Source organism: Microchirus variegatus (genome assembly GCF_963457635.1).
Source record: "Microchirus variegatus genome assembly, chromosome: 7".
In the NCBI taxonomy this organism is placed as follows: domain Eukaryota; kingdom Metazoa; phylum Chordata; class Actinopteri; order Pleuronectiformes; family Soleidae; genus Microchirus; species Microchirus variegatus.
Window position 1 is genome coordinate 16,908,926 of NC_139808.1, and position 72,089 is coordinate 16,981,014.

Sequence of the window (72,089 nt, forward strand, 5' to 3'; positions counted from 1 at the left end):
CTCACCTGATTTTCTGCTGTGTGATCCATGGTGTCCAAACGTTTGTTTCCAGCGACTGGGCGACATGGATGAACTCCTGCAGCTATAATGCTTTAAAAACAAACCAAAAACATCAAAAGTTAAGTCACTGCCTAAGTGCATGGATCGCTTTCCTGATTTTCAAAAATTCATTAATATTCCTTAAGAGATATGCAAATATTTTCAACGGATTCTTGTTCAGGGTGTCGTTGACTATGACTGTGTACAATTTCAAGACATTCCAAGATACTTTTGTTTTTTTTCTGTTAAATCAATCAATCAATCAATCATTTTTTGTATAGCCCACAGTTTACAAAACATAGTTTGTCTCAGGGACTTCACAGGGTTGGTAACATCCTCTGTCCTTAGACCTTCGACCAGGGTAAGGAAAAACTACAAGCGAAAAAACTCTTGTAACAGGGAAAAGGGTAGAAACCTTAGGGAGAACCACAGGTGAGGGATCCACTCCCTGGACGGACAGACGTGCAGTAGATGTTACCAAAAACATACAATACACAATGACAAAGAATAAAAAGTGAAAAGTCTTTAAATGCCAGGATCATCTGTCACAGCCTGTCGTGAAGGCTGTTGTGGTCAGAGACTTGAAGATGACGGAGTCCTCTTTCCTGTCCTGACCTCATGTCGTTCACTGGTGTCAGCAGAACTGTAAGAGATTAAACATCAGTTAGAGAAGGTCTACATGTGAATTTATGGTCTACATGTGGATTTATGTGCTACATGTGAATTTATGGTCTACATGTGGATTTATGTGCTACATGTGAATTTATGGTCTACATGTGGATTTATGTGCTACATGTGGATTTATGGTCTACATGTGGATTTATGTGCTACATGTGGATTTATGGTCTAAATGTGGATTTATGGTCTACATGTCATGGGGGGACATCGGGTAAGTGGTGAGGGTTGAGAAATCGAGGACGGGGTAGAGAAAGTGCGGCTCGTGCAAAGTCTGTGTGCTCATTCTAAGTGCATGATGGGAAATTCCCCCAGCAGTCTAAGCCTATGGCAGCATAAGATAGACTATTCTAATCAGGACTACCTGATCTAGCTTCGACTATAGTCTATGTTAAAAAGGTAGGTTTTCAGTCTCACCTTAAAGGCAGAGACAGAGTCAGACTGTCTGACTGAAAGCAGAAGTTGGTTCCACAGGAGAGGAGCCTGGTAGCTAAATGTTCTACCACCGATTCTACTTCTAGTTATTTTAGGAATAACCAGTAGACCTGAGTTCAGGGTCTATTGGGTTGATATAAAGTGATTAAGTCACAAATATAAGAAGGTGCCTGATTATTCAGGGCCTTGTATGTGAGTAGAAGTATTTTAAAATCTATTCTACTTTTCACTGGGAGCCAGTGAAGAGAAGCCAAGACAGGAGTTGTATAATCACGTCGTCTGGTTCCAGTCAGTATCCGTGCTGCTGCGTTCTGGATGTTGAAGGCTTCTCAAGGACTTACTAGGACATCCAGACAGTAAGGAGTTACAGTAATCCAGCCTAGAGGTTATAAAGGCGTGGATAAGTTTCTCAGAGTCTTGTCGTGATATAATATTTCTAACTGTCTTAATGTTGCGAAGGTGGAAGAAGGCTGTTCTACATATATGCTTAATGTGTTCATCCAGTGATAAATCCTGGTCAAACAGGACTCCTAGGTTCCTTACTCTAGTGCAAGGGACTGAAGTGTTACTGCCTCGGTTTAGAGCTCCACTTGAAAGTGGTGCTCTTATATCTTTTGGCCTGAGGACCATGACCTCAGTTTTTTCTGTGTTAAGCATCAGAAAGTTCCGAGTCATCCACGTCTGTATGTCTATGAGACAATCCTGGAGTTTAATAGATGGGTTTGGGTCGTCCGGTCGTACAGATACATATAGCTGGGTGTCGTCTGCATAACAATGGAAATCTATGTTGTTTCCTGATAATGTTGCCTAATGGCAGCATGTACAGGGTAAAAAGAATAGGTCAGAGCACGGAACCCTGAGGAACTCGGTAGTTGACCTTAGTGAATATGGAGTAGTCCTCGTTAACACTAACAAACTGAAATCTGTCCCATAAATAGGACTTGAACCAGACAAGTGCAGATCCTCTAATCACAACATCTTGTTCTAGTCTATGTAGCAGGATCTCATGATCTATCGTATCAAATGCTGCACTGAGATCCAGCAGGACCGATCTGGCGTTGTCTGGTAAACCAGCAGATGGCAGCAACTTTCAAGAGACCAGCTTTTCCATCTCTGAGCCCAGTAATGTTCAGGTCAGGCATTGGATATTTGAGATATTATTCAGTCAGAGTCGTCTTTATCTTTTGCGGAGACTGCACTCTTTTGGTGTGAGCAGGACACTGCTGAGGACTTTCTACGACACTGTGGTTGCGTCAGTGGTCCTGTTTGCTGTGGTGTGCTGGGGAGGGGGCTGTTCCGTGCGGGACAAAAACAGACTAGATCGGATAATTAAAAAAGCCGGCTCGGTCTGTGGCTGTCCCCTGGACTCCATCGAGGTTATCCAAGAGAGGAGGGTACTGGCCAAACTATCGGCCATCATGGACAACACCTCTCACCCACTGCACAAGACTGTTGGGGCCTTAAGAAGCTCCTTCAGTCAGAGACTGATGCACCCTAAGTGCAGGACGGAGCGGCTCCGCAGGTCGTTCATTCCTACTGCTGTCCGTCTGTACAACAGTGTGCAAACCAAATAACTGTTTGTGTCACTGCTGTATTAGTCTGTTATTGTTTACAGTTTTTGTTCCTCGTTTTTAGCTGGTCTGTTAAGTTATTGTTTACAGTTTTTTGTTTTCGTTTTTAACTGGTCTGTTAAGTTATTGTTACAGTTTTTGTTTTTTAACTGGTCTGTTATGTTTATTGTTTACAGTTCAGTTTCTTGTTTTTAACTGGTCTGTTAATTTATTGTTTACAGTTTTTGTTTTTTTACTGGTCTGTTAAGTTATTGTTTACAGTTTTTGTTCCTTGTCTTTAGCTGGTCTGTTTAGTTATTGTTTACAGTTGTTGCCTGTTTGCCTAGATTTGTCTTATTTTTACCTGAACCAAATACGCACCTTATTTACATTCCCTCTTATCTTTTTTCTTTCTATGTACAGTTTTTATAACATTGTGTACTTGTTAATCTGTATACGGAGCTGCTGAAACCCTGTTCTCTCCCCACTGTGGGATAAATAAAGCTATCTTATCTTAATAGAATCTTCCTCTTACTTCTAATCTTACTCTACGTATGTAGAAGATGTTTCTCCTGCTTTGATCTATTCTCTCTCATGCTCTGCTTCATCAATGAAGAACGAATTCATCGACAACATCCTTTCAGCTAATGTTCTACCTTAAAAACATCCCTACAGTTTCTTCCTTTCATCACAGTGACTCAATAATGATGGATTGTCATGAGTGAAAGTGGCTTCAGCTGCTTTTCCTTGTGTTTCAGGTCCGTGGAGATTTGAGGCCGAGGAGAAGCGAGCCTGGTGATGAGTCCAGAATCCCTCAAGGCTCTATCACAAAAGTCACTTTACATGTAGAGGAAAAAAAAGAAAACAAAGTCACACACTCATCCAACAAAGCAGCCTTTCAGCACCACGGACAGCGCCCGAAGCTCCACAGTTACCGTAGCGACCCGCCCTCACCTATTCCCCACACACACACACACACACACACACACACACACACGATTGGAACAGAATGGCTACTTGAACTTTTTAAATGTTTAACTTCAAAAAAACATATATCTATATTATATATTTTATAAAATCTAAAATAAAATGCTTGAGGGGCTTAACTGGGGCTACACAGATGTTTGACGGTGCATCGCGTTCGGTGTGAGTGAATGGGGCGATGGAGGTCTGAAGGTAAGAAGGATTTGTAGGTGGTGAAGAGGATCTTGAAATGTGTTTACATGTTGAAACTGCCCTCTGGTGGACACGTTTGACATTACATGTAAGGTCACATGAGATTTAGAGCTGCTAAACTGGTGAAATAAATAGTAACTTTTGTGAGGGAAACAGTTTTTTATGTTTAAGACCCTGCCAGGCCATAAATAATTCATCATAAAACAGAACTGCAAAAACCTGACCTCCAGTGGACAAAGGTGACATTACGTGTAGATGAAAAATGTATTCAGAGCTGCTGAATTTAAGTCACTGCCAGCCCATAAATAACTTGAGAAAACATTCAGGGTTCAGGCCATACAGAGTTTCACCGAGGGCCAGACTGTGGCATACATTTGTTCAGCCAGTTCAGCAGAGTGAGTGTGAGTGAAAGAGCAAGAGACTTCAAATAAGTGACTTATTTATTTAACACAAAAGATTCAAGATGGAAAAAACATCAACACAAAGCAGAAAAGAAACAAAACGGCATCAAAGAAACATATAAAGGTTAAGTAGAAATTAAAGTCAAACAATCACAGGCTCTTTTCATCAACGCAATAAAACAATACAGAGAAGAAAATACAGTTAGCTTTAAATAACAATAAAAACAAGAACTTATTCTTCATAAACCCTGTTGGCTTTAAACCACACTTACACTGTGAATTAGAAATGGAAAAGAAAACATTCTCAGCTTCACCCACTGAGGCTGAAGTGGCTGTGACGCCCCCTGCAGGTTGGACTAAAACCTCATTTAATCAGAAAAAGGAAGGAAGCAATAAAGTCCATTAGAGAAGGAGAGAACACAGGGATGAAAGTAGGGATGGAGGAAATGGCAAAAAGAAAGGGCTGAAAGACATGAAAAAGAATGTAAGGAAAGAGAAAAGGAAAGCAATAAAAGGACAGCAAGGAAATAAATATGAGTTTGTCGACTCACAGGGAAACCACATCAAGTCCAGTCGGTGAAATCCAGTCCATGTTTTGCTGCCGTTTCTGGACACATGAAAACACATGAAGTGAAAATTAACTTGACTATCGTCACAACAATGACAAACATTCAAACACATTCTACACATAAACATTTACTCAAAAAGATCAACATTTCAAACAAGTCACAAATGTCCGGGTAAACTTATCGTTTGCCGCCGCCGTTAGCGTTACCCAGAGTGCACCACGTGGAGGTGACAGTCGGACTTGCACTCTTTTTTTTTTTTTTTAAATCATTCATAATATTAGAGAGAAGAGAAACCCAACAATTCACACAATGAGCAAGCAATCATGGCAGAGGTGGAGAGAAAAAACTCCCTTTTAACAGGAAGAAATCTCTGGCAGAACCAGACTCAAAGTGTGCGGCCGTCTGCCTCGACCGGTTGGGGGGAATGGGAGGAAGACAGAGAAGACAGACAAGAGGAGGTAACTTTTGTTAGTCAGTGGTTTTGGTTGGACGACCACAAGGAGGCCATTCTGTGCAGTTCATGTTGGGTTTTTTTCAGATTCTTGTGTTCCGTTCCTCCAGGTTTTGAATCCACTGATCGCATTTCCTCAAAGATCATCATGCAGATCCATCCATTTTCCAAGAGTAGATTCACTTTTGCATTTCCAAGCCATGATTCCAATTTGCCGTCCTTATGAGCAGATTTTTGTTTCGCCGTCACGTTTTGAGAGTTCCGTCCAATCAGAGTTCTCCAATCCTCCGAGTTCAGAGAGTTGGTCAAAGTTGTCCTGGACGTCCACCAAGCGTGACCGTTCCATCACAAGGTCCATGTCGGGTCTTGATTCTGGAACAGATATGAAAACAAAAACTAAAGCAGCAGCAAACAGTGTCTCATATCAGAGGAGGAGTCTGGTTTACTCACCATCTTTGGAACTTGGAGATTGAAGCCATGTTGGGTCCTTGATTCCAAAGTAGTTCACCTTTTTATGCACAGCAGGAAAGACCTCACACCAAAATACAAACACTATACAGCGCAGTGGTATTTTTCCCACTTTGTCCCATACCAGCGCCCTCTTGTGTTTAAAACTTTAAATACCACACATTTGACACTCAAACCAAAGCCCCTCAGTACGCCATGAAATCAAACACCAAAAGTAAGCAACCTTAAACCAAAATACCTTTGAGATGATAAATCCCATTGAGCAAAACGGCTTAAAGTTGTTTTTTCTAAACCTTGTTTGTACAAACACCAAAAATAACCAAAGTACACCACACATATCAAACCTGTTTGAATGTTATCAAAACCATTTCATTCAGCTTTCAGCCATTTTAAGTTGGTTTACCCAGAGAAAAACCCAGAAAGTAAAAACACACCATTGACACCTTTTGTCTTGAAGACCAAAACCTGAGAGCTTTTAGATTTGATGAAACCACTTTGTAGTTTGAACCTTTTGATGCACAACAGGAAAAACCTCACACCAAACCAAAAAGACACAAACCTTTATATACAGCACAGTGCTAAGTCAAACACCACAGTTAAAAAAAACCTTTCAACTCTGGCAAAACCTTGTTTTCAACACCGCACATTTGACACTCACAGGACACCATACCACATGTTTTATGAAAGATGTTCAGAGTAAAAACCTTTGTAAACCTCATTTGTACAAACACCAAAAATAAAACCAAAGAACACAAATCAATGGACCCAAACCTGTTTGACTTGAGGGGCCCCTCTACACACACATTTGAAATCCTTTCATTGTTTTTAAACCACACCAAACATTTCATTTCAAAAATGAAACAAACGTGAACCCTGAGTCTGTTTATATATCAAAAAACAACCTGTGTTTGAACCGTATTCAGTGCTTTGTGACTATAGTGATTTTTGTACACTTAAAAAAAACAGAAAAACTAAATAATGAAAAGAAACGAGAGCAGCAGCAAACAAGTAACAATACTCATCTTCTTCTGACAGTCGGTGTTCAGATGTTCAAAGTTGTCCAGGACGTCAGAAGTCCACCAAGCCTTGGGTCTCCATTCTGGAACAGATTAGGAAAAACAAAACTGAAAAGCAGCATCAAACTGTCACTGATGTCCAAAGGAATCTGATATACTCACCACTGTAGGTTCTTCTTGTGCAGTGGGAGTCACCGACCAGATCAGGGAAGAGGAGACGGTAGACCAGAACGTCCACCAAACACCGTCTCGAGGTCGACCATGTTGGGTCTCTGTTCTGGAACAGATTAGATGAGGATGAGTTTAAGAGGCGACAGGGCGACGCCCTGGCAAAGAAAAACACCACTATACGAGAGTACCACACCACAGTAGAAACGCTGTGGTTTACACAAGCAGGGCCAGACAGACTCCCTCATAACAGAGTTTAAGTCAACCTTTGACGAGACTGAGGCACTCGGTAAAGAGAAAATACCGCGGGAATACTGGGAGCAGGAGCAAGTAGAAAACTTGATAAACTCAGAAACGCCGTGAGTACTTGGCAAAATTATCGACCGCACAGAAGAGAGAAATTGACTCTTTTTGTCGTTGGGAGAAGATAAGGAGGATCTGATGGATGAGTGGACACGCTCGCAGGAACAAAAGAACGGTGGCAGTAGGAACGATGAGTGGACACACCGTCACACACCAACCTCCACAAAACCAGAGGCCGAGGTAGAACCAGAACCTGGGGTCAAGACAGAGCCTGAACTAGAGGTTGAGGCAGAGACTGAAGATGACGCCAAGCCAGAGGTGGATGAGGATTCCGGGCCAGAGATGGGGACCAAACCGGCCGAACCCACCCTGGACGTGGATGATGACGATCCCCTGGGACACGTAAGACCTCCAGGTTCAGATGCCGAGAAGGCCGCTGACGAGATGGTGGCCTCTGCTGAGAAAGACCCAGATGCCCTCAACCCCATTAGAGCGGTTCTCCTCAGATTCAGGGAGGGTGACATCACCAAGATGCACAATTCAGTGTGGCTGGAAGAACAAGAAGTCTACATGCATGGATTCTTGTGGAGAGACTCGCCGTCTGATGAGATTGAGGACCACGCTGTCGTGAAAGTGAATATGGGAGACAAGCCCACTGGATACATGGCACAGGTAGAAGTTACCCCAGTTCACTGACATCAAAGAGTAAAAAGGAGCAATGGAGGAAAACGCCTCCCACAACAACCTACAGCACCGAGATGAGATCCTGAAAGCAGTGGAAAATATCCTGAAAGGAGGGGGTTTTTAGGAAACTGAAAAGCAGCATCAAACGGTGATTTATTTCAAAAGGAGTCTGATATACTCACCACTGTAGGTTCTTCTTATGTAATGGGAGTCCACCAAACCAGAACGAGGGGGGGTGTTCAGGGAAGAGGTGACTGTAGACGAATGCAGACAAAAGCAGACGTCAACAACATTGACCCAAACAAAAACAACGACGAGCACCATACTCATCCTCTTCTGACAGTCGGTGTTCAATGTTCCTCGAAGTCGTCCAGGACGTCAGAAGTCCACCAAGCCTTGGGTCTCCATTCTGGAACAGATTAGGAAAAACAAAACTGAAAAGCAGCATCAAACTGTCACTGATGTCCAAAGGAATCTGATATACTCACCACTGTAGGTTCTTCTTGTTCAGTGGGAGTCACCGACCAGATCAGGGAAGAGGCGACTGTAGACGAAAGTAGACGTCAACAACAATGACGCAAACAACAAATATCACCATACTCATCGTCTGACAGTCGGTGTTCAGAGTTCATCAAAGTTGTCCAGAACGTCCACCAAGCACCGCCTCGAGGTCGACCATGTTGGGTCTCCATTCTGGAACAGATTAGGAAAAAGTCCAAGTCCATTATATAAAAAAACAAAATGTAACCTTTTCATGACATCACTTTCTTCTATAAAACCTATTCATTTCCATACATTTTTCAGTAAATTCAAAGGTTTGTAGATCTCTGTCAAATACACTTTCCATGTCAGGTGGAAAACTAATGTAAACCAATGTAAAACTAGAAAAAAAATATTTTATCATAAAACTCTATTTCTTAAAAAAGTGTTCCGTGTGACCTTCATGACAAAGGTAGAAAATAATGCTTCATCCAAACAGAAGCCGTTTCATTTGAGTTTAGTTGCAATCGTCAGGTGGCACAACCGTTAATCAGGAGGAACAACTGCAGGTAATGGGACTATATAATGCTATTCAAAGCTCTAAGGTTATCCATGACACTTCTAGAATGTTTATTAGTTTATTATCTATTTTTTTTTATACACAGATTTTTCTAAACCGGGGATTAAGGCCGCTGCGCCCCCATGTAATTGGCGAGCGTCACCTTGTCCATGTGCTGTTTGAAACTCAAGTCACACCATCAAATATGTCATTATTACAGTTACATTGTTCTTGTCAATAAAGATGTTATATTTAGGGATGAACTGATAATTCGGTGGCTGAAACACAGCGAGTTCACTGTGGAACAGCAACTATTAAACGCTGGAACGTCTAAAGCGAAACTTGGCTGGATACGGAGCAGATTATGAACTCCCTGTGACATTGACTACACACCAGAGAACATTCTCTCTGAGCAGTTAACTAAAGACATCAGCTCATCTGATGCATCCGTTATTCCCTTAATTGCAGCGCTAAAGCGTCTTCTACACAAAGATTGAGAACATGGAGTGAAAACAATGAAAAGTGAGCTCTGCTCTTTAAGAGTCTGTCACCACGTTTTATTAACATCTACCCAGATCCCCTGCACTTCATCGCGACTGTACTCGATCCTCATGATAAAGATGTAATGTTATGTGAATTGTTTTTGATGGGTTAGGGTTAGGTTTAACTGATGTCTAAAACACATGTTACTATTTGAAATGAAAATGCATATTTCATGTCATAACTAATGTGGTCAGGTGGTGCAACCAATATTTGTCAAGTGGTGCAACCAATTTAAACCAATAAATGATACGTCAAAGTGACCAAATGGTTTATAAATGTAATGTGTGTAGTTATTATACTGAATATATGAATTTGTGTGATTATTTTCCTGTCTTTAAATGTAAAATTGGATGTTAAGGAAGCTTAAAACCCGACCTTCAGAGACCAGAAATCTTAAATTATTGTTAAAAAAAAAAAAAAAAAAAAAAAGATACAAATAACGTTTATCTAGTGTAGACACCTTAAGGGGTAGTTGCCAAATATTATTTTTATAAATAGTTGGTTGTGCCACCTGACATTTTTTTGTTGTGAAGTTAAAGATACTGTTAAAAAATGAGTTAAAACAGTTAGAATAGTTATTCAATATATGATAAATGTTCAAACACATTGTTCTGGACTCAAAAATATGCATTACATCCATTTTGAAAATACTTTAAAAAAAATAATTTTTAGAAGCTTTATTTGTCATTGACCCTTTACTCACCACTGTAGGTTCTTCTTGTGCAGTGGGAGTCACCGACCAGATCAGGGAAGAGGCGACTGTAGACGAAAGAAGACGTCGACAACAATGACGCAAACAAAAATAGCAATATCACCATACTCATCGTCTTCCGACAGTCGGTGTTCAGAGTTCGTTGAAGTTGTCCAGAACGTAAGAAGTCCACCAAGCCTTGGGTCTCCATTCTGGAACAGATTAGGGAAACTGAAAAGCAGTATCAAACCTTCATATATGTCCGAAGGAATCCGATATACTCACCACAGTAGGTTCTTCTTGTGCAGTGGGAGTCACCGACCAGATCAGGTAAGAAGCGACTGTAGACCAGAACGTCCACCAAGCACCGCCTCGAGGTCGACCATGTTGGGTCTCTGTTCTAGAACAGATTAGGAAAAACAAACAAATGAACAGAGACAAAAGCAGCAGCAAACACAACAACTAACAATACTCATCCTCTTCTGACAGTCGGTGTTCAGAGAGTTGGTCAAAGTTGTCCTGGACGTCCACCAAGCGTGACCGTTCCATCACAAGGTCCATGTCGGGTCTTGATTCTGGAACAGATATGAAAACAACAAAAACTAAAGCAGCAGCAAACATCAGTGTCTCATATCAGAGGAGGAGTCTGGTTTACTCACCATCTTTGGAACTTGGAGATTGAAGCCATGTTGGGTCCTTGATTCCAAAGTAGTTCACCTTTTTATGCACAGCAGGAAAAACCTCACACCAAAATACAAACACTATACAGCGCAGTGGCATTTCCCCCCACTTTGTCCCATACCAGCGCCCTCTTGTGTTAAAACTTCAAATACCACACATTTGACACTCAAACCAAAGCCCCTCAGTACGCCATGTAATCAAACACCAAAAGTAAGTAACTTTAAACCAAAATACCTTTGAGATGATAAATCCCATTGAGCAAAACGGCTTAAAGTTGTTTTTTCTTAACCTTGTTTGTACAAACACCAAAAATAACCAAAGTACACCACACGTATCAAACATGTTTGAATGTTATCAAAACCATTTCATTCAGCTTTCAGCCATTTTAAGTTGGTTTACCCAGAGAAAAACCCAGAAAGTAAAAACACCATTGACACCTTTTGTCTTGAAGACCAAAACCTGAGAGCTTTTAGATTTGATGAAACCACTTTGTAGTTTGAACCTTTTGATGCACAACAGGAAAAACCTCACACCAAACCAAAAAGACACAAACCTTTATATACAGCACAGTGCCAAGTCAAACACCACAGTTAAAAAAAAAAAACTTTCAACTCTGGCAAAACCTTGTTTTCAACACCGCACATTTGACACTCACAGGACACCATACCACATGTTTTATGAAAGAAGTTCAGAGTCAAAACTTTTGTAAACCTCGTTTGTACAAACACCAAAAATAAAACCAAAGAACACAAATCAATGGACCCAAACCTGTTTGACTTGAGGGGCCCCTCTACACACACCTTTGAAATCCTTTCATTGTTTTTAAACCACACCAAACATTTCATTTCAAAAATGAAACAAACGTGAACCCTGAGTCTGTTTATATATCAAAAAACAACCTGTGTTTGAACCGTATTCAGTGCTTTGTGACTATATTCACGTATACACACACACACACACACACACACACGTATGTAACATATATACATATAGAGACAGAGAGTATTATATCTATATATAGAGATTTTTGTACACTTACAAATAACCTAGAAACTGAGCTTTCTGTTGTACTTACAGCAGAAACCCAAATCCAATCCAGTCCCGTCCGTCCATGGAATCCGTTCCGGGTTTTGCAGCAAAGAGCAATAAGCCTGTTCTGGTAAACGGACGATCAGAATGAGAGCAGGAAATAAGCTGAAAAAAAAGCAAATGTGATATGAAACCACAGCACACTGTAAAAATGTTTTTAAAAACCAAACATCAGTGAGCTAATGCTAACCTGAGCCTGTTTAGAGCAGTGTTTCCTGACCCCGGTCCTCAGGGAACTCTGTCCTCCATGTTTTACATGTTGTCCTGCTCCAACACCTGATTCAGATCAACAGCTCGTTATCAGGCTTCTGCAGAGCTTCATGACGAGCTGAATTTACATGTTTTTACAACATGAAAAAAGTGCAAAACAACAATCTCTGTAGAGTCAAATTCTAAAATGTCACATAACTGGAGATTAGCACTTTAATAAGAGAAGAGAAAGTGCAGAGCAAACACTTCACTCACCATGTGCTGCCTCCTAGCTACTGCTGCAGCAGGTGTGAGGACTGCAAACATCAAAGGTTTTTCATCAAATTCATCTCTAAATTAAGAACATTGTCGCCAAATTGTTAATTATATTTAAACAAGCCAGTATCAACAGGCTAACTGAAAATGCTAACAAACTAAAAGCTAGTGAGCTAACATACAAATGCTAACATGCTAACAAACTAAAAGCTACTGAGCGAACATACAGATGCCAACTGCTAATTGCTAAATGCTAACTAACCATAGGCTGACATAAATGCTAATATACAACACAAAAAGCTAATGGACTGACATACAATGCTAATATGCAAACAAACAACATGCTAATGGCTAACATACAACAAACTACTGGGCTGTTACTAACAAACAAAAAACTAATGGGCTAACACAAATGCTAACATGCTAACAAACTAAAAGCTACTGAGCGAACATACAGATGCCAACTAACCATAGGCTGACATAAATGCTAATATACAACACAAAAAGTTAATGGGCTAATATACAAAAAGCTAATGGACTGACATACAATGCTAATATGCAAACAAACAAAATGCTAATGGCTAACATACAAAAAACTACTGGGCTAAGATGTTAACAAACAAAAAGCTAATGGGCTAACACAAATGCTAACATGTGACAGTCAGGACTCAAAGACAAGAGCAAACAAACCACCAAACTGGTGAACTGCTCCAGGCTGAGTGAACTGAGTGGAGGCAATCACAGTAACATGCAGCAGGTGAGTTAGAGGGAAACCAGGGAAAGGGGTTTCTCTGGCTTCTTCTTCTTCTTTTAGTTTTACAGCGGTTGGCATCCATCTACAGGTGCATTACCGCCCCCTTCTGCTCTGGAGTGTGGCCCAGATACAGGCCACCCTCACACCATTCTCACGCACACATGCTCTTATCCTATATATTCCCCCAGTTTTCTATTTCATACCCTATGAAATAGCCCCGTAATCCGTAAGAAATGTATTACTACCCTAACTTGTGCTTTCTCCCTCATTTCCAATACTCCTTTTAAATTAAATTCTTGATCCCCTAATTTCCTTAGATTATTTTCCATCCCCACTCCATGTGCCTCATATGCCCTACACCTCAAAAGTACGTGTTCCACAGATTCTTCCTCTTCCTGACACCTCTCACACAATCCTGTCTGATGCTTCCCTATTCATTTAAGTGATTTATTCAGTGCACAGTGTCCTAACCTTAACCTCATCACCACGACCTCCTCTCTCCTGTGTCTCATACCTGCTCTATTTCACTTCATGAAAAGTGGGATTTTCGGCAGTAATCGTCCCTGAGAATTGCCCTGAAACTCCCAGTCAACTGGGTGTTTCAGTTAGTTGCCGATAACTGCCAGGAATTGCCGTAAACTTGCAGTCTAGGTGAGAAAGTCACCCCCCCAGCTTCTAGGAGCGGGTAAGGTTTTCCTATGTAAATGACCATGTTGTGATCTGTTCAAATGCAAATCAGGAGTGTGTGTCTCCATGGAATAGATACTGTCTCAGGAGCCATTGAGTTTTGCTCAATAGTTTCCCTGTAGAAGGAATTTAAGTTTACATTTTGAAGAGCCATTATTTCTTTGAACAATTGGAGTATTATTTAATTGTATTATGTGGTTAAAAACTGGATTATACCAGCACACCTTTAAACTTAGTCATGCCGGGGCAGCAGTGGCTCAGTTGGTAGAGCACCTGCCCCATATGCCCCCATTGTTAGCCAACACCAGGGTTCTCAAATTGTGGTAATGGATAATGGCAATAATGGCGTTAATTACTTTGAGAGCCCAATATTTTCTCAGGTACTGTGCCACTGAACCACCATGCTAACAAAGTTTTTGGTTTTAACATTAAATATTTTGTCTTTGTGCTGTATTTCATTGAATGTGGGTAACAAAGGGATTTGCAAAATACCACAATCTGTTTTTATGACATTGGTCAACTTCCTTTAGTTTATGAGCCAATGCATCACACCTAACCTTTGAGAGGTACTGTTCTCTTCACATGTTTTGGGAATGCCTGCCTGTTGCTCGTTTATGTAAAAAGTTTTTCCTCTCAGTATATTCTCTTTGACTATACCTGTATCAGTAAGTACTTTACCCCTGAACAATTTATCTCAGCTGCTGTCTCCAGGGTACCAAAAAACACTTATCCTTGCTGGCCTTACTACAGCCCAAAAAATGGTAGCTACGAGATGGAACCACCCTGATGGGCCTCTCAGCGAGCTTCCTCGGTGACCGCAAAGGTATGCCCTCTCTTTACACATTAATTACAGTGGCACAGCACAAACTGTGTAACATGCAGCTGGAACGCAATCTGCACAAAATAGCCCAGCGTAAGTGAAACATGCTGAAACAGCATACCGTTCAGACTACAGTGGTTACTCTGCACCTCAACAGATATCTGTTGATGGAAATGGAAATCTGCAAGAAGCAACAGAGATGATGTGCATTTTTGTTTCCATTTACATTTTATTTACTGACGTCCATTTCACTGCAAAAATCATGTTTAAAAAAAAAAAAATATTGTTCCTTTACAACCACCTCGTCAACTGGTCCAATCTACAAAATTGGTGAGACATACAATAACACCAGAGGCATCAAGTTTATTGTAGCCTACACTGCAATAAAGCAATATTAACTATAATTAACCCTGTTAGGTAACAGAGTGAAAAGGGTCAGACCCAAAAATGTGAAAAAATATACATTTGAACTTTTTACATTACAAGTGATGACTGCACATTGACTCAGTGACTATTACATATCCCCATGTCTCTATTTTACTTTTTCTTATCAACACAATTTGACATTAAACATCGACATTTAAGCTTAAACCAGTGAATGTTATGAGCCGGTGTTCCTTTAGACACATAGTAATGCTACATTTGTCCCCCCCAGTGTTTTACGGTTGTTAGGACCGACAGGTAAGGTCAGGACAAGCACTAAGGTGCACCACTATTTGAGCAGAAAATGTCTTCCAAGTAATACACCAAACAATCTGTGACTCCATTTTTTTTTAGAGAGCAGAGGAGTTTGCTTTCAACTATTTTATTCAAAGAAATGTCAAATGTAGAGTGGTGTGGAACTTTCAAAGAGGCACACTTCAGAATGGACTTTTCCCTTTAACATTTGCTGGAAAGACAAATTCTTAAAAACCACATCTTAAGTTTCTAAGGGCCACACATCTATGCTGGATTATGTTCTGATTCCCCATGTTAGCTTTGTGGCTGAGGGACACTGATTCAAATCAGGAGTCATTTGCAGTATTTTTAAAGTGTGATGCTTTCTTTTAAAGATTGAAAAAAAAACAAAAAAAACAAAAAAAAAAACTTAACAGGACTTTCATTCCTCCAATCAAAGAAGTGGAAAACCCAGCTGAATAAAAACACTGTCTTATATTGGACACAGTAAAGTGCTTTGGCACTAAGTAAGCAAACTTGTTTTAAAATATTTCATGTTATGAACTCGAGGTGGGAATTAAAGGGTTTTAAAAGGGTTACTGATGCATCAGAATTTTTCTTTAAAAACAGTGTACTTCATGATCCACCACTGAACAATTAAAAAGGAAAGGAATTATACTGTGCCTCTGACAGTAGCATATCATATAGAATTCATACAGTCTAGTGGTAATGGGGGTCGCCTATCGGAGTTCACCCAATCTGTTGTTTATTTTTCTATTTCAGCTTTAACAAAATGATTGGTTGAGAAAGCTAAGCCACACTATCCTACTGCAACAGGATAAAGAGAGATGTGGTGCAGTGATCAGCTGTTTCTATGTGCCTCCCTATTTGATTTTGATGGAAAATTAGGTTTTGATGTTTCATTAACCTCATCATTCAAACAATTACCTCTACTTTTTGCTGCCTCTATATATAACAATTGACAACACCAACTTTTAGGGCTGTGAAGGGCTGCAACAGGCTAACCCGTGACCTACAGTCATAGGTTCTATATGTGCCTCCCTAAAAAGTGGGAGGCATATATAGAAAGTGTTGTAATTCCTACACCGAACACCTCCACTCAAACTAAAGCTGAAAGTGTGCAGTTAAAGACCATCTTGTTCGTTTCATTTCAAATCCATTGTAGTGGCGTATAGAGCCAAAAAGAAGAGAATTGTGTCTATGTCCCAATATTTATGGACAATGACTGGAGGTGTTTCATCTACATGAAAATGTCCTTTTCATGTAGACAACCAATACTCTGCTCTCTGGGAAAACAATGATGTCACAGTCCTACCCGTCTCCCTCTCACTGTATATAATGACACAGTTGCTTCTCAATTAGTCCACTATTTAACGTGTATTTAAGTGTGAGGCTATTTCATGACATCATGGCAAGCAAGCAGAGGCAAATATATACAGAGCAATGAGATGCGAGTTTCAAAGTTACCAATGACTGATTTTTGCCTGCATCTGTTCATATGAAGAGAGTTAGGATGCATCTAATGTCACGTTCAAACCTGGTATTTACATTAGTCTTCAGTACGACTGACCGCACATGGCAGTAAACATTTCCTGTAGTTGTCATGACTACTTGTAAAAAAAAAACAGACAGATCCAGAGAATGTTCTTTGGCCATGACAAAATCACTGATAACTAGGGCTGGGTTGTCAGTGATTTGACAAACATAAATACCTGTTATTTTGGATTGTTAAGTCTTTTTTAATTGATTTACAGTTTGGCAGTGTTCGGCTTGATTGTGTCGGACTTCTCTTCCTGTGACTGCACTCTCGCTGTTTTCTGCGCACGCTGCCAGATGTTGATATTGTCAGAGAACTAGTTGAGGGAGGGGCAGGGGAATGGAGCGGAGGGAGCAGAGTAAAAAGTAAAAATCATTTTTCATTTTTTAAAACATCGTCCAAACAAATAAAACCGATTTTCGATTAATCGACCAGCCCTACTGACAACAAAATGTTAACACCAGGTCTGAACAGGGTCTAAGAATCAGCACGAAAAGAGATATCCGACAACATCATAGATTGTGAGGTCCATAGCCTGTGTTGATAACCGGACCATTACAGTGCAGTTTAGTATAGCAGGAATTAAAAAAAACCAACATGAACTACTGAACTCTGAATGAGATCTACCCTGGAATTACACTGAAGAATTCAGACCTTTAAGAGCCCCCTCCATCTAAAAGAAACAAGGCATCAGTCATTAAAAGTTATAAAAATATATGGATAACATTTCGTTGTCCGATGCAAAATAATATCCTTGATTAGGCTGCAGACAGAGCCTTCACATCAAGGCAGGTATAGAGTCCAGGGTTGTTGTTTTCTTTAAGAGAAACAAATGTGCAATACCATCTAATGTCTTGAGCGTCCTCCCTCAAAGGCATGATGGTCCATGTGAGCTGAAAAGGAAAGTATAATCACAATGAGACCTTTGATCTGTTCAGCATAGATAAGGATCATGTTACACACAGGGCAGTCTTGAATTGGTAAAAGCAAAATACCTGTTCATACCCATAGCCTAGAACTGAATAAAAAAAAGTATATACCAGGAAAAATATAGCTTAGTTCAATGCTAAGTTAAGTCTCCAACCCAAAAGTACAGTTTATAATTATTTTCACTAAACTGGATATTGAACCATTAGTGACTGATGCGACTGTACTATAAGAAACACATGTTATCATTAATCTTATTAACGTATAAATGTCTTATTTACACTGTTGTCTCTTCTGCAAGAGCTGCCCAATAACAGGAGCTGCCATCACTGTATTCCATTTAAAATTAAATATATAAATTATCAAATTAGGGAAGAGAGACTTGGGGGTCAACACTCCGCTTTAGTCAGCAAACCTGAAAACTACAAACCAAGCCAGAAATCTCTAAATATTACCAGCCATATTATGCAGCTACAAAGTAGGTCGGTAAAACTTTAGTTTCACTTTCAGCCTGCAGGAACATATCAAGGATTAAAGGTCTACTGGCAAAGCAGGAGTGGGGGAAACTTGCCGACGCATTTATCCTAAGTCGACTGTAATTATGTGTTCACACAAAAGAGGACACACTTTTATTTGTGTCAGGGTTGTTTCTAATAAGTAGCTGCAAAGCTTAAACTTATTTATTTTCCTCCTACTTCATCTTATTAAATATGTTCTGTTTCTTTGCTAAATTTCTGACATTTTATGGATCCTTTTATGGACTATCATTTAATCCATTGGTTCTCAAAGTGCGGCCCGGGGGCCAATGGCGGCCCGCAGAACCATTTCTGGCGGCCCGCAATGAATTACAGTTGATAGTTTTAATCCAGGAGCGACTAAGCTTATTAAATGTTTATTGGACATTACTGATACAGACCAATAAGTGTAAAGAAAAATACTGGGTATTTACCTGGTTTCTATATGGTGAATTTTAGTGTATTATTGGGTTATAAACTGGTAATAAGTAGGTAGCTAGTACATATATTGTAACAGAAATGTGTTACTTGGTATTAACCTGTAATTAGAAGGTAAGAACAATGGCCAAAATACTGGGTAATTACCCAGTAAATTATAAAGCGTTATTGTATTAACGCTTAGACTCAGGAATAATGTTCATATAACAAACTGAACTCACCAACAACAACAGTACAAGCAAAAAGTTTGCATTAAAAATATACATTTTGCAGACCAATCATTGCAGTCAGTAGAGTCTCAGCTGCCGAGCAACCATGGGTTGCCAGTTACGTCAGAAAACTAAACCTTAAAGACCTCAGTATTTTGAATTTGAATGTAGTAACCGTTTTTGGCCACATTCTTACATATGGCACCTTTACATTACATTATTTTAACGCTTATATTAGTTAACGCTAAACTGTAGAACTACAATCTGGTCATTAAAATTATTACAAATGGGATTTCTTTGTTTTTTTTCTTTTGGCGGCCCTGAGTCCAATGTTGGGTTCCTAAATTGGCCCTCAGGTGTCAAAATTTTGAGAACCCCTGATTTAATCAATAAAATAGTTACACATTAACTGATAATTAGTGCAGTGCCCGTATGAAGTATGTATTCCTATAGTGGGAGCTGAATAAGATTTTTCAGTTATGGCAATGCATGAGGCTGACGGTCACAAAACAGCTAGCTATGCTAATGGTAATCAAAAATGTAAAAAAATGAGGTTTGTATTATGTTAGCCCTAAGCTAATGCTAATCGTAGCCACCGTTGGAAACAGTATCGACACGTTAGCCGCAAAAAAATAGTAGCATGCTAATGCTAAATAAATATGTGCTCGCATATTGGTGAATGGACACCGTATCAGTATCACACCATATTCTGCGTTGAACCATGTGAAATGAGCCACTGCCTAGCCATTGTTGACACTGACAATCCTGACGCACCGTCAGACGCGCTGCCTGTTGTGCATCATTATAAATCAGCGAAAATTAAAATGACTCCAAAAAACGTGAACATCAAGAATGCACACCAATAGGCCATGCTCAACGGTCAGCCAGATATGCCCGTCACAGACAGACACACAAACACAACTTGCTTTCTAGATAGATAACCCCGAGTAACAGGTACAGGCAAAAAATACTTACGTTTATAAAAAACGGCTTTAAAAGATATGTACGGGAGGAGATCATGGACTTTTCCCAAGATATTTGCTTCAGTAGCAAGGGTTGCATCTTTATTCCAGACTTGTACAACATCTTCTCTGTCTCGGACACTAACACTGACACCAACGACCTCATCATCTGTGCAACAAAAGAACAAAAATGGCACAAAATGTTAAAAGCTCTGTCAATTTTACCTGAACACAAAAGAAAAAGAAAGAAAAAAAGAGTGTACCTGAAGAACAGTAATCTGCAAACTGCTCTCCAATAGTAGCAAGTAACAATTCTTTCCATACTGCAGACTGAAACACAAACATAGAGAATGCAAGTCATTCAGTCATTTAAAAATGCTTGTGATATTTAAGTGAAGGTAAATACCTACAGTGCTTTCTTTTGGTATTTTCATCTTCCATACTCCTCCTTTTGCATTGCTTTCTTCTTCCCTGGTGGAGTAACACATTTAAGAAAACTTCAGACACTTCAGCATTATAAAACCTAACTCGTTTAAACTGAACAAAAATAATCTGAATAGCCTGTGAATATTCTTAAAATAAACATTGAAATTATAATATTAAATAATAAACATACAATAACAAAAATCTAACCAGAATATTACATTGAGTAACTAAATGTGTAAATTGAAATATACTATCGAGAAACCTAAACATGACACAAATATTCCACACAATGAGATTATATACAAAGTAAACGAAAAGACGATTTTTATAATCGGTTAACCTATTATCTTAAGTATTAGATTAGTAGTTCATGTTGAACAGTGTTTCCCAAACCGCGACATGATGTTTTCATGGACACTACACAGAAACAAGCGTAGGTGAATGTGCATCATATATGCGTTTCATCTACATGAAAAAATGTTCAGTTTTCACCCTTGCGTTTTCATGTTGACAACCAATACGCTACTTTGGGAAAAAGTTGAGGTCATAGTCCCACCTCTCTCTCTCACACACTGTCCCAATATTTGTTGCTGTTGTCGGCATCGTTCTCTTGTGTTTGGAGATTGTTCAAAAGTGTTGCCAACTACTTTCAAAGAAAAATAACTCAAGTCGGCCTGAAAAGATGCTCGATATCACAAGAACACGTCCTGTCCTCAGAGACTTCAGACTTCAGAAGGGAGGAGAAACCTTTTTTCACAGACACTGTTTTTACTTGAATGAACAATACAGATGAGTGATTGTTTTGCACACAGTCAGCTGCACTGCACATCCACAGCTCATTCTTGTCTGTGTGGTCACAGTGTTTCTCCCTCTCGCTCTCTGTGTGAAATGAAGCTCACTCATGAGGCAGAACTGGTCATTTCCTTCTGAGAAAGTAGTTTGGTTTATGTAAGAAAGTTGCTCATGGCTTTTTAGGGGGAAAAAAGTTGATGGGGGTTGGAAAAGTTGTTAAATATAGCGACAAGGTTCCTAAGTTGGCAACACTGTTGTTTGGTCCGTTTGCGTTATGATAATTTTTCTTTCTTTTATTTCCCTTCCTTTCCCCTTACTCGAATCATCCCGTCTGTTTGCTGTACAACTTCTTCTCAGTTTTTGGTGTAGCAGCGTTACAGGGCTAGAATATGTTCTCCAGCATTTGGAGTAATTTTTCCGGGGTTTCATGTGGATGGGATAAAGTTCCTGAAACAACGCATGTTTGTTTACATGAAACCTTTTTAAAACATGTGGATATTCCTTTTTTTAATGACAAAGAACATTCAAACCCATTCATGGATTATGAAAAAAGGTTGATGATTCATTTAGTAATCCATTATTCGCTGCAGCAAGCACCATCTGTGAAGGACCTGTGGACATCACACGAGTATATATGAGGTTTGAGTTCTTCTATGGACATCATTCTAACATTTACTGCACTAATGTTGGCTTTTAGAGTCTCTTCTCATGACCCATATTTCATTTTGCGGTTAGAATCAGTCCTCCGTTTAGGCCAGTGGAACAGAATATCATATTTGCAATTACAACAGACTCACCACAGTGGCCTTCGCTCTCCTCGCATTAAGTGATAACTACATCTCAAAGGCAGGGCTGTGACTGGGGGAATGTTGTTGTATACGCTCCAGAACATCTGCAAACAGAAGCAACAGATGACCTTCGATTCACACCGATGCCGATTCAGACACGTGAAATATGATGCCGCAGCCATTAGTTGTTTTTTTTTGTAAATAAAATGCATGATATGTCTATGTTATATTAGAGCTCTAAACGACTACATGTTGGAAAAGAGTCACTTCTCTCTCTCCTCAGGCTCCAACAGAAATGTTTAGTTCCATAACACATCAGCCAAATGTTTCCACCTTTATACAGTTTACATTTGGTGCATTTTCAGACCATAATACTACAGTAGAATATAGAATTTCCATAATGGTGTACCTTTCTTCCTTGGTCTTTTGCAGGTTTGTTATTGCTGAATTATACAGTCCACTATTATGGCACTGAAGCTTAAAATGGTGCAGGGTGAAACAACTTGGGCTGAACAATAGTTTTTAAATAGAATTCACAATTTGAAAACAATGCAATAAACAAAGCACCCGGCAATTCAGGATATACTGGATGTTATCCAGTGCATCTGACCCAGGTCCTGTTAATGTTTTCAGTTGTGGTAACTCATTTCAGTTAGTTCTCATCATTGCATTAATCTATTGAGTCTATCTTCTACCACTTTATCCTCCACATGAGGGTCAGTGGTGTCAATCATCTTTTAAATCTCTTATAATGTGAAAATTCTTCTGTGTTGAGAGAGACAAGATCATAAGCAAACACCTAATTTACCCTAAATTGACTGTGTCTACTGTACTGTTCTTCTTCACATTAAAACATCTGATTAATATACAGATTGATTAGCAAATTTCAATTAGTTTGTTTTAAAAACTTAATGAGACAAACACGCTTCATTTACTTGACGAAAAGCATTAGAGAAACCCTTTGCTATAATCCACCAGACCATGGAAACATTGCAATTTATATGCACCGTAACACATGGTTTACTGTACACACACAAATTAAGTTCAATACAACAATTTAATTTTAACTAAACAAAGCTAATATAATATGACCTCTGTAAAATGCACTGCATTAACGTTCCAACATAAAGCGTTTCAAATGTTTCCTCCATTTGTGTCATTAAGTAACAATGACCATCCTCATATTAATGGAACTCTGCTCAGGCAAACCTACACTTTGCCAAGTCATGCACTTGATCGACTTGTACTAAGGATAATGAGACTTTTGAAAACAACACCAAATCTTACCTGAACACTCTGTACTGTGTAGATCTTCTTCAGGTTGGATTCACATTCTGCAGCGGTCGTTCCTGGTAATGACCTAGAACAACAAGTGAAAACCGTTTCAGTCAACAGGAAATGGCGATAAGCAGTGACAAGTTCTCTCTCTCTCACATACACCTACACCCAAACATATATTAGTGTGTATGACTTCAACTATTGATTATGTTCATAATCAATTCATCTGTACATTATTTTCTCGATTCGTTGAGTAATCATTTGGTCTATAAAATGTAAAAAAAAACAAATGTCCGTAAGTGTTTACCAAACAATCAAATGTCTTATTTGGTCCAAAAACCAAAATGATTCCGTTTTAACAACTTCCTTGTTATATGGAGCAAATAAACAATTAAAATATTCAGTTTTAAGAAACTGAAAATAAAGAAAACTTGTTTTAACTAAAGAAATATTCAAACTATTTAATCGATTATAAAACGAGTTTATAAACGATTTATTTAGTAATTGCTCAATTGTTGCAGTCCAAGGGTACGATGATGACTGACCAAATGACCAGAGTACAATTATATTCTAGACTTATGCTTCCGATGATTCATCAAATCTATTTATATTTTATTTTCTTTACAAAAATAAACATTCCTGGACAGTTGTGCTCTGGGGTTTTCAGTTAAACTTTTATTTTCTTTCTAACAGTCAAAAACACTGCTAAATGTACTAGTCCATAGTATTTGATGTATTCTTTATTACTTTACTTTGTATTTATAAATGTAACAAGAATAGTGTCCATCACAAACTGTGATTTAAAGCCTAAGTGTCTTTAATCAGACCAAATAGGGCTGGATTAACATTTTCAGGCAATGTTTGTGAGAAATGACAGATAATTGAACATTGATTTAGATTCCGAGTGACAGTTGTTGTGGTTTTTAACTTCTTGAACAAAAAAATTACAAACAACAAACAAGTCCATATTGGTAACTGCTACTCATCCTCGGCACCCATAACTTGTGGTATACCTCAAGGGTCAAACAGAGGTCCACATTTGTTCTCATTAAACATGCATACCTGTAGCTCTATCCATACAAAAACACAATATATTTCTCTTCAAAAGTCCACAGTTTGTCTTTAAATCTCTCAAATGCTTTTAAACGTTAAGGAGACCCTGACTTATATGATCAATCCTGGGGATTTCTCATTAGTTGACCTGAAAGTTTTAGACGATTACAAAATGTCAGTGTCATTGCAGTGAAACAGACACCAGATACCTTTTGTGTCATGATAAAAGAATATGCTCAGATTAACAAAGATGTTTTGATCTCACAATAAGACATAACATAACGTCATCATGGGTACATTTTAATGAGGAGGACACTTTTCACCACTAACCCATTTTGACAGGAAAATGGCTCCAGGCTCGGTCCAACACAGTATCACACGTCATTTGGCTGTGAAACGAAGTTAAGCCTGTTTTCTTAATCTGGACTACTTTTGGAGCTCTACAGAACCAGAGAAGACTCAAAAGTCTCAAATTCACAGAATAACTCTCCTTCCTGTGTTTTGCAAAGACTCACAACTGCAGAAGCTGCACTTACATGACATAACAAATGACACCATAAACAGGTATCTTCTCATTCTGACTTTCACTTTACTGTTCAGTCAGTCACAGCAGTGTAAATAAAGGAAAATGGTGTTAAAAGCAATTATTCTCACGCTACATTTGCTCCTGGAGGCCCGTGTTCAGCTGTGGCCTTGAATCCCATTTTTGCTGCTCCAAACTCAGTAAAAAAAATGGAGGGCAGCGGCGGAAAAACGGTTTACCTGTCCAGCCAAAACGTCCAGGGTGAGTGCAATGGCAGCGTGACGTCCTCTTTGTGTTTCTTTGTGATATTTTCCAACTCTTTCTCGTCGATGTCTATGTCGCTTCCAGAGGAAACTGTCTGTCCGCTCAGGCCGCCTCTGTCCATCTGTACATCTGTGTGACCCGCGGGGACCGCCATCTTTTTCAGCTTCAGTGACAGCGGGAGGAAGAGTGCTCAGAGCTAAACCTTCAAACCCGCGTCTCTGTGCGATTTCTTCAAAACAATGTACAGCCGGTTTTGGCTTTATCTCTGGATACAGAATCACACCGCTTTTCCGCCTACCGACTGGTGACGTAACTGCGTCACGTCGCAGTTTGTCGAGACCACAGAGCAGGAACAGGAGAAGAGGTACCACTCTGTCTGGTTTCCAGGTGGCAGAAAACTCAACCGTCATCACGGAGGTACGACTGTAACTGTAGCATACATATGTCAAACTATTTCGGTGAAACAACCAAAAATGTAATGTTTTGTACAATTATATATTTGTTTTTAATTCAGACCATTTTCTTGCACCTCACTCTTCACTAGTATAGCAGGGGGTTCCATTTCCCAGCACCATAAAACAGAGGAGTTATTTAGACGTTGGAGATCAGCGCATGTTTTCAGGATTTTCAAATCTTTTTTAACTGATCTACAGTTCAACATTATTCGGTTTGATTCCTGTGTTGGATGTTGTGCTCATGACTTCCAGTGACGACACTCTCTGACCAATCAGTGGCCAACAGTCAGTCAACGTCACATTTTAGCCCAGGGCCCAGAATACCAGGTACTATTCCTAATGAAAAAGCAGAAAATGAGTAGAGTCGAGCCGAGCACTGCTAGAACTGTATAGTGGAAAAGCGGCATTATACTGGGGAGACGAAGATGGAGATGGAGATGGAGACGGACAGATCCTTGTGTTAATTTCATCGTTAACTCCCCTGCGAGACGCACAATGAGATTGTATGATATAGCTCATATCCTTATATATTATATATTGCATTACATTACACTGTCTGTTTTTCCCCTCCATTGTTCTCACTGAGAGAACAAAAACTGGGGAGAGTGAATGTACACCAGAAAATCTGCTCTCTTTTTTAACCCAAGTGAGGCATCTTCTTACACTACTATCTTCAGTCTCAAGCCCCTTGTTTCAGGGGCACATTCATACTTTGCAAGCTCTAACAAGACAGTTGTAGGTGAATCCTCCTGTCCATGGAGACCATCATGTTATTTGACTCAGCAATATATAGACTCCAATGTATATACATTGTATATGTGTTTTACTATTCTGGTCCACGTAAACAATATGAGCAAAAAGTAAGGCTTCATTTCACTAATCAAAATAATAACATTATTAATAATAATAATAATAATAATAATAATAATAATAATAATAATAATAATGAAATGCTCACACTGTTAGACACAGCCACATCTAATCTAATTCTTTAAATGATTTCTGCATCAATGGATGGTTTCACATCAACACTGTAAAAACACAATATGTTTGTGACCTCAAAACTAACCAACGGAGCAAAAGAAAATACAAATAAAGCAAAAGTGGACCAAAGACAAACAAATAAACAACCAAAGCCAGGCAGAGCAAGCACAGACAGTAAACTATGAAAAAACAAAATAGTAATGTGTGGTTTGGGTGCAGTTCAGTTATTGAAATAACCAAACAGAACATTTGTATTTTATTTACCTATCCATAAGCTTGATATGTTATTAAGACATTAACCATGTTACTGGTATAATAGCTGTAGTATCTTCTTGAATCATCCTTCTTTGATGACCTCTGAACTGGATCATAAATGCAAACTACACTGTAAATTGTTTCAAGAATATCACAGGCTTTAACTGTAATAATTCACAATATAATATCAGATATTACTTCTACAAGAGAATACTGTGACAACGTTACTGTGAAGTTACAAATAAAATATTGTATAACCACTGTAATATACTATGTAGCGTATCATTTATAAATTATAGTGACCTAATGGATGGATGCAAAGTAATTTCCCTGTGAAAGCAATACAACTAGTCAATGTCAAATCAAATGTTTTACAGCACCAGATTTGGGGGAAGCTTCCCCAAATCCATTTTGTGGGGTCTATTTTGGTACCAATAAGAATGTTAATCCCTCTGAACAAGGAGTCCTCTTGTACTGCATTTGTGTTCCGTGTTCATGACACTGCATGCCTCAGACTGCAGAGGGCGCTGGTGAATCACGGCAGCAGCAGACCGCAGCTCTGTCACATGATGAAAACTGTAATTCAAAGTTCTGCTGAGAGCAAGAAGTCTAATAACAAATTATTATGACAACTTGTGGATTATTGGAGACTGGACTGTCTCTCTCCCCTGTGCATTGTTGGAGTCACGCTGTGTTTGAGAAAAGATGGAACGTTTCCTTCTCTTCTGCTGTTTTCAAGCCACTTGACAAATCCAGTTCCATTTTTCTAAAGGTCATCTTTTACCTCCTTTGTCAGACCAGTTTTGCTGAACTCTGCTGATACTGCAATATACAACCATTTACTGCATTTACAGCCATATAGTTAGTTCTGTTCACTCTGCCAATATGTCATTAAAGCAAATGCTGTTTTCCAGTTAAAAAACAATGATTATCTCTCTGTATAAGGTACTGATTGACTCCTTAGTTATTGGGGATTTGATAGCAATCAATGGTTTGGTATGGTCAGTGTATCCTTTAACAACCTGACATCTTATTTACAAGTTTGACATTGGAAAATATTACATGTGTTATTAAAGGCAAACATTGAGTTTTTCAGGACATTTGGGAGCCTTTCATACGTTTTATAAAATGAACTGGTCCATGGGTAAAAATATTGATTTGGTCATATATCTTCATCCTTCCTTGCACAATACGATAATCGATACACCAGGGCAAATATCGATATGTAAATGAACAAATTAAGGTGTTCTAAAATAAACAGTCCCTGTCAGTTTCACTCACCAGTTTGCTCATATTTCTCATGAATGAGGGAAGTGTGTGGGTTGAAGTTGAACTTACCTGATAATGTTGTTTAAAATAGAGATAAACTTTTTTTTCAGTTAAGACAGAAATTGTGAGGTATCACTATGATTGTCTTGCAATATATTGATTGTCACAGAATCGTTGTATTGTGATATCATTGATATTGTGGACGATGTATCACGTATCATATTGTATCATGAGGTACCCTGAGATTCCCAGGTGGAGGCACAGTGTTCATTTTATTATTTTTTTAAATTTACCTATTTCTTTTACATGTATGCATGGGAATATGGGGGTGCATTGTTGTTGTATGTGTGTTCTGTATAGTTGTGATTGTTCCACTCAGCACGCAGAGGGCATAAATAAAGATAAATACAGAGTATGTTGTTTTAGAGCCAAATTCCAATAGCCAAAACAAACATGAAAATGTACTCATGTAATTTTGTTAAATGTCAACAGTGAATCATGTCCAATGGGGAAATAAGAACAATGTGTAAGTCTGCGTTTCCATTTGTTGATTAAACTTGTTAAATTGCTGTGTCATATGACATTTTGTATCCCATCAGCCAAGGACAAGGGCGTTGTAACAGCTTTCAGTTGCCCTTATGGCGTGTCTACTGTTACCTCTCCTCTTCCTGTTGTCATGATGTAAAAGTAACTTCTTCAGCCTTTACATATTGTGTTTAGAGCTGCAACTAACAATTATTTTTGTAATAGATTAATCTGTCGATTATTTTCTCGATGAATCAATGAGTCGGTTGGTTCATAAAATGTCAGAAAAGGTTAAAAAACGTTGATCAATGTTCGTCAAACCTGGGAATTACGATGTTATCGAAAGTCTTGTTTTGTCCACAAACCAAAATTATTAAGTTTTAATGATTTCTTTGTTCCGTGGAGCAAATTAACAAAGAAACTATTCACATTTAAGAAGATAAAACTATCAGAAATCTTGTTTTAATAATGAAAAAAGCTTCAAACCGATTATCGATTATCAAAACAGTTGACGATTAATTTAGTAATGATTAATAATCGATTCCTCGATTAATCGTTTCAGCTCTATTAATCTGTTGCCTCTCTGGTGTTATGTTTTTAGGCTTTCTTGTCAATTTATTTATATGATTTAATTTGTTCATTAGCTCGTCCACGTGTTAATTTCATTATATATCATATATCATGTCTTTATATAGATATGACAGGAAAGTAAGACACCCCCGCTCCCCTCCTCCTCCTCACCAGCTGATGCTGATCCACATGCGTGCGTGCGTGCGTCGCCTCCTTGACGCTGCTGTGTTCGTGTGTGTTTTCAACTCGGATCCAGAGCTGTGCAGCCGCCTCCACATCTGCGCCCATCTGCAACAGATAGGTTTGCCTTCATACGAGCCACAGAATGTGTTGTTTGTTTTAGCCATCTGTGGAAATTGAGATGTGTTTCCGCTGAGCGGACGCCGCTATGAAGAAGAGATGGTGCGTAAACCTGCGGACTGTTTCTGCCGCTGTCAACCCGCAGAGAATGGAACCACGCACTGATGGTTTTTGAGGCGGACACTTGTGAGATGAAGGATCGGAAGAAAAGGAAGAAATATTAGTGTTGTTTTTTATATATACATTGTTGTTTCTTTTTGGTGTAGGCGATGAAGAGCGCACACCGAGACTGATGTGATCCGCTGCGTCTGAGCGGAATTCATATCTGACTTAGTGTTTTGTTTTTTGGGGGGTGGATAATTGCGCTTGAACTCTTTTCCATTCAGCTCTGGCAGGAAAGCAGAGCTCGTAAATGAATGGATGTGGGAATACGCAGCACCTACATGGCAAACACGAGTGAGTTTGGGGAGAGCAGCGCGTCCTTGCACAACTATGCGTCCGCGGCCTCTGCGGTCAAACTGGCCTCGCTGGCTCTTATCATGGGCATCAGTTTGCTGGGCAACGCGTCGCTGTCGCTGCTGCTGCTGAAGGACAGCTCGCTGCACAAGGCTCCCTACTACTTCCTCCTGGACCTGTGCGCCGCGGACGTGCTGCGCTCCGCCGTGTGTCTCCCTTTCGTGATGGCAGCGATCGGCGGCGGCTCCGCGTGGCCGTACAGCGCGCTCAGCTGCAGGATCGTCGCCTTCATGTCGGTGCTCTTCTGTTTCCACGTCGCCTTCCTGCTCTTCTGCGTCAGCGTCACCCGCTACATGGCGATCGCGCACCACCGCTTCTACTCCAAGCGGATGAATCTGTGCACGTGCGTGGCGGTGATCTGCATGGCGTGGACTCTCTCCGTGGCCATGGCGTTCCCCCCGGTGTTCGACGTCGGCACCTACAAGTTCATCCGCGAGGAGGAGCAGTGCACCTTTGAGCACCGCTACCTGAAGGTGAATGACACTCTGGGCTTCATGCTCATGCTGCTGGTCATTGTGGGGACCACACATGTGGTTTACATTAAGATGCTGTGCTTTGTGTATGATCACCGCAAAATGAAGCCAGCCCAGTTAGTCCCGGCCATCAGCCAGAGCTGGACCTTCCACGGGCCTGGGGCCACGGGGCAGGCCGCTGCCAACTGGATTGCAGGCTTCGGCCGTGGACCCACACCTCCCACGCTGGTTGGCATCAGACAAGCAACTCACCCTGGGAACAGGAGGCTTCTGGTGCTGGATGAGTTCAAAATGGAGAAGCGCATCGGCAAGATGTTCTACATGATCACACTGACCTTCCTCATCATGTGGGCACCTTATATAAGCACCTGCTACCTTAGGATATTTTGGCGTGGGGCTCCGGTCCCACAGCTGTACCTGAGCATAGCTGTGTGGATGAGCTTCGCCCAGGCGGGAGCCAACCCCATCATCAGCTTCCTGTTCAACAAGGAGCTGAGGCTGCGACTCAGAGCCAGTTTCCCCTGCTGTCTGGGAACACAGACACCCATGGAGCCGTACTGTGTCATCTGAACCAAACTGAGCCCACAGCAGTCCACTGACAAACATGCATTCTGTCCTCGAATGACTTAATGTGGTCCACATGGAGACTGGAATCCACTTCAGTTCAGTGTAATCACACTTTTTTGCATGTGGGTAAGAGTTTACCAAGAAGCCTATGGAAATCTGAAGGAAAATATCACTTTGTAGTGTAGTGTTTTAAGTTTTAAATAAAAATGAATGTCTGGTATATTCAAATCGTTGTTCACACAGTGCTGATTAAGCTCCATATGACTCTATGATAAAAGCAGTTTTGTCATTTTGTCTGCTGACATTTCCAGGCAACAGCAACGTAACGAGTTAGGCCGACTACAAAGAGGTTGGATTAAGACTGAAAACACAACAAAAGCGCCCATGAAATGTTTCATTGAAGTTAATTCTACTGCTCAGAAAGCCTGGACGTTCATCAGTTTGATGGGATCACGTCTTGCCACTGCCCGTCCCTGCACTGCTGCTGCTGTACACACATAAACACTCCCTCCATCAGGTCTGATAGTATTGCTTGACAGAGCCCTTTTTCAGATAAAGGATGCAGCATATAAATAATGTTACATTGTTTCTCTTCACAAAAACTGGAGTCCAATTAATAATGCTGACAAAAACAGCAACAAAAAAATCACTAGAAGTTACGCACTGCAGCTTTAATTTCTTGGTGATAGCCATCAGGTCTTTTATGGAGCATAGTGTGATTGGTTTTTATCAAGAAAAATATAGAGAAGACGCATACTGCTTTCCACACTAACCCACTTCTTTAAGGCTCTGAAAACAGAGACAATGTTTGAAAACACTGCTGTCTCCTATTTAGTTTGAAAACACCTGGCAGCACTTTAATCTGGACTGACAGAACTTTCAAAAAGATGCCACAGCTACCGGCATTCACTTCTTGATTGGATCTTATCAGCCACAACTTGACTATCAGCTGTTTCTCTTTCCCCTTCAGTCTGCTCCTGTTTACACCGCAGCACACATGTCTGGTGTAGTGGAATGGTCACATGACATACATTTTAAGGTATAGTCTGGACGCAGGTTACTTTTGACACAAAGCTAAACAACAAACAAACAAAAAAAAACCACTGGATGCAGATTGTTTTTAACTGACAACACAATTTCATACAAAAGTATGGATATAGCATCAGTTTCCCGCAGTATCTACTCAAAATGCACTGAAATATAATCAAATAATTTATTTCTTGAACTATGACATTTTCCTGCTTACAAAAAAACAAGGGAAACAAAAACCTCCTAGTTTGAGGTAATAATCTGCTTTTCTGTTTCGCTGAATGCATCATAATGAATCCATGTTTTAATTTACACACCTGCATTTACTGGATCTGACACATCCATTCTAATTTTCTGACCTACATTGAGTAGCCTGATTTTTCTCTACAACCTATTTTTGGTCCAGTGCAAGATTGTACAGTATTTCAATTTCTGGCTATTTTTTGAAATGACATCACAATGCAGGTGTCTGAGAAGACAGAAACATACCGAACTGTACACAAATCTCATTATATTTTTTGATTAGGACAGTGTTCCATTTGTAAATATGTAAAGACCCCCTCCTTTTCCTCGTGTTATTTTTAAAACATGTATGCTGTATAATATGTTAGACTTCTTTGTGTTGTACATGAACAAGAGGTTAAATCTTTCATTTGAAAGTAATTCTTATTCACCTTCACAGGTTAGTTGTGTTGAGAAATCGGTTGGTTCACCTTAACCTGCAGCAGGAAATTGATTTTTAAAAGAAAACAAAGGACATTGGGATGAATACTAACAATATGGTGCTTTGGAAATGATGTTTTCATTGTTTGTATTTCTAGGCAAATAAATAAGAAAATGTATGATATGTTGAGCTCTGTTCTTGGCCTGGCTTTGCTCTTGAATGCATCTTGGGTACATATAGTCTAACATATCCATATGGTGTAATTAAGTGTTATTAATGAGAGTTAAGCCTAAATTATTCATCTTTCCCTGAGCCTGACTCAGTCCTCTGGGAAATAGTGTGAGCTTGTTGAATTGAGCTGTATATTTCAAGCTAAGAGGGTAATAGACATGTTTTATGATTTTTCCAGTCGCACCAAACATTTAAACAAATTAGCATGCATACATAGTATCACAACTAACATTATTTATTTATTTTATCAGACCCTCTGCGGGCCATGTTGTAACACACTTTCACTGGAGTCTTTTGTTTTAATATCTTGAGGGGGCACAAACACTTAAATATGCATGTGATAGTTTGTTGCTTCTTAATTTATTTTATGATGTATAACAAACACCAACAAGTGCCTCCTTAAATGCATGCAAAAAAATAGAGGGGAAGCAGGGGAGACTTGGACTCATGATTTCAGTGGGCTATTTTTCCCAAACCTGTGCTTGAAGTTAAAAAAAAAAACCTGTCCTGTCTACAAAGACACGTGTGCCCTTTATTTTGACGTCTACACCTTTTTGCTGCCATGTTTCATATCACTGAATTGCTCTAAAAACGTTTATAGATGGTAGAAATACCAATACATCAGTGTCACATTGTCAATATTTTGGTGTGCACCACAGCAACAAATGTGTGCAGAAATCCCAGCTTCATCATTAGTATCTGCTTAAAAGTGTTGATTTTCCTTTTAAGCTGTGACATTAATGGATCTCAACAGATCACTTAGCAAATATATAGATTTATTTTAATAGGCCGAGTCTCTCCCGTCGGCTTTTTAATGAGACTTATCCTTTTTCAGGCTATTGATTTAGCTAATTGCTGCTGGGGTCATCGACAGTGGCTTCAATTACACCAAACTGCAGCTTTTAAATACTGAGGCCTTCTCTCAGCACACACTTGAGTCCTCTGTCGCTCCAAACTTGCCCGTACGACGCTGAGGTCTTGAACACACCGTCTACCTACAGAGCATCCATAACCATTAGCATCACAACATGCCTGCTTGTTTCTGACAGCTGTTACCGGCCTGCTGAGATCTCACAGTATAATTGCCTCGGTGCCTTAGCTGCAGGGAAGAGGCTGCTCACCCACACATGCTCTCGTTCAACACAGATGCAGGCTGGAGTATTTTTGGTACATCGTGTTGTCTTCGGGCGCACAGGCTCTGCTGTGATGCTGGGGAAATTTACTGTCTGACTCTTTCATTACAGTGATGAACACGGTCCTTTTCTCTAGTTTTTACCGAAAAGCTGAAGACCATGCAGCTCCCGTGTGCTAAGAACAATGATTTTGTCTTTGGACTGTGTCGGTGCAGTTAACTGTTTCTTTCCCCATTTCCAGTCAGAGAGGGTTGTCCTGGTCAGGTTTGCATTTTAACTGAGAATGCTACCTTTACTTGGTATTCAGGGTGTGTGCTCTGTCTGGTGGCCGCGTCAGCAAGATACATCCAGGAGGACACCCAGCAGCTCGTTTTTTTCTGCCTGGTTTGTGGCTGTTTGTGTCAAAAAGATGTCAAGCTTTGTATGAGAATAGACTACAGACGATGAATGAACACCGATCGCAAGAGAGTGATGCTTTTCTGTCACCCAATCAGCTGACTGTTGTGGGTCTAGCTCCACCTATATCATACTGTACCATTACTCTGGTACCCCAAGGGAAATGAACCGAAAAGTGGAATAATTGGAGCCAGGTATTTGGTATTATTCCTAATTGGAACACACAAAAAAATACTTACCGAACCTTTCATTTTTGTGGAAACATGCCGTTACAGTGAGATAAATCACTATACTAAAGTGGCTAAAATAATTTTTTCCTTGGGTTCCAATTAGAGCTGGGTATTTCTAACAACTTCCTGATATAACACATATGACGACACAACTCTGTAACCACTTTATTCAATTTAGGTGAAAACCAGTGTATATGGCTAGTCATCTAACTGCTGATCCAGGTGCAAATCTTTAAAGCGGACCTAGAGTGGTCCTGTTGCACATATTTGTTAGTTATGGAGGTCTACTTTACATACATTAACTTGTTTTTATGGTCAAAAACCTCCTAGTTGCTGTAAACGTGCCGATAGAAATCCTCTTTTCTGACGGTGTTTCCCAGCCGCGAGATTTGAGACTCAACTCTCTCACCCAGAAGACAGAGTCTTGTGATTGGCCAGTATATTCAGCACACCCGCTCTCAGAAGCGCAGCTCCCCCTCTGGAACAGTGGATGCACTGCTCCTCATTATCAAAACATTGTTTTAACAATGTTTAAAAATAGCTTTGTCACGACTCCCCGCCGCAGTCCCTTTGACGACCTTTGACCCGGAGTCAGACCCAGAGTCAGAAGAAACTGACGCTCGTGAAACACCTCCACAACGGACGTTATTCTTCTTCTGCGGTTCAATGTACGCAACTGGATGTGCTCGGACTAGTGCCCGGAGCAGGACGATCTGCTGTTCCGGAGAACCGGTGTTTACGTAACTGGACAAGGTTTTTTCAGAGATTTCGCTGAGCCCGAGATTACAATAAAACACAGCGATCTCAGCAGTGGCTGAAGTGTTTGTTTAGAACCTTCAGGGCTTCTTAAACAAGGTAATGACGCAGATACATACTAAAAAACAGCGTTAATTGGAACTTCTGGTCTAAGTCCGCTTTAAAGTTACAAGTATAGAAATAATACATGTGTACCTACTGCCTCTCTATGGTCAAACATCACTTAGTGCCCTATGCACTGCTCCTCTCTTCCTCCCCTCCCTCTCTCAGCTCTCAGCCCACTTCTTGGCATTTTTCACATTCATCCACAGTGAGGTGTGCACCGCCCTGTTGCTGCAGAGCTCTCCGGCTCACAGCTCGGATCGGCTGAAAAGATTTAGGATTTGTATTTAGAGTAGATGTGGAGGTGCTCAGGAGCATCATAAAAACTGTTGCCTAGCAACACGTTGTACTGTTGGTGTTTTGTCGTCTGCAGCCACTGCGTCGCTTATGTTGTTTATGTGGTAGATGTCTTCCCCTGTGCGTCTTTATTGTGTGGAATTTAGACATTCTGTATTTTTGAAATTGTAATAGAATTGTATTTGCGTATTGCATACGCATGTTTCAGCTCTGTACCATTGTCAAGGATGTGACATCTCAGGGTTAATCACATATATTTAATGAAACAAAAAAGACTAAAGAAAAAAAATAAAATAAGAGCAAAGCAGAAAGGCACAGTAAAGTAAAGTAAAAACAAACTTACAGGGGAACAGGATACAAGGAGCAAACAAGAATCCTAATCAGCAACACAGGTCGCAAAATAGACAATCTGACAGAGGACAAAGGGAATAGGCTGAATATAAACACACTAGGAAGGGAGAGACAACTCCTGACAGGTGAAACTAATTAGGAGGCGTGTCAAAATAAAACAGGAAATTCACAAAAACACAACACTAGTACAAACTCAAACAAACCATCCATCCATTATCTACCGCTTTATCCTCTACCGGAGGGTCGCGGTGGTGCTGTGCCCATCTCAGCTGACATATGGCGATAGGCGGGGTACACCCTGGAAAAGTTCATCAGTCCATCACAGGGCCACATATAGAGACAAACAACCATCCACTCTCACTCTCACACCTACGGTCAATTTAGAGTGACCAATTTACCTAATCCCCAAATCTGCATGTTTTTGGACTGTGGGAGGAAGCCGGAGAACCCGGAGAAAACCCACACACACACGGGGAGAACATGCAAACTCCATGCAGAAAGGCCCTTGTTCCAACCGGGGCTAGAACCCAGGTTTGATGGCTGCAAAGGCAAGTGTGTTAACCACTACACCAACCGTGTGGCCCAAACTCAAACCAAAATTAAATAATTAATTAAAATTAAAGTCTAAATGAAGACCATTTAATCACTGTAAATAAATCAAAGGTCTGGGTTAAATGACAATTATTAGCTGTCATGATCTTTGAATGTTTAAATGAACATACCTTATATTTTCTCTCTATTTCTATGAATCTCTACATATCAAATCTAGACGCAAGAGGACTAAATTCCACGACTGAGAAAGTGCAGGATTAATATGAGACGCTGCTTTTAAGATCAGATCTAAGTATAACTTTGAGCCTTGAACGAATGCTGTGAATCATCGACTGCTGTGAATAATTTCATACACGTCTGACTGTCTCCTGCTGTTAAAAAGATTTGCTGCCAAGGTGAAAGGGAGGACAGACGCATCTCCCTTTTGTCTTTTAACGGCAATTAAAAAGTTTTTATTTTTTGCACTTGGTCGTTAGGAATTAATTTAAGAATGGAACAATAATGTCACCCTTGCTTTGTGGTGATGAGTGGATAATGAAACTATAACCCAATTTGTACCCAAATCTGAGACCGGTTGTCTTTATATTAGTAGAGAAATAATGTGTTTCTCTGTCAGGCCTGACAGCTGGCTTAAACTGTGAGACATAAAAGCCAGTAAAACATTTGGGAGTGAACGTTATTCTTATCGCCTCATTCAAATGAGGTGAAATGAAGAAAGGTTTCTTTCCGTGTGTGTTTTGACACCGCAAATGTGTGATTATTGAATTCTCAGAGAAATTAAGAATATGTTTAAAGCAGACCTAGACCGGAAGTTCCAATTAACGCTGTTTTTTAGTGTATATCTGCATCATTACCTTGTTTAAGAAGCCCTGAAGGTTCTAAACAAACAGTTCAGCCATTGCTGAGAATGCTGTGTTTTATTGTAATCTCGGGCTCAGCGAGATCTCTGAAAAACCCGGTCCGGTTACGTAAACAGCGGTTCTCCTGAACAGTGGATCCTCCTGCTCCGGGCACTAGTCCATACTTGTTGGCTGTAGGTGGTTGTGGTTTGCATGTGTCTGATTCTGAAACATCCTTAAATTCGGGACCATTATCGCTCGTTTAAATTTGGGACCTTGCAGTCGGATTTGTCGCTTGTTTATTCAAAGTCTGAAGACTGTCCAAAGTAGGCTGGGCTATTCAAAGTGTCAGTTTGTTGATCATCATGTTTTGAATGCATACCTGTGTTTGTTGGTGTGTCACAAAATCTGCTGACTCATTTTAATGCAGGCACACCGCATTCAGAGAGTCTTTATTGTTGAGGTCAGATGTAATAATCACCCACACCTCTGGCACTCGCTTAACTTTTTATCCGCCGATTCAGGCTGGCTTTACACAGCAGCACTCCCGGGTGTAACCGACAATAGCACCAACGGATATTCCGTTCTCCTGTCTGTTAATCATAAACACACAAATAGACAAAACAGGCACATGTTGAAGGGACTCTGCACTAGTAAAATAATAAAATTGAAAAATCTGAGTTTGAGAGATGGAGGTCTTCCCTGCAATGGTAAAGATTTAACAATTCTAAAAAGTGTAACGGTATATCAACATTCCAGCTCATGAAGTGGCTGTGATATCATTACATGATGCACTTTTTTATATATATATATATATATTTCATATTAAATTCTATTTAATAACACTGTATGATGCTGATGTTTTTGCCCTCTTGTAAACATATAAAGTATTCATTGGCTCTAAAATCCCAGAGGTCACCGATCAGTGATTGAATTTTTACTTTAAAGATACCACTTAGTTTAACTCGAACCAACGTTTTTTCATGCCTTATTAAATATATATCTTTATTCAAAATAAATTAAACAGTGGAAACAGGCTTTTAAAGGCGGATGAAGGTCATCAGTAGTGCAGCTATAGTGTAACTGTGGCGTTGGTCATCAGAGGTAGTCGTCTGGTTGCTTGTAGGATGAGAGACATTTGGATTTGCCCTCCTCCACAGAGACACATAACAGGTTGGGCAGACAGGGGCAAGTGTGGTGAAGTCTTTTCCCAAAGAACGGGACCTGGAGGCCGAAAAATAAAGAGCAGTTAAATATGAAAAATGTTTCTTTTTCATCGGGTATAATGCATGCAGAGGCAAATGACGAAACAGACAAAAGATATATCTTATTAACTGCTTCTTTGATGGGGTTTTGAATAGAATGGTTCGAATGCTTTCAAAGGAAGAACAAAAGCAAAATCACACATTCATTTTGCATTACAGAGAGAAAAAAAAGAACCTCATTTATAAAACCTCATGAACAGAGAAACTCTCTGCTCTCTGGAATATGTCGTGTATCATTTACCCCCCAGAACCTGCGTCATTTCCACCATCATTATAAAAGGTGATAAAACCATGGTGTGATGCCACGTACTGCAGATGAGCTTAGATAAGAACAGCACCTTGTGGCTCATTGGGTGACAGTCTTCTCCCTCCTGTCCCATGGGTGTGCACATCCGCAGGCTGCTGATCCATAGACTCACTGCACAACACAAGCCTCCTCCACACTGAATGTCCTTCTCACAGGTCTGCACGCACACACACAAAAACAATAAATACACAGGAAATGACTGTATGATGTATAAATGTCACTGGACATGCATTTTTAACATTTTAGTGATCATGCGGTGCTGATCTGTGCCACAGGTGCACCCATGGTAAATTGCCGTGGGAATAATACACAACTCCTTACATGGACATCCTTTTATTTGTCAATTTTTTTTGTCTTCTTATGTGTTGAGTCAAAGTCATGATTCATTTTAAATTACATTTTAGTAGTGATATAAAGCAGCAATAACGGTGCAGAAGTCACAAAGTCAGACTGTTTTGCTTTTCTTTTTGTTTATAAAAATGATCCAAGAGAACTTTGAACTGTGACATATTTCCAAATTTCAGAATTTCAATCAGATCTTAAACATTTTGAGGACTTTTTGATCAGGTGTGTTTATTGTCTAGTCCAGTGGTTCTCAACCGTTTTGAGTCGCGACCCCCAATTTAACATGCACGGCTGTCCGCGACCCCCCCCCCCCCCACCACACACACACACACCGGTGTAAACGCATGATGTGTATGATGGATAAAGCACCGATCAATTCACCATTGGCTATGTCGCATTTACATTTCAGACAAGCACTTATGATCACACTTTAGCTATTAGTTTTTATTTAGAAACACATTAGGATTTTTTGAAAAACATACAGCAGCATCAAGAGGGTAACTTTTCACGCGAGTAATAGGCCGACAATTGTCGCTACATCCCATCGTATTGCTGGTAGTTGAGCCGGTTAAAATGTAAACAAATAACGCAAAACCGTTCTTTTTCTTTTTAATGAAATGAAACGATAACTAGGGATGGGAATTACACGGCATTTTGAGAGTTGACTGTCGATGGTCCACGTGTCAAATTTTGTCTAGTTTTTTATTTTTTTTTGCAGGGGTGGAAACTATTCTTCACTGTACTAATTCATTTTAAGCTCAAAAACATGGCTGTACCGTCCAATATTGACCATCAAAGAAGCACTAATAAAAATGAGGGGCAAAAAAAAGGAAAAAACTCTCAGCTGGCACGGATGTGTCTCCAGATGGCGGTCAGGTGGTGAAAAGCTAATTTTGATAAAAAAAAATAAAAAATTCCAAAATGATTTGGTGACCCCCAGAAATCATCTCGCGACCCCAATTGGGGTCGAGACCCCAAGGTTGAGAATGGCTGGTCTAGTCTATTGAAAAGCAGTGCTCTGTGTTCTAAGGCCAGTCTGGTTCTTCTGTGTGTTTGTCAATCATTTTTAGACGCAGCATTTGTAAGGGTGATAATTGTATTGTCCCAAAATGGGTCTACATACCGATGTGTCCTTAGGCAGGACAATTAACTCCACTTTGCTCCTGACGGCTGTGCCAATAGTGTCGGAATGTGTATGAAAGATGTGTGACAGAAAACTGAGCATGTGCTGTCTGTGTGGGTGTAAAAAGCAGCTTTGAGTGGTCATTGAGATGTGAAAATGTATATAAATACAGACCATTTACCATTATGTTTCTTTGTTAACCTATCATTTTGGCCAAAATTATACTTACAATTACTTTAATCAATATTGAGAAAATTATAGTAATTCAATTGATGATGGTGACATTATTTTAAATTCACTGTTATCCGTTCACTTCACTATTGTGCGACATTGTTGTCAGACGTGTACAGTGTCAAAAACATCTAACTGAATACAAATGAGATCATTGTCATGTGAGGTTTTAGGTGAGAAATGAAGCAGAGGAGCAAAAAACAGTGGAAGGGTATTTTGCCTAAAGATAAAAAAAAAAAGGTAATTGCAGAATTATTACATTTGTCATTTCACGCCTCAAAAAAAAGAAAGAAAGACAAATAATCAGGATTGGTGGAGATTTACAGTTCAGTGTTGGGATGGAAATGTGAACGACAGCTCTCACTTTAGATGAGATGAAAGAAGCACAATGCAAAAGAACACACATGATTTTATGTGACAGATGAAAATCACTCTCCGTTTTATGACTGAATGTCATTCAGTTCATATCAACGGCACAGTGAGTGAAGGTTGGTGTGACAGCGACGTTTCCTTTTTTTTACAGATAAACTGATATACGTACGCACTGTAAATGCCCCTCTGAAAACTCTTCGATATCATGAAAAAAAATCTAGATAGCGTAGTTGATGGACTGTGGTTGTGTTGCCCTTTAATTTCAGTCCCAGATTGCACACAGTAAAAAAAAAATATACAAACAAACCGATGATCAGAGTAATTCATCAACTGCAGAGCAGAAAATACAGGAGTTACCCCTTCTCTAACAAAACTCACATTAAACTCTGAGGCTCATAGTGGCTCCTAGTTTTAAATTGTTTTAAACACAATTAGAACCTTTTAAATGAAATGATGTCTGACACCTTTCATTTTCCTCCATCTCTGTTATGATGAAATATGTGAAATTTAACATACAATACGCACGAAACTAATGAAAATAAAAGAAAACAATTTCTTCAATGTGCCTTAACTTAAGATTTACTATAAATGTTCCCTTTTGGTTCCCACACACCAATGGTAAATTGGTAAAAAAGAAAAAAAAATTTAGGCTGAAAAGCATATATTTTGTCCACACTACTGAGAGATTTCCACCTGTCTGCTTCCACCTACCCCAGTGATGACAGCTGAAGATCCGTGGGAGACCAACAACAGGAAGAAGAGCAGTAAGAAGAAGGACCTCATGATGAAGAGTTTTCTCTGTGCTCCTGTAGCGTCCCAGCTGAACAGTAAGGACGCCGGAGCTGATGGACACCACTGCATGGGCGTACGTGACAGATCGCAGAGACGAGTGGCCTTCAAACTCGTGTGTCGAGCAGGGGTTTATAAACCCAGCCTGCTCGTTCAGAAAACTCTGACTCACTCACACCAGAATTGCTTTGCAGAGGGTACAAAAAAAAAAGACCAAGGTAAACTTCAGCATGACAATACTCCAGCCATTCATGTTTCTGACTGTGTTCTCAAGAATTCATTTCCCTTACAACAAACATGGTTCTTTTTACACTCACTTAAGCTCTTCAGAATCGGCATAAAGGCATTCACTTTATCATCCTCTAACGTTCCCTGCGTCATTTTTTCCCCTTTCTTCACCATTTCAGACTCCAAGGCCACTGTTTTTTGAAATTCATTTCAAAGCCCTTTTAGTGACAATGGTGACAATGAGCGCAGCTCTAAGCAATGGATATGTATTTCTTAGGCTCTTCTGAAAACAAGTAGTACATGCCTCTTACTTGAGAAGCACACTGGGCTTGCCTAATACGCCGCAATGACAAATGTGCTCATGTTAAGGGCCCGAAATTTCAGTGTCATTATTCAAAAGTCAGTGAGACTTTCTCCTCCTGATTTATTTAGTCTATCTTCACACACAACTCCTCCTGTGAGGCTGCATGAAAGATTCATAATCGATAAATCAATCATCAATACAAACATTAAAGGTGCATTATGTAATAAATCTAAAGCAACTGGCCATAAAATCCTACTAATATGTCACAGAGACTCAGGAATAATGTTCATATAACAAACCGAAACAACACCAACAACAGTACAGCCAAAATATTTGCATTAAAAAAAACATCTTTTGCAGATCGCAAATGATGTTTATGTTTTGAAATCATGTTTTGGCATGTGGCGCCACCTACCGCCATCTACCAATCATTGCAGTCAGTAGAGTCTCAGCTGCCGAGCAACCACAAGTTGCCAGTTACATCTGAGCTACAATGGCGGAGAAAACGAAACCTCAAAGACCTCTGTATTTTGAATTTGAGTGTAGTTACTGTTTTTGGCCACATTCTTACATAAGGCACCTTTAAATCAATGAGCAATACAGTCTGCGACTACTGTGTGTAATCTGTGTTCACATGTAGTAATGTAGTAATGTAAAAACATTCTCTTGCTCATTTATTACTCTGGGGCCGCCCACAGCCGAGCGGACTGGCACAGATAACCAGATATAATCAGTTACGTAACTACAGGGACATGCTATTGTGCGCAGCTGGAGATCTGTAAGCGTCAGTGTGGACACACGTCTTCTCCACAGCAGGTGAGACACGTGATGTCTGAGCCAATCGTGTCTTTATAAATGTTTGTGAACATGTTTTATCTCCACCTGCCACTGGTTGGAAGACACAGCCTTGGCCTCTGCCACATGAGACGCACCTATAGACATTGAGTCAGATCCTGTATGTGGACGTCACCTGAGTCAAGTTGACAACAAAGGAGGAGCTGGAATCTTTTTTCTGAACACATTGACAGCATGGACAGAAACATTAAATCCACCTGTTGTGTTGGGCTGGAAAATTCAAAATGGGAATCTATGTCTGTCAAATTGTGTGATCTTTGGTATTTTGAACACTATGTGACTGAAAGTTGGTCTAAACGTGTACAATGTGTGTGTGTGTGTCGCTGTCAAGCATGTCTTGAATAAACTTTAATCAGAGCTTCTTTAAAGCGGCTGCTTTTCATCACAAAACAGTCGGACAAACACGGATGTCATCATGAATTTGGGTTTAAATCTCTTTAGATTTAGGAGCATGAGACTGAAGAATGGAATATGGCCTTTTTCTTTCAGCCATAGCACCGTCATGCCGTTCCACGTGCTTTGTGGGAAATTATATTAAAGCAGCGCAGAGGCCGCACTGCCTCACCTTGCTCCCAACTTATTAGTCTTTCATACAGTAGCAAACTGGCAGAGCATGAATTGTGTCTTTGGCTGTTGAATAGAAATAACAGCACAGGCGTGTGTGAACACAAACCCAAGGCCAGCTGAAGAGTGTGTGCCTGGGCAAATGAATTTGTAATATCTCATTTAATGTGATGCAGTTCAATATTGATGATGGTGAGCGGAAACAATGTTACACATTCTTGTAATGATCTTCGAAACTGCAGTGACATTTGTTCATTAGTATACATTTGTCTCTAATTCACTCAGTATTTCTTTATATACAGTGGTTGTCGTGTTATTTGGAGATGAAACATCACCTCATTTTAGAGGGGTCTCAAACTGAAATGACCGGTGTCTACTTTGGTCAGTAGGGGCCGATCAAGTGAAAAGAAATAGTAATATGACGATTTTTCATATAATTCACAAATAAAAGTGTTTGTTTTGATATGGAACGATAATCAGTTCACAATATAATGATGTAAAAATGAATCTATTAATAAAATAAATACAGAAATAATTCATTATTATCAATATTAGTTAATTCACTCTGTCTAAAACAGAATAAGTTCAGAAACCAATGACGCTGTCATAGATGTGAATATTGTTTTTTGTTATCAGTGTTATATTATGTGAATTATGCCCTTTAGGCTGTTTGTTTTTCCAGAGAAAATAATACAAATGTGACTTATTTTCAGCTCAAGCACGACACCTGTCATTTGCATCATATTTAAAAACACACAAGCACACACTGGTCCTCCTTCATTTCACAAGGTCATCTGATTTATTCACCCTTGAAGATGTCCTTGCTTTCATAATGTCCATCCACAAACGGCGAGCGTCATGGCCATCTTATTGACGCTCTCATGTCAACAGCCCCTGAGTACATGATCTACAAATGATGACACATCTTCACATTTACAGAGGCTTGTCTCTATGTGCCATAGTGGAAAGTTGATTTTCTCACAAAGCACATCTTGTGAGGGAAAACGTTGAATTTTGGACCTATAAACTTTCATTAAACTAATACAATTTGCTGATATGAGGAAATTAATATTAACTATTGTAATTATATTTTATTAATGTCTTGAGCAGGAGTGATATCACAGAACTCTATGAGCCAAGAAACGTTAGATCGTCTCCTGATGTTTGCTTTTGTCACTTTGTAACCCGCTCACTTCACACACCAAAGTCCATAGTGAAATTTGGGAATTTTTACATGGCATGCAGGAGTTGATGATCCACTGCTGCCTCCATCATTGATTTAAAATGTATTATTTTGTGACAATGGTGTTGGAAATATTTAGTTTTGATTTATCTATGTGACACAAACTTACCAAACAAGACAAGTAGTGAATGAGCAGTCCCTGTGTCTCCATGAGCTAAAAATTAACTTTGGTGCAGGGAGTATGGAGTTTCCAAACAAGAAAATGCTGTCTAATGACAATATAAATGGGGCAAATATATACTAAAGATATTGTACACTAATAGACATAGGTCTACAGATATCATAAGCACATATTCATCTTACGCATGCTGGTGTTTCCATTTATCACATAACATGGGCTGCTGTTGAAAGTCCCTCTCGATGTGCATAAAACATCCGAGCTAATTGAAAATTCAGTGTGAGTAAGGTCTGCAATTATCGTCTCTGTCTGTCTGATTAATGTCTCCCCCCTCAGAGGATAATCAGAGTGAATGGCACTGCAACATTCCTCTGAGGTTTATAGCTGTCTGGGTCTGAGTCTCATCGGATGATGACTTGGCTCTACAGCAAAGAGACAGAATACCAAACACACCTTAATGGTCAGATATATGATTTAATTTACATCTGGGAGTTCATCATTGATTTAAATAAGTGAATCTCTTTGAAATCAAGAGAAACCTGAGAACATAACAATTCCAAAACACAAAAAAAAGGGGCAATGCAGGGACATAATTCAAGGTATAACTTAAGAAAACAGTTAGGCGTATCATAAAAACACTTTGGGAACACTGGCATCTGGTTATGATCCAAACTCTGACCATAAGGCGTCACCTGCAACTAGGTTGGGCAATATCAGCCGTCAGTCACACTGGTGTCCACTCATGTGTCATAATCAATCTATTATTTTCCACAAATCGGGAACATCATTTGCAAAAATTGACAACCAGAAACTAGTAATTGGAACATTTATTCCTTAGGAAAATGTCCGCTGGTGTTATCAATCAAATGACAATTAGGTCAAATTTCCTAGTGACTTTCATTCAAACTGAGTTCATTTTGTAACCAGCGGAGTCGTCTCCCCCTCAGAATATTTTCACTTCACTTATAGACCTTGCTGAGGAAACCAGAAGACTGGCCATTTTTTATTGTGGACATGTTGGAGCTCATATTGTGAAGACTGGAGCAGGAAGTGGACGTACAAGCAGCACACTCAGACACATGTAGTAAAGAGCAACATTGGTTTACACGGGCAGGCAGTCAAAAAAAAAAGCAGAGCAATCAAAATCACAAAGCAGGGGGCAGAATCAACGAGAATCGCTAGAGACTGAACACAAGTCAACAAGCTGACAGAGGCTGAATGATGAGGGAAGACTTATATACTACATACTGCAGGTGTGGCTAATTGACCACAGGTGAAAGCAATGCTGTCATCAAACTGGTGGGTGTGGCATCATGACAGGAAGTAAGATTATCTGCATTGCAATGAGAGAAGAATGTTACGTTTCAAAATGAAACAGGAAATAGAGTAGAACGAACTGATGTTACGCATAGCACCTGGAGCCACCTCTACCATCATTTATAAACAGATGAGGGATATTTAAGGTTAAGTAAGTAAGGTCAGGATTAGAGGGAGAATAGTGATGAGAGAGTCTGGATTTAGTTAGGATTCAAGCATAGCATAATCCATTTGACTGTAAGGAGGTCAACCCCAACATCCATGTGTGTATAGTTATGTGTGTTGCATTCTATAATTTCAATTTTACTCGATGGCCTGATAAAAATGCCACTCATTAAGGCAGGTCACTAATAACGCAGACAATGTTAGTGATAGAAACAAAGCCGGCAGCTCTAGATGTCTCACAAAGTTAAATATAGCACGGTTAAGATAATAATATGTGCTACAGATGCTCATTATCTCACCACAGCTGCGTTTTTCATGTGTCATGAGCCACCGGAGACAGAGGTGACGCTGGCGTTGATGCTTTCATCAAATTCTCTACGAGGAAATCGGTGGGCCAAACTCAATGAGCTCAACTCCTTTAATAGGCACCGACTTCATGTTTGCTGGAGTGCATCAGAGGCACAAGCGACTTCAACTCTTTGGTTTTCATTTACAGCTCGACATCAGTGTCTGAAGGTGATTTAAATTGATGCCTGTCATTTTTGAGCTGATGAGCACAATTTAAACCACGGCTTCCTCTGTAAGATCGGGAAAGGTGGAGCATGTCAGAGACAGATGGGGTTTATTCCTTTTGTGTGAATTAAATAAGTAGCCGTAGCAGAACAGCATTTCTAATAATAGTCCCACCAGATGAAGCGTGCGTACCACTGGTGGTACACATACCACAGTTTGGGAACCATGGGAGTGCCATGGAGTACCATGGAGTGCCAACAACATCACATCATGTCCTGTAGGTAGATTATGCAGCTCATCGAGTGACTCATATCATTATTTTTTACGCATTTATTTATTGTAGTGGATAACTGTTAGTTGAAGGACACATGGTGATGCACATGCAGGTTCCTCATGCACAACTTCCACCGTCGAAGTGATCTGACGGACGATCCGTGCGTCACTAATGGAGACTAATTGTGCCCAGAGGTTTCATGGCCTTATTCTCTAACAAGCACGTTCACTGTACACAACAGAACGCAATGTCCACACAGTGTTACTTTGCAACGTTACATATAGGCACATGAGAAGTGTCAGAACTACACACTGCACATCACATTTTTCTTCATTTTTCTTCTAAGAGAAACTACTTTCTGTGCCCACCATATGTTTGTACAATCCACGGCCTTTAGATGTGGACCTTCGACAGAGTTACCTTCCTTTAGACAAACCAACACTGACTTCCATGAGGACAAAGGGTTTAACCTTTAAAAACATACCTCAGCTTATCCTGACTAGATTCATGGTGAGTTTCGACGCACATCGCAATTTTATCCCCAGCAGCAAAATCACAAAGCAGGAGTGCAGTGAGGTCAGTGAGTTCTATCCAAGGAGACTTTCTTAGCCTTAAATGCCTCTCATCCTCGAGGTACATTGAAATTCAGCTCCTCACCAGACTCGTGTTTCTCTCTGCCTCCTCTTCGTTTTTATTATTCGAGGATAAATGTTCAGGATGTAGGATTTCAAAATGCTTCATTAAGCTCCATGGTTTAATCAATATCTTAAGAATGGAGCTTTTCTCAGATTTTGTTTCCAAGAAAATAAAAATAGACATTTCATAACTTTAACTTATCCCTTTTAAATGCCCTGATTCATTGAAACCCAATGTTACATTCAGGTTGAAGAACAAGTTATTGAAATGCCTTTAATGTTCAGGCGAGGTGGTGCTGAACCCAAGAGCAGGCAGGTGAAGACAGGATGCAGTTTAACAGTTCATTGATGAACGGGAGGAAGTTCTGAGCACAGTTGTTAACAAGAGCACAGTACAAACAATAACTAAGCACTAGAACACTAAGATATCTTCAAGAGAACCCGTGATATTTACTACACAGAGGTCTGTAACAATCTGACCACACGTGACTGGAGAACCAGGACATAAGTAGAGGAGCTTGATGAGTAGATTGGAAGCAGATGTGCTCCCACCACAGGTGAACTGATTGCATGCAGAGATAAAGGAGAAGACACAGGCAGAGATAAAGGCAGGACATGACAATAAAGTCATTTTATTGACAGTTCTTATGAACTAGAAATTTGATTGAGGTTGTTCGAGTCAAGTTTGGTTGTCTGTGTCTGTGTTGTCCTATCTTTTATGAGTTTATAAGTTATTGTCGTTTTTGAACTGCAAAGCAATTTTCCCCTTGAGGGACAATAAACTAAACTAAAATTAATTGTTGGATAATTATGGAAAATGTCATTAAAAGCTGTGGATGATGTCATGGCTGTGGTCTGTGATGTGATCAAACGAACACAGATTCACTTTGAATGAGTCGACGAAGAGTGTAGCCAAATTGAAAAGGCTGCAATTTAATTATTGACCTCCTCCAGAGTTGTCTGTCTGTCTCTCTGTTTGCAACATAACTCAAAAAGTTGCGGACAGATTTGGAAATGTTCGCAATGGGACAAGGAACAAGGGATTACATTTTGGGCGTGATCGGTAGACCACTATTTTTATCGCTATTTTGTGGGGGGCTGAGCTGCCTTTGCGGAGGTCTGCGATCTCAGAGTGCTTTTCTAGTTCTATTCTAGTTTGTTCGATTGATGGAAATGTTACTCATACATCTCACATCATCGGCAATTCACATCTGTGCATGTTCAAAATCGGAATACAGCATAGCTACAGTTTTAATTGTGTTGTATGCAGTGGTGTGGTCTACGTGATATGCAGGTATTATACAGCATATACCCATGGGCCAGGATTTCTGTATAACCACGTAAAAATGTGCATTGATACGGATCAACAAGGATTTTTTCTTCCATTTTTGTAGGTTATTGTGCTGCTGGAAGCAAGAGGAAATGAAAAGGAAGCAAGCAACACTTTTTTTTTTAGTGTTGTCAACAGCCTGTTCCAAAATCTGCAGACACTTAAGAGTCTGCACAAAATCACACTGCTGCAGCTGGGGGGTGGTTGCCACTGGTTGTATGTATTTCGACAGAAAAACTATAAATTATAAATCGAATCACAATGTCCGTCACAGATGATTTCTCAAAAATAATTCAGTCCTAATGCAGATATGCAGGCGCAAACCATTCAACCCAAACAACAGTATACCATCCAATCAGAGCTTGTTTTTATTCATCAGCGTTCTCCCAACAACAACGGCAAACACAGTGTACATGTTATCATCACTCCAGTTTGAGTCAGATTACTGCTCAGGTCACATTTTATTGCGGCTATCGCAGTTTCATGTGATTTATTGTTCCTGCTAAAATATATTTAGCATGAATTTGATGTATCTTCTAACTCCGCAGGCCTGGGCACTTCTTGCTTCCCCACCCCTTTTCATTCTCAGGTCACATAAAGAGACACAGTTAGTCCTGGGTAACATGATTTTCTCTTCATTAGAGAAAAAAAACGTTGTCAAGAAATCCAGAGGGTCACCAAGAGCATGTAAAGGCCACAGTATACTCCTGCGTAAAGTGCTCTATGTAGGTTACGGAGACCCCTCTACGTCGCCGGAGAGGCTGTTGGAGAGACAAAAGTGTCCATCACTCCGTCAAGGGACAATGGAGACGGCAAGGGCTGCTCTGTGCCGGCCTTTGTGTTCGCAACAAGTGTCCAGAGGTGGAGCTGATCACCACCGACAACGTCGCTGCCAAACTATAAATACGTCATATCTTAACACACAAACCACATGTTTAGACTCTAAATGGCTAATTTCTCGCCTCAAATGAACTTAAAACTGCGTTCCGGGACACAGAAAAATATTTATTTCAGGCGAGAAACGGCCACTGATTCAATGTTATTCAGCTGCAACAACAGCAACACTCTTTCCCTCTCGGACGCCATTGCTCACTCTAGCCAGAAGCACAACAACCTTGCGTAGCGACCCCTACTGATCGGACGGGAAACTGCAGTGTGTATCCGGCACCACGACGGAGAACTATGAAGGCTTGAGGGGTCTCCGTGGTTACGCAGTCGGATAACGCATTACGCAGTCGGAGAAGTATACTGTGGCCTTAAGCTGTGACTGGTTGATGATGATGTTAGTGTTCATCCCTCGTATCTGGGTAAATCCTGGGAGGCTTTTCTTTCTTAAATCGTGTTGTTGCATCCACTAATAGGATCAGAGCCCCACCACGACATGTTTTTATCCCTGTTCAAACAAATGTGTTTGAGCTGGGGGTGAAAACACGATGCATGGCTATATCCTGAGATGTTGTTCTGCATGTCGAACAACCTCGGTGAGTAAACACAACAAGGTGTCCGTGGGGAGAATCGAGCAGACGTTGGTCCATGGTCCATGGGTAGCTCCGCTGGGTGTTAATGAGCTCTGTGATTCATGTTCAGAATGAAAGCAGGTCTGGCTTCTTTAATTACAATGTAAACAGCATGCGTGAGCTGGCAGTCATTTGTGAAGGGAAACAAAGCAACACTGCAGCGTGAAGCAAACCTGAAGTGCGGTTGAAGACGTGACAGTGAAGATCATCATGAATTAAAACTGAAAAAATAACTTGACATTAATGACAGGATCAGATCACACAATTTGGCGCCCAACACATTTCCAGTGTTGGACCCGATTATGAATATCGGGAATGATGAAGGAATGTGTGGTTTAAAGCTCACATAGAGTGGTCCTGTTGCATATGTTAGCTATGGAGGTTAACTTACATACATTAACTTGTTTTTATGGTCAAAAACCTCCTAGTTGCTGTAAATGAGCCAATAGAAATCTCTCCTTACTGATGCTCTCCTCAGCTATGGTGTTTCAGACTGAAATCTCACACCCAGAAGACAGACTGTGTTGTGATTGGCCAAGAATCCTCTGACGCGGCGTATACAGACATAAACATGGATGTCATGAACTCCACGGTACTTCGTGAAACACTGGAACGAGTCCACAGTCGTTTTTTCTTTCTTTCTTACTTTCTTATTTTCTTTCTTTTCTTTTTGTGTCTGGGCACAAGGCTGCGAGCATCACCCACAATTCAACGTATGTTTGAATACTTTCTTCGACTCACTGCCAGGCCGAGCTAGAAAATCTATCATTTGATTCAGTCTATATTAGACAAGGAAAAAAAATACAGTTATACAGGGCCATGTAATTATTCCTTACAGCCCATTCAAACACATTTCCCTTTATTCCCCTTATAATTTTAGAAAGATCATTTCCGCCCTGTACAAGGGCATCACATATATTATGCACGATGCTGTAGAATAGTAAATCACCTATTATTTTATTCTATTTCCAGAAAATCACTTATTGTTTTTTAGGATGAAGGTTTCTCTCTCTCTCTCTCTCCCTCACACACACACACACACAACTCTTCAGTTCTATGAAGCTGCAGATCTGCTGATCCTGCATATGTTTCAAAAATATCAAATGGATTCAGGGAACTGAAACGCTAGAGTGCTTTTACTTTGAAACTGGAACAGCATGTGTTATGTTTGTGACGTATATGCTTAAAAACGAGTGAGATGTTTATTTCTTAAAAGAGCCATGCGGCTCAGTCAGTGTGGCCCCTCTTTAAGCTAACATGTGAGCTTAAACTAAAGGATCATATTTCCATCATGTCCAGTGTGAACCTGAGTGTTTACGGAGCCTTTGTTTATGGCTGATAGTCGACTGATTTTCTTTTTAAAAAAAGGCCGTCAAAGATTAAAATTTCATAACATCTTTTTTTCCAGCCTTCTCATCTACCTCGACCATTTATCTGCATGGGTTTAATGAGTTCTCTGCTTGTTCTGCAATATATGAGGCTCATATTGGACTAAAGGGAAATGTCTACCTATGATGAATGTTGCCAGCTGTTACACATAATTGTTGGATCTGTAAGCTCAGCGTGGGAAGTGATGAGACAGTGATGATAATGGTTAATTTTACTGGTTCATTTCCACCTCTTACATCTCTCAAATGACTGTAAGCTTCTTCTTCTTTCTTTTTTTTTTATCTTGAGATGTTACGTATCCTCTTCACACATGATGGGCTGTGACAGTCACACAAGACTGATCAAAGCTGCTCTGAAGGCAAATGCTGTCCCTGATCCTCACATTCACAATGACACGCAACAACAGCGATACAAAAACTCAAAGATAGTAGCTATAAGCGCGTGTGTGCCTGCAGGGGAACAGCTGACTGCTTTGTCCTCGTTCTCTGACAGAAGACGCAGCGGCAGATGTGCCAGTTTGACAGTAAGGAATATGAATGCAGACAGGAGAAGTCTCAAGTCTCAAGACAGGGAAGTTGTGAAAGTTATTTATATTTATTCGCCTGTGCTCAGAGGATGAATTGCATTTCATGCTTTTTTGGCTTAAAATGGGATGAATCAGAATAGAACTATATCTTCCCTGACAGACATCCCTGGATTTGACGTGTTAGGACATGACACACATTCTGTCTCTCTCTCTGCAGCTTTGATGATGTGACAATTGGAAACATTTCAAAGTGAAGCCTTCACTCTGTCACTCTGTCATTCTGTTTATTGCAACAGAACAAGCAACAACCTCCAATTGAGGATCTTGAACAAAGTGAAATCTGGATCACTGGTCAACACATTGGGCAGTTATGCTCATACCTCAGACATTAGCAATATTACAGTTTTTAATTGTAAAAAACAATGGTCCAACCAAATATGTTGGCCAGCAACTATACAGACACAACTCCAACATTTCATCTGAGCACAAAATGTTGTACTTAAATCATAAATCATAAAAATATGATGTTCTTGACTCCTCTTCATTTCCTTTGGCTCCTAATTCTCAGCCCAGTGTTGAAAAACCCACTTGGCTGTTTACTCCTCCCACATCTCTGCCTTTCACCTGATTCAGAGCAAAGCCTTATCACCTCCAACACACCACCTCTCCTTCTCTCCAGCTGATAACCGGACTTCCTGCCTTTTTGTCACTGTTAATTTAAAGGCTTGCTGCCCATTCATCAGACTCCATTCCTCTCATGTAGGAGTCCTCTGAGGACAGCGTCCAATAACAGCCTCTTAGTCCCTGCCCACCTGATGTCTCTCTGAAACTGTATATTGATTCACAATCAGCAAAAGTCACATGCTCTTAAACAATTCCTTATTTCATTCCATATTACCAGGATAAAAGCCCTGGTATACTTTTGTGCACATGGCGCGTCACAATGCGTGTCGCATATGGCAGACCCTGGTATACTCGCATGTCAGGGTCCTCTAGTATCCTACTTCATCATCGGTTGGCGGTACAAGTGTAAATGCTGAGAATAGGACATACTGTATTCTTTCCAAAGAAGAAGAGATCAATGCTAAAGCTCCCTTGGATACCTAGGCTTGAGTGGCTCGCAGCTGAAAGGTCTGTCGGGCAGGGGAGTCGGGCGTCAGCCGGTTCGAGGGTCGCCAGGTTTAGGCTCAGATGACTATCCTCGTCAACTACTTCTTCTGTTGTCTAAATGTTTTTTCTGCTTGGTGAGTGGGGCTTAGTAGTCCACCTACCAGTGTTGCAGATATTCAGTTTGCGCATGCGGTGTCCATGCACACTCAACACAATTTCTGTGCATGTGTAGCGGGTACAAATATTGTTGCTGTGCCTTTAAGACAGATTGGCTCTCGTGAACGCGCAGGTGGAATGAACGAACGGGGCGGAGAGGGAGAGTGACGTGAAGAACGCGAGTCTGGTTGATTGAGCGGGAACAGTCGGAACTGAACTAAAGTTAGAAGCCGAATAGCAGTCAACTACAGCTTTGTCTTTGTCACTCTCAGCAATTTGTAAGTCAGTAATAGTATCACGTCGATATTGTTTACGTTTTATTTTGTAGTGAAGGCGACAAAGTCGGGCTGCAGTTAATCTAAAAGTGAAGTTTGTTATGATAGTGGGTAATGTGACATGGCGGCATATGCTAGGTTACACAGAGGACGGCTGGACGAGCGTGCGTGTTGGAAGGACGAGTGACCGAGGCATACAGACGGGTTACGTTGGAGGGACGAGTGATCGAGGCATACAAGCGGGTTACGCTGGGGAAGCTAACTTCTTTGCCTGGTTCATCCACGAGAAGAGCCGCCATTTCGAGTTTGCGTTGCTGGTGGCTAGTGCATCGATTTCGAAAGGATTACCTGGGGAAGGTTCCTGCCCTGCCATTTGTCCGACATCCACGTTGTGATCTCGCTGGTTGTGGGTAATTACCTCATAACAGTTACACTGACAGAACACGCACACACGCCCTCCGCGCAGCCTGGATAGAACTGAACTGAAAGCGGCGCTCACACACTTAATATACACACACACACACACAAACACAAACACAAACACAAACACACACACACACACGCCATTCGCACTGTTTGGAGAGAAACAAGACTGTTACTGATTCTGTCCCTTATACACGGTGCCTGAACTGAACAGAACAGAAACGCGCCTGCTCACGATATTGACAGTTAACGTCACTTACACTGTCTTTGCTTACACATGACCCATTTTGAATGTGAATGTGAATGTTTGAGATTCTGTTTTGGGTTGATTGTGTTTCCTCAGAAATTTACACTGGTTTTCATGGTTTGGTGTTTGAAGGAATGTGAACTGACCAATTCTATAACAAAGTGATTTAAAGTGATTTAAAGTGGATGTCTGTTTAGAGATGATGAGTGTTTGAGAACAGTGAGCCCTTTATCTGAGGTATTATTAATTCATGTCAACACAATGTCAAATGTGAATTGATGTATTCTTGCTACCTGTTAAAAGGGATTATTAGTTCATGTCAACACAATGTCAAAGGTGAATTGATGTATTCTTGCTACCTGTTAAAAGGGATTATTAGTTCATGTCAACACAATGTCAAAGGTGAATTGATGTTTTCTTGTTACCTGTTGCAAAAGATAGTTTTGCAGGCACAACGAAAGGTTTTTGGAAGGTGTTGCATTTATCATTCAGTATTTTAGGAGGAATAATAAATATTATTTCCCTTAACTATTCTCTTTTGGGTTACTTACCTGGGGGTAGGGGCGCTCCACCTGATTCAGCTAGACTTGGATAGAGTAGGGGTGAGTGTATAGTACATAAAATCTCATACACCACATCCCCTTCAGGCAGCCACTGGACACTCCTTATATCCTGAAGCCCACTGTAACCAGTCTATTAAGCCTGCATTTAGTCTGGGCTGCTGAACAGGGCACCACTTGCTCGTGCATACACGGACATTGGAGCTGTAGCTATTGGGTGTGGGGGACCTAGATCCTGGCCCACTCAAAGCTCCCTAGGCCAAGTACTGTACTATCCCCTATAAGGCGGCGGCAATAACTCCATCCGTCACAAGTGGCGTCACGAACAGGATCGAATAAGCAACCTTTTCCTTTTTTTTTCAATATATGCTGTACTTTTGAGAAGAAGTCATGGCAGAATTAGAGCAGCTTAAGAAACAATTCGAGGAGATGCAGGAGAAGTTCCGCGACCAAGCTCATGCACTGGTGCAGGCTAGAAGTGAGCAAAGAGAAGCTCTGGCGTTAGCTAAATCAGTCATTGATCAGCAGAAAGAAAAGCCCCCTTCAGCTACTATGTATATTCCCAGAGACCGCAAGATTTCTGACTTCAGTGGTAATCAAGGTGAGGTGGATGTTGAAGAATGGATCTCATCGATGAAGTCTGCCCTTCAAATCATGAAAGTCCCTGTAGAAGACCAAGCGGAGTTCATCAAACAGCATCTTAAAGCCGAAGCCAAACTCACAGTCAAGTATGTGGCGGACGACAAAGGTAAGGATGCAGTGGGCATATTTGAAGTTCTGCGTAAGACTTATGGCGACAAAGCTCCTTTAGGCACCCGGCTCAAAGAATTCTACGACCGCAAGCAGATGCCTGGAGAGACCATACGTTCATACGCCTATGACATCCAAGAGAAGCTAATGCGGATTAAGCGCAGAGATGCCAACCGTGTCCCAGATGTAGATGGAATGCTGAAAGAACAGCTTGCTCTTGGGCTTAGAGATGACATTTTGAGGAGAGAAATCAAGAAAAGGTTAAAGGAAAAGGTGAGTCTTACCTTTGCTGAGCTAATGCAAGATGCCATCTCATGGTCTGAGGAGGAAGAGATTCAGGCTTCTGATGTTGCACGAAGCAGTTCACGCACCAAAGGCACGGTTAATGCTACAAGGGCGACTGATGAACCTACTTCACCATTGACAATGGAGGTGCTGCATGAAGCAATACAAAAGATAGCCATTCGTCAAGATGAGCTATTCCAGATGATGGGTCGCAGGGGCAGTAGCACGATACAAGGGAAAGACGGGAAAGCCAGAAGTCCACCGTTGAGGAATGAAGAGGGACAGTTTGTCTGTTACACGTGTAATGAGCCTGGGCACACGAGCAGACGCTGTCCTCTGAACAGGGGAGCTATAGGCATAGCACGCCCTCCATTCCAGGGTGATGAGCCATCCGAGACTAGGGGAAACAACTCGGTACGGGCGGGGCACCCTAGTCCAGATGCCCCCGTAATTAGAAGTCACCTGGCGAAGCAGCCAAGTAACTCTTCTGGGGTCCTGAATGAGAGAGCCTTTGGAAACTGCTTGGTTGTTGAAGTGAAGATAGCCGGCGTCAGGACAGACTGCCTTTTGGACACGGGGTCAGAGGTGACCACAATCCGGGAATCTCACTTCCGAGAAAATTTTGGAGTAGCCACCCTGTCCTCTGCCAACTGGGTCCAGCTCACTGCCGCGAATGGCCTGGAAATTCCTCTCCTTGGCTGCCTGGAAGCGGACGTAGAGTGCATGGGAAAGACTGTTGGCAGAAAATGTATCTTTGTCCTCAAAGATGAGAGCCCAGACGTGGAAGAAATGAAAGGACTTCCCGGCATCCTGGGAATGAATGTGCTAAGTGAACTGAAAGATCTATTTGTGGCCACGGACAGTGTGAAGAAGATGGATAAGTACCGGGGAACAGAGGCCAAAGTTCAGAGGGTGCTGGCAAACATCAGAAAGGAGGCAAGGATTTTCGAACAGAGTGACCGAATAGGCTATGTGAAGGTGGCTGGAAGAGAGACAGTCACTATTCCTCCATTCAGTGAACGTATCCTAGAAGGCCGCTGCGGAGGACCCTTGGAAACAAGCTATCAGGTGTTAGTAGAGGCCACTTCGGGGGTGAGCTTGCCAAAGAGCCTCCTAGTTGCTAATGTGCTTGCCAAAACCACTGGTGGTCGTGTCCCCATCCGAGTGCTGAATTCCAGTAAAAATCCGGTGCGACTGAAACCAAGGTCACGAGTTGCAGCAGTGTATAAGCCACAGCAGGTGCTGCCAAAGGAACTCATAGAGTTTGAAGAGAAGGATGGGGAGCTGCATGTGAAGGCTGTTGAAATGGAACTGACCCAGTCTGAAGTGGGTGAAACAGAGCAGCTACCGGTCCCTGTTCAAGTAAGCCTCGAAGGGCTCTCTCCCCTCCAGTGTCATAAGCTCAGAGATTTATTAGCTAAGTATCAGGATGTGTTTTCAAAAAATGACTCAGATTTTGGATACACCACTTCTGTTACTCACAGTATACCGACAGGAGAGGCCCCGCCCATTAAGCAGCGGCATCGCCGAGTTCCGCCTCAAGTCTTCCAACAGTTTAAGCAACACATCCAGGATCTAGTCTCTCAAGGAGTTCTAAATGAGAGTTGTAGCCCCTGGGCCTCACCCGCCGTGATCGTGCTAAAGAAAGATGGTAGTGTGAGGTTTTGTTGCGACTACAGAAAGCTAAACCAAGTGACATGCAAAGATGCCTACCCACTGCCTCGTGTGGACGAATCGCTCGATGCCTTAGGGAAAGCGCAGCTGTTTTCGACCCTGGACTTAACCTCTGGCTATTTCCAAGTGGCCATGGACGATGCAGATCGAGCTAAGACAGCAGTCACCACTCCATTTGGGTTGTTTGAGTGGTCGAGGATGCCATTTGGGCTATGCAACGCCCCGGCCATATTTCAACGACTTATGGGCGTGGTGTTGGGTGATCTGACGTTCGAGGTGCTACTCATTTATTTGGACGATGTCATAGTTTTCTCCAATGACTTCGACACCCATTGTGAAAGGCTGGAACTCGTGTTCCGTAGATTGAGGCAGCACGGCCTAAAACTGAAGCCTAGCAAGTGTCACCTCCTGAGGGAGGAAGTAAAGTTTCTCGGCCACATAATCTCTGCTCAAGGCATCCAGGTGGATCAGGAGAAAGTGCGAGCGTTGGAGGCGTGGACAGCCCCTAAGTCAGTGAGAGAGGTGAGGCAAGTCCTGGGGTTCATGAGTTACTACAGAAGATTCGTCCCCAGGTTTGCTCACCTTGCTCGACCTCTCCATGCTTTGGTCGGCAAGGGACTAAAATCTGGGCCTGCAGAGCCATTCAGATGGAGTGATGATTGCCAACGTGCTTTTGAAGAGCTGAAACGTAGCCTGATGAACCCACCAGTTCTTGCCTATCCCGACTTCAGCTTACCTTTCATACTCACCACTGATGGAAGTCTACAGGGCCTGGGGGCCGTTTTAAGCCAAAAGCAGGGGGGAGTCGAGTATGTCATTGCCTTTGCCAGCCGAGGTCTGCGTGGGGCTGAAAAGAACGACAAAAACTACAGTGCGTTCAAATTAGAGCTGCTTGCTCTCAAGTGGGCGATAACAGAAAAATTTAAAGAATATTTAATGTATTCCAAGTTCACAGTTGTATCAGATCACAACCCGCTGCGCTACCTGGGGTCTGCCAACTTAGGAGCAGTAGAGCAGTGCTGGGTAGCCCAGCTTGCAGATTACAATTTTGAAGTCTGTTATAAGCCTGGTCGTCAAAATGCGAACGCCGATGTCTTGTCAAGAATTCCGGCAGTCACAGAGCCGGATGAGGAAGATTCAGGGAAAGACTTCATACGCTTAGGATCGGACGAAGTGCGGGCTTGTCTATGGCCTGGGCCTGAAGAGAAAACAGGTGTTGTCAAGATGGAAAGGGCCACACAGAATGTCATCAAGAGAACTGTGAGTGGCTTCAGCTGGCCTGAGATAGCACAGGAGCAAAAAAGGGATCCCAATGTCCAGCCTGTCTACTCAGCTGTGTGGAACCACAGAAAGCCCACCCTTCTGGAACTAAGGGACATGGACCCAAAGCTGAAGCGACTTGTCAAGCAGTTTGAGCGGCTAGCCCTTCAGAAGGGAGTCCTTTTTCGATCTGTCAGTGATCCGAGAGACGGGGAAGAAATCCGGCAGTTAATTGTCCCAGAGAGTTTGCAGCGTCGAGTGTTTGAAAGTCAGCATGAACATGGTGGGCACTTTGCAGAACAGAGCACCCTTGGGCTCATGAGGCGGAGCTATTACTGGCCGACAATGACCAAAGATGTGCAGGCTTGGATTAAGGAATGCAAACGTTGTACTCTGGCAAAAGATGTCTTTCCCAAAATTAAGGCTCCCATGACCTGTACGAACATTACGGCACCCCTTGAGGTGGTGGCGATGGATTACACCCTGCTTGAGAGATCCAATGGGGGGTATGAAAACGTGCTCGTCCTTACCGACATGTTCACTCGGTTTACAATTGCTGTGCCGACCAAGAATCAAACTGCATACACCACAGCCAAGAACCTCATAAAGCACTGGTTTGTTCATTATGGATGCCCGGCACGACTGCATTCAGACCAAGGGCGCTGTTTTGAGGCTAACGTGATAAAAGAGCTGTGCAAGATCTACAGAATAGGTAAGAGCCGCACCAGCCCCTACCACCCTCAGGGCAATGCCCAATGTGAAAGGTTCAATCGAACTATGCACGAAATGCTGAGGACATTGCCTGCTGAGAAGAAAAGGAGGTGGGATGAACACCTTTCCGAGCTCGTCATGGCTTACAACAGTCGCATCCATTCCTCTACGGGGTACTCCCCTTTTTACCTGATGTTCGCCAGAGATCCCCGGCTGCCGATGGACATCTTAGGGGGAAAAGACCTGGAGGATGAAGAAGTGGATAATCTTGACGACTGGGTAAAGACTCATCACGAGAAGTTCAGGACAGCAGTGGAGGTTGCTAATGCTGCAGCACAGGATGCGTCCAGAAGAAGGAAAAGAGCCTATGACCGCAGAGCTGCTGGAGCGCTCATGAGAGCTGGTGATCGTGTTCTCTTACGCAATCACTCCCATCGGGGCAGAAATAAGATAGGAGATAAGTGGGAACCCTTTCCCTACATTGTGGTCAAACAGAACCACGGTGACATCCCCGTTTACACTATCCGTCCTGAGACGGGAGGCCCCTCAAAAGTGGTTCACAGAGACCAACTCAGACTCTGTACTTTCCAGTCCCTACCACCACGTCCCATAGGAAGGCACCAGCTCAGGAAGTACACTGTCCCTGACACTGACACAGACTGTCCCGACATAATTTGCATCCCTGCCACTACACACATGCCCAATGCCATGCCCAACACAGACATGGGGAATAGAGAAGTGGTGGAGGAGCATTTCAGTAGTGGGGATCAGGTTGATGGGGAGGCCATAGGGGAGCCTGTTAGGCACATGCAGGAAGAGCTGGGAGCTACGAGAGGGTCAGACGCAGGGAGTGAAAGTGAAAGTGTGTTTGAACCAAGACGGTCTCAGAGACAGACCAGGGGTACACTTCCCTCTAGGCTCAGGAGTGACTATGTTCTGAAGTAATGTGTGAAAATGAAAGTGTTTTAAGAATATCTTCCTGTCGGACTATGTGTTTGGATGTTAAGGTTGACAGGTGTTCTAAAGCATCCTTATGTAACTGTTGAAAATGCACTGGTTGATACTGCCATTTTGTGCTTTCCTCTGTTTTTCAGGGATCATGGTGGATGTCGGAGGACATGGCAGGGTTTCGCAGGGGGGAATGTAGCGGGTACAAATATTGTTGCTGTGCCTTTAAGACAGATTGGCTCTCGTGAACGCGCAGGTGGAATGAACGAGCGGGGCGGAGAGGGAGAGTGACGTGAAGAACGCGAGTCTGGTTGATTGAGCGGGAACAGTCGGAACTGAACTAAAGTTAGAAGCCGAATAGCAGTCAACTACAGCTTTGTCTTTGTCACTCTCAGCAATTTGTAAGTCAGTAATAGTATCACGTCGATATTGTTTACGTTTTATTTTGTAGTGAAGGCGACAAAGTCGGGCTGCAGTTAATCTAAAAGTGAAGTTTGTTATGATAGTGGGTAATGTGACATGGCGGCATATGCTAGGTTACACAGAGGACGGCTGGACGAGCGTGCGTGTTGGAAGGACGAGTGACCGAGGCATACAGACGGGTTACGTTGGAGGGACGAGTGATCGAGGCATACAAGCGGGTTACGCTGGGGAAGCTAACTTCTTTGCCTGGTTCATCCACGAGAAGAGCCGCCATTTCGAGTTTGCGTTGCTGGTGGCTAGTGCATCGATTTCGAAAGGATTACCTGGGGAAGGTTCCTGCCCTGCCATTTGTCCGACATCCACGTTGTGATCTCGCTGGTTGTGGGTAATTACCTCATAACAGTTACACTGACAGAACACGCACACACGCCCTCCGCGCAGCCTGGATAGAACTGAACTGAAAGCGGCGCTCACACACTTAATATACACACACACACACACAAACACAAACACAAACACAAACACACACACACACACGCCATTCGCACTGTTTGGAGAGAAACAAGACTGTTACTGATTCTGTCCCTTATACACGGTGCCTGAACTGAACAGAACAGAAACGCGCCTGCTCACGATATTGACAGTTAACGTCACTTACACTGTCTTTGCTTACACATGACCCATTTTGAATGTGAATGTGAATGTTTGAGATTCTGTTTTGGGTTGATTGTGTTTCCTCAGAAATTTACACTGGTTTTCATGGTTTGGTGTTTGAAGGAATGTGAACTGACCAATTCTATAACAAAGTGATTTAAAGTGATTTAAAGTGGATGTCTGTTTAGAGATGATGAGTGTTTGAGAACAGTGAGCCCTTTATCTGAGGTATTATTAATTCATGTCAACACAATGTCAAATGTGAATTGATGTATTCTTGCTACCTGTTAAAAGGGATTATTAGTTCATGTCAACACAATGTCAAAGGTGAATTGATGTATTCTTGCTACCTGTTAAAAGGGATTATTAGTTCATGTCAACACAATGTCAAAGGTGAATTGATGTTTTCTTGTTACCTGTTGCAAAAGATAGTTTTGCAGGCACAACGAAAGGTTTTTGGAAGGTGTTGCATTTATCATTCAGTATTTTAGGAGGAATAATAAATATTATTTCCCTTAACTATTCTCTTTTGGGTTACTTACCTGGGGGTAGGGGCGCTCCACCTGATTCAGCTAGACTTGGATAGAGTAGGGGTGAGTGTATAGTACATAAAATCTCATACACCACATCCCCTTCAGGCAGCCACTGGACACTCCTTATATCCTGAAGCCCACTGTAACCAGTCTATTAAGCCTGCATTTAGTCTGGGCTGCTGAACAGGGCACCACTTGCTCGTGCATACACGGACATTGGAGCTGTAGCTATTGGGTGTGGGGGACCTAGATCCTGGCCCACTCAAAGCTCCCTAGGCCAAGTACTGTACTATCCCCTATAAGGCGGCGGCAATAACTCCGTCCGTCACACATGGTTCCAAAACCTGGGCTCAGAGGTGCAGTTTGTGAACAGGCAAGGCAGGCAACTGCTTGGAGCCTCGAGCCGATAGGGTTAGGGTCACTGAAATGTGCAGTGACCAGCCGCCTCCACGCCCCCCCTTAAAAACAATGGGCTATTTGCAATGACATATCAGTAGGAAACCTCCCTAAAGGGGCCCCACCTCACTTTAATCTTTGTGAAGTTATTGTTCTGCACGTTGGAAAATTAAGAGGATTATTTACAGTGTAATGCATCTTTTTTTTACTTAATTTATGTTTTTTTTCAGTTATTTACAGTATTTTATTGTTCTATATATTTATATTGTTTTATAATGTGGGTTCTTTACAATGTAATGCATTTTTTTACTAAGTTTATATAGTTTTTTAAAGCAATTTACAGTATTTTATTGTTCTTTACATTTATATTTTCACATACTTTTTAATTACAAGGTTTTTCCATGTTATTTCATTCATTTCGGGAAAAAATAATATTTTGAACTCATACATTTTTCGTTGGTGTCAGATTATTTATAACAGAATGGTGATGAACACTGGTTGAAAGGGCCCCCTAGGAATTTTTGCTTAGGGCCCCTACAGACTCTAGAATCGCCTCTGCGGGGGCTGCACGTATACAGCCTGCGCGTTGATGACACAATTCGCATCATGCACAAGGTGTGCGTTGGGTCAAGTATACCAGGGTCTTGAATGTGAACGTTTGAGGAAGCGAGGAAGAGGAAAGGACTAGGGGAGGGGGAGCTAAGTAGAGAAAACAGTGAAAAACCATCCAGACTTGCAAAGCTTTTGCATAAATACATACATATAACAGGCTTATGCAGTTGGTAACAATTGCATCTGACGTGAGTGATGGGATTTCAGGAAGCCCCAAATTCCTGCCAGAAAAGAAAAGAGGGAGAGCAGCTATAAAGTGAAGTACTGTAAGTAGAAGTAGCAGAAAATGTTCTGCAACAGATTTTTATATATTACTTTATTAATATTTTATTTTATAAAGCAATTATACATTTATAGGAACATAATTGTGGGTAGAACATTTACTTTCTGACAAATGTTATACACCAAACCTTCATACATAAACCATTCCAATTGAAAACATCTGTAGTTGTGTGCTGACGTACTTTGTGCTGTGTATTTTACTTGCTTTATAAACAGGCAGATTTGCATCATATGCTTGGACACGCCTAGGAGGATTTTCATAAGGTTCTTCTCTTTGAGCCTCAGTGGCTCAAATAAGCTAAAGTGACATTGTTTCTTTGTTATACTCTGATCAGAGCACATCCTGCTTTTGTGTCTCCGTTGGTTTATTGCATTTCGTGTGACTCAGAGGGCACTGATCAATAAATTGGATGGGCCACAAGGTGAATACACATGTTTCATGCAAGCTCTACTTCTAATTAGGCAGTTAATTGAGCCTGCATCCATTGAGTTACAGGACATGACAGGGCTTCCATTTAATTAACCCAGCCTGGCTGTTAATATAGTAATGCAGCTCAGTGGTGCATGGTGAACCTTAGCAGGGACACTCACAGTCACTTTGTATGCAGCAGGGGAATCCATCTGAGAATGGATTAGTCTTAAAGTCAGCAAATATTACAAGAGAAGTGCATTGAAGATATTGCTTTACCAGCCAGAAATCCACCCTTTCATTCAATTATGGCTCAACGTTTTTTCTGCGGCTATTCAAAATTAGGTTACAGACCGTTCTTTAGTTTCCTATGGTGAATACAACGTCAGTGTATGTATCAATACCAAAGGGAGGCTTTTAGGTCATAAAATATAGATGCACACACACATACACATACAATGGAAATGGCTCTAGTCAACATCCCACCATATCACATGGAAGCGAGGATGCGACTCACATTGTTCAGCTAAATTGCCAGAGTGCTCCTCTAAAAATAGGGCACACAGCTGAGAGCTCTGGGGGATGTGGCACACAGGAGGAGAAAAAATGATGGGCTTTCACTGGAAAGCAAGAAAAAAGAGAGATTATTCTACAGCCCCAGAAGAGAGACGATGTAAACTGTAGGTTACAGAGAGAATATTTTTTTTGTAAAATGTGGAGGTAAAAAAAATAAAACTGTCAATAAAACTGTTCTAAAAACCCTTACATGCCCTTGATATATGCCGAGTTTAAAAGGATGGTGGCTTCCCACTGAGTTGCCTGTGGGCTACAGGTTCAACGCAATTTAACTTTTCAATTTCTTGCTAAAATGAGATTCTGCGAAGCCACAGGAGAGCATGAGCACCGAGCAGGAAGGATCTTTCTCTCTCTCTCTCTCTCTCTCTGAGAGAATCAAAGGAATTCCTAATGATGACTTCAAGAGCAGAGCTATAGGCTCCACACTGCAGCTAAATTAAAAATCACTGTTGGTTTCTGGAGGGGGGCAGGGAACGGTTTCAGAAAGAAATCGCTTTTTGGTGAGTATAAGACCTATGAACAACACACAGAGGAGGGAAACACCTCACAAAGACACACGAGGCTGTAACTTTCCAAGGCTGTAACAATGAGAGTGACAGCAGACGAGAGCAGATGTCCAAATATTAGTCAACTAAAAACATCAGTCTCTGTAGTATGGTATGGGACCGTATCTATGTTCCCCGGGTCCTTTGTTCCCTGTTTTCACCCAAAAGGACCCGGGGAACATAGGACCCTACCCCTTACCCTTACCCTTACCCCAACCCTTACCCTTTACCCTGGAGCTCCACACCCAGGCTTCCACAAAGTGGGGAACATAGGACCTTTTTTTGGGGAAAAACGGGGAACATAGGACCCGGGGAACACGACCCCGTGTGGTATCCTGTAGCATAGCATAACATAGCATGACATAGTGTAGCTTTGTAAAAAGTAGTATAGTATAGTACAGTATAGTATAGAAGAGTATAGTCTAGTATAGTAGTAGTTCCCCGGTCACATACAAAGCGGGGAACATAGGACCAGGGGAACATAGGTACGGCCCGTTCTGAATATATCTGACAGCTGAGTTTGCATGTGGTCTAATCTGTTGAGCCTGAGAGAAGCCACTCGTGATTGGCCTGCAGAGACTGTGAGGAGTACAATATCGAACTCTCTCTGGTTGAGTCAATACATCCGTGGGCTGAGCTGGCGCTAAGCATATGGTGCGAATATCATCCGTCCTCTGGAACGTTTGAGATCGCTCGCACCTGCGATACCTAGACAGTTCGGTTGCGATCTGTTGCATCGTCCTGGACTGAGCGGCGAGAGAGGTGTCCGAGCGTCAATGGTTCTAGGAATTCAGCCAAGCACATGCGCAGAACGGATCGAGTTTCCGGTACAGGTGGGGTAATGGCACGCATCACACCAACGTTCCAACCACCAACCGGCATTATTACAGCATTATAACATCTTCTTCTGACACCTATTACAAGAGAATAACAGTGGTAGTCCAGTGGTTAAGTAAGTAGACCACAGTGTCTACGTTATTATGTTACATTATTGTATAAAGCATTATGAGTATTAACCATAATAAGCTTGGGATGCAAAAAATATTACTTTAATTAAATATATCGGGTGTGTGGAGGTAACCTCGACTGGGCCAGACCCGCATGCCACGATGTCTCACTCCAAGGTTCTCTCACAAGTTGGCAGTCCTGCTATAGTAGTCTAGTATAGTTTTGCAGAGTATAGTTCAGCAGAGAAACTGTACAATACTATACTATAATAGCATAGCATAGTTTAGTACAGTATATAATTGTATAGCATAGTATCATCATATACTATACTATCCTAACAATGTGTAGTATAGTGTAGTATAATATCAAGTCTATCACAATAATAGATTGATAGATAGAGAGATAGTATAGCAGCACAGTATAGAAAGCACTGTTTAGCAGGGTACAGTATAGTATGATATTGGAAATGAATAAATTTAGTATTTAAGTCGTATATATCGACATCGATCAGAACGTGGTAATTTTTTGTTTTAGAAACGATCAGCTGCTTCATGAATGTATTCACTGAAGCTTTTGAGGTACGTACGTGTGACACTGCATTCTTTCTCAGCTCTTTGTTATTCTCCTCATCCGCACTGCGACTGTGCCGCTGTTTTGCATACAGAGTCTTTGTTCTTTGTTTTGTCTCTGTACTTCCTTGTGGTGATTTATTCATGGCGGGAGCTCGCTTGTAAAACAGACTTCTGTCTCAGAGGAATCTTTGTGAGGAAAAAAAAGGGATGAATAAACAAAAACATGTCTGGGCTGTGATGCAACACTGTGACACAGCATGGAAGACCGACTTGTACCTGGTAAAACCTATGCAGTCGTGTTAATGTTAGAATGTGAAAGCCACATTAATACAGCTTAGCTGTTAGTGGTGGGATATCTTTTCTTCTTTTCCTAATTAAAAATAAAACGGCACATTCTATTTTATTTTCTCAGACACTGGAGAGGAAAAGGAAAGCTCAAAAATGCAGGTCATTTGTGAAAAAATAATCAAACATTTTTCAGCCTAATTTGTTTTGGGTTTTTTAAAATCAGATTTCACCAGTACTTTCAATGTTTGCGTGATTTTTCAATGCGTCCACATCAGCAAATCTCTTTCTTGCGATGCAAAAGGTCAAATGTTAACAATACCCCAAGGATTTATATGGTAATTATGGCAACATTTCTCATAGATTATGAAAAGGACTTGATAGCTTTTCTTTAAACTTTCTCTAGAGAAAATGTAAATGTAGAAATCAATTTCCTCAAAAATACATGTAATACTGTTTATTAAATTCCTTCAGTCCTCACTAAACATATTACACACGTCTGGCAGACATGAATAGAACGTGTAACTTGTCTGTTTGGCTGAGGCGTATAACTGCGAGGCAGTAATTCTACTCTTTATATATTCCTGTGAGCCTGGATTTCTCTTTATTGGATCGACCTCCTCCTGCTCTTGGCTATTGCTTTTTGTTGTTCTTGGCTGATTCCAATCTCTTGGACTTTCGTGTACAAACAGAGCGATGACCAGAAGGCATGACTGCGATCCTGCGCACAGCACTGCTGTCTGTGCTATCCGGTATCAAAGTTGGACTGCATGAGGGGAAACGTGAGCTTCATTGTGTTTTTGTAGCTTTTTTTCTGTTTGGTAAAATCAGGCCATTCTGTTCTTTGCAAAACACACTTAGTGGTTAAAGCTTGAGTCTGTATTTGTATTTTTTTCTGGTGGAGTCTATTGGTTGCAAACCATTCCATATTCCTACTTCACAGGATTTCTTTCTTTCGTATTTTGTCCTCCAGACAAATTCATTTATTGATGACCGTGTGGACATGAAGGGGTTTTTAATAAATAACAAAAAGAAGTGTTTTTGAAAAAAAAAATGAAGGTCTCAAGCTTCAGGTTCGCCTCACATCTGCTCTGATTTTCTCTAAATGACTGCAGAGAATGCATCTCTTTTTCTTGCACTTTTATGGAGCATGTTTTTGTCCCAATCTTTCACTTTGAAGTGTAATTCCTTACATGCTTTAGTCTGCATTATGTTTTTAGGATGTCAGAAACATATGGTATGCCTGTGCATTTGTGGTTCACAAAGCATGATTTGTGATCACTTATAAGCCCGTTGATATGGTCAAATGTAGGGCTGCAATGCTTGTTGATTTTTCAGCTTTAGAAATGTGATTATTTTCTGGATTCTTTTATTTGCTCCATATCAAAACGAAATCATTAAAACGCAATCATTTTGGTTTGTGGACAGAACAGGACATTTGAGAACATCATCATTCCCAGATTTGGTAAACACTGATAGACATTTTGTCACATTTTACTCACCAAACATGTATGAATCGAGAATATAGTCAACAGATTAATCAATGATAAAAGTATTTCACGATTCTCTGCTGTTGAGCGTTAATTTCACCTCTGGGATTTTACTTTGGATGACAATAAGGTTACAATGACCTCTGAAATTACAACAGTATATGCTGTTGAATTTTTTTTTTCATAGTCCCACTGGACACTGTATGATCTGGATTATAACAATAAAAAAAAATTTTCCAAGCTAACTCAACCCGTAATTAAGCGATGGTTTGTGCCATCGGAAAAACTCCAGCGGTGTATGAAAGCTGAGAATTTGAAAGCCAACGTGTGGTTATTACGGTAATTTCCCTTGCAACGTTGTTTTTGTGCATTGAGACAAAAGGTCAAATGTTATTTTAAATATCTTTTATACTGTTCAAATTTAACACGCACAATCTGGTGTTCATGTACCACTACACGGTTTTTCTTCATTTTAAATTGTTAATACGCCATTTTTTAACATGCAGTAAATCATAAATAACTGCCAGATATTGAAAGTTATTCTGGAAAAAAGAACACACAGACAGTTCACACAGACATTTCGAGGATTAGGTGTTAAAGGGTTAAGGTGACATAAATCTTCAGAGAATATGGCCACTTTTAAAAGGAATTGTTCAAAGAACAATTCTCGAGAATATTCTGCTCTCTGACCCGAGTGAGTGAGAGAGAGAGAGAGCAGTCACAAATCTGTCCCTCGCTCTCCCCCTTCTCTTCATCTATAAAAACACCTCTGAACGCACTTTCACGTGGGCGACGAGCCAAAGTGTGAATCACTCGACTGCTGCACTGCTTCATCTCATCTGCCTCGAAGGCATCTCTTGGGGGAGGCGTCGGCATCGGCACGACTAATTGTGTGGAGGATATATCGTCAAAGAAACACAACCATCAATCAAGCCTTCATATTAACACTGATACACGTTTTATAAAAAAAAAACCTGTCCACCCTCCAGGGAACAGAGGACGTAAAGTGTGAAAATAACTTAACTGGTATATGTGAGACGCACAGTGGATGTAAAGTAACACCATGAACAGCCATTTCAAAACACTACTCTGAGCCGTGTTTTCACTGTGCAAACCTCACTCAGTGTTTAATAAAAAGGAACGTGTGTCTGATGCGAGGTCTGCTTTTATGTTTGCTGCCTGTCACAGAGGAAATGAAAACACACACCTGCATCCCACGCTCTCAGCCCTGAGACATGGGGAGGGACAGGATTCTGAAGAGCCTTTCAAACATTCATCATAAAGTGACACTCCAGCACTCAGTGTCTCTGTGCAATTCCATCTGACATTACCTCCCTACACTGATCCTCAAGCAACCTCCACCACGCTCGCCCTCGCTCAGCATCGCAGCTCCCCGCCTGGCACTGGCACTGCAAGATTAAATGTTTGACTCGCTGCCACGTTCCATGCGGCACACTTTAAGTAAAAGCAACCTGCAAATGGCAGCTTGTTACTTTATATCCACCCTCTGAGGCAGGGACCACAGCACTAATACACAGCTGTATATTTACTCCCTGAAAATGTCATGTTTCCTTAACTGACGCGGTCTCACGGCTCCAGCTGATGCCACTTCCACTATCACATGGGTTAATATGCATGAGATGAGCACAAATGTTGCTCCTTGCATATAATTTACTTATGCATACTGGATTATTCTTTTGCGTTTGAGATATAGGATGGGGATTGTTCATATGAGGATAAGGATTGTCCTGATTTTACCTCCAAGCCACTCAGAGGCAGAACGCAGAGTTGAGCACAGAGAGAGAGGAAGAGAGAGAGAGAGAGAGAGAGAGAGAGCATTTTGACTCCAGGCAACAGATGCCCAATTAACATATCCACATAATTAGGATGATGTGGGAGGATGAGGATGAAGATGTGAGGACTCAGCGGTTGTTGTCCGTCTCAAGCAGCATGAGGCCTCGTGAATATTCATGTGACATTTTTATGACTTTTCATTTTCTTGCCGCGCACAGCCACAGTGTCGTGTTTGCCAACTGTAACAACCTCTGTGCTTTCAGTCATTAGCGATGGTTTGTACCGCAACAAAAATCAACACTTTTCCCCATCCGTGCTGAAATGCCTGTTGCAAGTTTGAGATAAAACGATCAATATCAACTCAGGATAAAGAACAAAAAAGGTTAGGAATATGTACTGTTCTGTTTATATCATTACATGTATGTATTTTCCATTCTCTGCTAATTCTACCCACTGCAGTTTAACCCTTAAAGCTCACATAGCGTGGTCCTGTTGCACATATATGTTAGTTATGGAGGTCTACTTACATACATTAATTTGTTTTTATGGTCAAAAACCTCCTAGTTGCTGTAAACGAGCCGATAGAAATCCTCTTTTCTGACGCTGTTCCCCAGCCGCAATATTTCATACTCAACTCTCACACCCAGAATACAGACTGTCTTGTGATTGGCCAGCCAGCGTAGAGCCTTCCCAACTGTGTTGGGATTGGCCAGTACCCGGAAGTGACATTTTCAGCACACCCGCTCTCAGAAGCGCAGCTCCCCCCTCTGGAACGGTGGATGCACTGCTACTCATTATCAAAACATTGTTTAAACAATGTTTAAAAATAGCTTCGTCACAACTCCCCACCGCAGTCCCTTTTATGACTTTGACCCAGAGTCAGAAGACACTGTCGCTCGTGAAACACCTCCACAACAGACGTTATTCTTCTTCTGCGGTTCAATGTACGCAACCGGATGTGCCTGGACTAGTGCCCGGAGCAGGAGGATCTGCTGTTCCAGAGAACTGCTGTTTATGTAACTGGACCGGGTTTTTTCAGAGATCTCGCTGAGCCCGAGATTACAATAAAACACAGCGTTCTCAGCAGTGGCTGAACTGTTTGTTTAGAACCTTCAGGGCTTCATAAACAAGGTTAGGACGCAGATACACACTAAAAAAAACAGCGTTAAATGG

The 72,089-nt window shown here is 41.1% G+C and overlaps 3 protein-coding genes across 3 annotated transcripts; 1 reads left to right on the forward strand and 2 right to left on the reverse strand.

Moving 5' to 3' along the window:
• Positions 1 to 17,765: 17,765 nt before the first annotated feature.
• On the reverse strand, positions 17,766 to 25,248 carry eif4e3 (eukaryotic translation initiation factor 4E family member 3; the record flags this gene model as incomplete). The annotated part of the gene is made up of 7 exons (XM_083892722.1): positions 17,766 to 17,812; positions 19,984 to 20,139; positions 20,234 to 20,300; positions 20,381 to 20,441; positions 21,986 to 22,080; positions 23,264 to 23,336; positions 25,070 to 25,248. The coding sequence occupies 7 exons, from the start codon at positions 25,246 to 25,248 to the stop codon at positions 17,766 to 17,768; spliced, it is 678 nt and encodes a 225-aa protein (XP_083748848.1).
• A 4,647-nt stretch (positions 25,249 to 29,895) lies between these two features.
• Positions 29,896 to 31,011, forward strand: gpr27 (G protein-coupled receptor 27; the record flags this gene model as incomplete). Its single annotated transcript, XM_083893047.1, has 1 exon — positions 29,896 to 31,011. One exon carries the CDS (start codon positions 29,896 to 29,898, stop codon positions 31,009 to 31,011), a length of 1,116 nt encoding a protein of 371 aa, XP_083749173.1.
• A 7,675-nt stretch (positions 31,012 to 38,686) lies between these two features.
• prok2 (prokineticin 2) lies at positions 38,687 to 42,035 on the reverse strand (the record flags this gene model as incomplete). Its single annotated transcript, XM_083892115.1, has 3 exons — positions 41,943 to 42,035; positions 39,192 to 39,317; positions 38,687 to 38,812 (listed from the first exon to the last, which is right to left on the reverse strand). Exons 1-3 carry the CDS (start codon positions 42,012 to 42,014, stop codon positions 38,687 to 38,689), a joined length of 324 nt encoding a protein of 107 aa, XP_083748241.1. The 5' UTR covers positions 42,015 to 42,035.
• Between the last annotated feature and the right edge of the window lie 30,054 nt (positions 42,036 to 72,089).